This window comes from Phoenix dactylifera, chromosome 13 (assembly GCF_051530095.1).
Source record: "Phoenix dactylifera cultivar Ajwa chromosome 13, Ajwa_hap1_PhDact_Kaust_v1.1, whole genome shotgun sequence".
Lineage (NCBI taxonomy): Eukaryota > Viridiplantae > Streptophyta > Magnoliopsida > Arecales > Arecaceae > Phoenix > Phoenix dactylifera.
The window spans coordinates 2,244,741-2,315,709 of NC_143202.1; the positions used below are offsets into that span (position 1 = coordinate 2,244,741).

The following is a 70,969-nucleotide window of genomic DNA, read 5'->3' on the forward strand; positions in this document are numbered from 1 at the left end:
AAAGACAAACTACATGATGTTATCTAAAAGGAAAAAAAGAAAAAAAAGCTTCAAATATGACATGCAGCTTCCAATATGACGTGCATATAAGAATCATCTATTTATCAGGTCTCTGTTACATTATCAAGCAATGATCAATATAAGAAAATAAGTAGCAAGCAAGCAAATATAAATCAACTTAATCAATAAACATACAATACCACATTGTTTGATGGCTACTTCATATCGATTTAGCCTAATTAAGCATGCAGCCATGTTAAGATGGCATGGATTTTCCAAGAACATAATAACATTTTTATCCACAACAAACGTTGGAAATACTATAAGCTAGTAGAAATGCAATAACTAAACAAAATATTTTTTAGCAAATAGTTTCTTCCATCCCGATTCATGGAGAACATACAAGTTAAGTATGGGAAACCATTCTTTAATGAGATAAAGTTATTCTTTTCGAGCTCAGAGTCGCAGAGAAAGTTTTCTTCCATTGTCGTGAATACCTATATTTTAAATAAAGTAATAATTAGAACATGAACAACATTAAATATGAAAACTTGTAACTTGATATAAATAAAAAAAATAAAGATTATTACTAAATACCCATGTTCCATGTTCATTGCTTTGCCCACTCCAGGATGTCGTCATCTACATTCAACGTTACAGAACTCGAGCAATTTGCAACTGTTAACACACAAATCAATCATAAATGTTTAAATTATAAGTGCAATAAGCAAATAAAAATATTACATAGATTTAAAAGATTTATATACCTTCTCATATTGTTCATGAAGCCAATCTTGGGAACAAACTAAGGCTTCTATAGTAGATGGGCTCAAAGAGCTTCGATATTGATCCACAACTCTACCACCAATGCTGAATGCCGACTTAGATGAAATAGTAGAGATTGGAATAGCTAGAACATCTCGAGCCATTCTTGATAGTATAGGATAGAATGTTGCATTGCTCTTCCACCAAGCCAAGATGTCAAACTCCTTATTCTCCAAATCAGGAAGCACATCATCATCCAAATAACTATCTAACTCAGATCTCTTTGGGCGTTTTGAAGAACTCTGACTTCTAAACTGAGCAAAATCTATACCAAATTTTTTTTGGAAGAAACTGAACTTATATCACCTTGTCCACCAAAATTAGATGTTCGCTCACTTGAACTCATAGAGGGCTGCATTCTTGTTGCATCTACATACTTATTATATAATTTAAAAAGACAAGCACGAATATCATCAATCTTATTCTTGCACTCCTCCAACTCGAATGTTTTTTGATAACAAAACTCTACAAATATCAACTTTGATCTGGGATCCAAAATAAAAGCAATTACCAACAAATTATTGCACTGAGACCAATATTTGTTAAACTTCTTTAGCATCTCATTTGTTAATTGTTTCATTGTTTCATCAGTATCGATACTTTCATCCATCAACAAAGCCCTAATTCTCCAAACTTCTTTTAGGTATAAATTGGATGTGGGATACTTATAATCAGAAAATACTTTAGAGGCATCAAGAAAGGCTTCTAAGAATTTAAGAATTATAGAAGCCTTTTTCCATTCATCATCGGTGGGGCATACACATGAATACTCAGTTGCATATCCAATAAGAGTATCTTTATAACCAAGTGCATCATGCAACATTTCATAAGTAGAATTCCACCTTGTAGGAACATCTAAAGTGAGTCCTTTTCGAGCAAAAAGTCTCATATATTGTACAATTTCATTAAATGCTTGCATTCGAGATGGGGATGCAGAGACATATCTAACAATTTCTCTTATACATTCAATAGCTTTATGAATGATTTTCATTCCATCCTGAATCATAATATTTAATATATGTGCACAATATCTAATATGACTGTACTTCCCACTAAACAACATTGCATAACAAAAGTGATCTTGGAGCCTTCTCATTACAGCATCATTTGTGGTACAATTATCCAAAGTAATAGTACATATTTTACAATTCAATTTCCATTCAACAAGACATTTTCTTATAGCATCTTCAATTGCAAAGCTGGTGTGAGGGTATGAAAGTTTCTTGAAACTAATAATCTTCTTATGTAGAATAAAATCAGAATCAATATAATGTGTTGTGAAAGAAATGTAACCAATTTTCTAATTTGATGTCCAAATATTAGTAGTGAAACCAACCTGAGAACTTAGGCTCTTGAAGACATCATGCAATTTTTTCCTCTCTTCTTGATACAAAGCCATATAATCATGTTTTACAGTCTTACGACCCATAATTTTGAATAATGGCTGAAAAGATCTCATAAAATTCAGAAAAACAGTATGCTCAACAATATGAAATGGAAGCTCAACACATATGATAAATTTTGCAAGAATTTTTCTACTTTCTTCTTGATTGAATTTGAAAAACTTTATCGGATCTTTTGAACTTGGTACTAAGAACAACTGATTAGTCGGATTTTTTTGATACTTCTTACAAATATTTTTAAGATGGCATTTTAGATGACTCGTTCTTCCTTTAGTGCTCCCACTTAAAACTTTTTTATAATATTTGCACTTAGCTATTGACCCTTCAGAATTTTTTTTCTCGATAAAGTGATTTCATACCCAAGATCTTTTTCTAGAAGATTTGTCACAATCATTTTCAATTGTATCTTCATTCTATCATCCTCATCCCTTAAATCTTCAACAATCTCATTTTCACCCATTTTAGAATGAGACATTAGTAAAAATAATCTGCCCAAATAACAACATAAATATCACAAATTTAACCTATAGCATCAGCATGAAAGTTATTCCAAACCTTTCTATAACTGTGAGATGATATGGAAGCACTTACAAAAGTTTCATTTTACAGAGGATTTTCATTTATGATACTTGTAAAAAATATAAAACAAAGGAATGATATATTCCCATGCAACCAGACAAGAAGTGGAAAGAAGATTCCTACAAGGAAAGGGAAGAAAGGTGAGGAGGGGAAGATCATTTGTACCTCAAAACCTTTTCTGCTCTTCACAACTTCATCGAGCGCTCCGCTTCATGATGATAGGGTGGTCGGGGCTCCTCTTCACAACTTCGCCGAGCTTGGACGGTCGACGACTGGCAACCGGCAACGAGCCGACAAGGAGAAGCAGAGAAACCCAAGCTCCACGCCTCCACCGCTCTGCACCTCTGCGCCTCTGCAAATCCCAACCAGCATCGGACAACAACCAACTGGGTTTAAACAATAAAACCCATTCGGCAATTAGCCAATCACCTAGGGCCAAATGGAAATGGGCAAACCGTGATTCAGGCTACTCCTCGGGCTGGAAGTGGGCTCGGGCTTGGGTCGGGCTCGGGTCGGGCCAATGAGATACCCGAGCCCGGCCCGAAATAGAAATGGGCTTAATTATTCAGCCCGAGCCCGGCCTGAAATGCATTGGGCCTAGCCCATAGCCCGGCCCGAGCCCAGTTCCAGCCCTATGCACTAGCTAGTGGTATGTGATTGGCTATGTTAGGTTCCTGCCATCAATTGACCATTTACTACTAATCCATGTATAGATTGAAGGGTTCATTGAACTGATTGAACTAAAGAAAAGCTCTTTAGAAAAGTAATTGCAAAAATACACAAGGTCAAGGGTTTGAATCTTTCTCCACCATATTTATCAAAAAAAAAAAATCAACAACAAGCTAATTGATGAATAAACGTTGTCTTAAGCAAGGGCAGCAATGAACAATGTTGGATTTGTTTTTGTTCATGTTATCAGTAACCTAGGACTAGATCCCTCTTTCATCAAGATTTGGATGGTGTTGGGGGGAAAAATGGACCACCCCACAAATACCATCAGAGCACCCGAATCCGATGACAGGCATGACCCCTGCAAGCATGATCTCGACATACACGACCTCAGCATGCATGAGCTCAGAAGGCTACCGAGCTTCGAAGGCCGAGCTCAGAAGGCTGCCGAGCTCAGAACGCCGAGCATAGAAGGCTGCCGAGCTCAGCAGGCTGACCTTGTCGTCCACATGCTGTGGCCATGCCCTGCAGCAGCCTCACCGCACCATGCTTTGCTTGCCGGTCATGCCACGACATATCAACCAGGGACATACCCTGCTACGACTGTCAATGCCTCACCGTTCCTAAGAATAGATTGCACTGCGCGCCACAAGCAAGCTCTGGCTGTGCGCCATCTCCTTCCATGATGGAAACGGGCCATACCTCCGCCACCTGAACTCAATCTCACTCAATCTCATCCAGTCACCCACGACAACTCATTAATTCACACGATCACGTTCAATCATGACGGTAACCCATTAATTCGTCCAGTTACATCACAGGTAACCCTGGCACCCCTCCTATTAAAAAAGAACTTCTTCCTCTAAAGGGGGTACAGGAGACTTCTGACTTTGAACTTTACGTGCCATCTCTCTCTCTTTCTCCACAAAAGCCCCCTCTGACTTAAGCATCGAAGGGCCGGCACCGGAAACCCCGACCACCGGCTTCTTGCAGGTCTCCCGGAGGACGCAGCCTGCCGATGCACCACCCACCGGAGCTCCTCCTTCTCGGCCAGTGGTCGCCCCCGGGTCCAGTTTCCAGCAACAGTTGGCACTAGAGGAAGGGCCCGAGTCGTGACCATGAAGCTAAGGAGCAAAGGAGCCTCTAATGCCTCCCAGCATCGCGCACCAAGTTCTGGACACTCAGTCCAGAACTCACCGCCAAGACCTCCGGCAGATCAAGTTCTACAAGTCCAACCAGAGCAGTTCAACCTGCTTGTCCAACAAGTCCAAGCACTCACTGTGCCGTTCAAGGCCTACAGCAAGTAGAAGACCAGCCTCTACTCCCTCCTCACGAGCATGAGTCCTCAGGACGCCGCTTATGACGTCATTTTTCTGTAAAGCGTCGCCACCACCGAAGCTTCCACCAAGCTCGACCCCCAAGCCAGGAGGGCTTGTCGCACATCTATTATCTTGAGAGCTCGCGCTGAAGCCTGTCGCCTCGAGAACGGGAGCACTCATCTGAGGCGGGGTTTGCCCCATGTCAAGCTGCAACAGGAGCCCCACCCGAGCTCGGCAGAAAAGTCGAGGACTTGGAGTGGCAGATACAGATACTTCGAGACCGAGGCCCGAAGCAAGATGCCGACCTTGACTTTACAACAGAGTCTCCATTCCCTCAATGGATCATGGATGAGTCAATCCCCCAAAGGTTCAAGATGCCACAGATTGAGCCTTATGATGGCTCATCCGATCCTCTAGATCATTTGGAGAGCTACAAAGCCCTTATGACACTCCAATGAGCCACAGACGCTCTACTCTGCAAAACCTTCCCAGCGACTCTCCGCAAGGCAGCTAGTCTTTAGCTCTCCGGACTAAAGCCCAGCTCAATTCTCTCATTTGAACAGCTGGGCAGGCAGCTCGCCACCCATTTTGCCGCTAGTCGGCGTCAGCGCTGGACCTCAGACTCCCTCTTCGCCATCAAGCAGAAGGAGAGAGAATCCTTAAAAGACTACATCAATCACTTTACCTCGGCCACATGGGAGGTTCGCGATCTCGACCAGTCAATCGCCATGTCGGCATTGAAGACTGGAGCTCGGTCCTACAAATTTCTTTTCTCCATCGAGAAGAGCTTCCCCGCCGACTTTCTTGAAATGTTGGCCCGAGCTCGCAAGTACGCCAAGGCTGAGGAAGCCATGGCCTCTCGGGGGGAGGCAGCCGAATGACCTGCAAAGATGCAGAAAAAGCATCAGGAGGAGCACTCCCAACCAAGCAGTAGATTCCCCTGGCATGAGAAAGAGCCTCCTTGGCCCCAGAGCCTAGCTCGCCCGAGGTTTTCTCTCTAAAAGTTTCAGACATACACTCCCCTCATCCACCCGAGCAGAGATTCTCATGGAGATTGATGGTCAAGGCTACCTCCGACCTCCATTGAGGATGCGACTGACAGAGTCGCGGAAGCACTCGAAAAAGTACTGTCACTTCTACCAAGATCGCGGCCATGATACAGAGGATTGCTACAAGCTCCGTGATGAGATCGAGGCACTTGTCCGCCGAGGTCGGTTGAGTTGTTTTGTCCGTGATCAGGCCTACAGGATAGAGCCCGAGGAACAAAACCCAGTGTCGCGTGAGGAGCGGAATGACAACTGACCTCTCGCGGGCATCATCAATACCATCAGAGGGTGGGCGAGTAGGGGCACCTAAAACATCAAGCTCGGAAGAAAGAGCTTCCTCAAAGCATCCGTGCACTGCAAAAGTTGTTCCTTGTCCGATGAAGACCAAAAGGGTGTTGAGCCCTCTTTATAATGATGCTGTAGCTATTTCCTTCATCATTGCAAGGCTTTAAAAAAAATTTAGTACATAATGGAAGCTCGATTGACATCTTATTTTGTAATGCCTTCCAAAGGATGAGCGCTCCTCTGGCTAGATTCGCAGGAGATTCCACCCGAAGAAAGTACTATGAAGTTAAACCTTCACATGGTCCAGGTCAGCTCGGCCTACAATGCAACTCTTGGCCAACCAAGGCAACAATGAGATCGGGTCCAGCCTGTCCAAAGAAAATGCTCTTGGGTACCCATGGATCCTGCATAATCATAGCTCCTCGACCTTGAGGGGTAGTGGCGCGGCCCAGAGCTCAACACATGCCGCTTAACGGCCTCCAACGACTCCCAGCCGGTGCTGAGCCAAGTCCTGAGGGACCTCGAAGCTCGGGAGTTGTCAATATGCCTCCAAAAGGTACCTCCATCTCCAACATCGCCCTCCCTCGTCTATGTTCTCAAGCTGATGCTTACCTCCGAGTTGGACTTTTCTGTTCTCGAGCTCATCTAAGTGCTCGAGCTCTTCCGTACTCAAGCTCATCTAAGTGATCGAGCTATTCCGTTATGCTCATCTAAGTGCTCGACGACATTTCGACGCTACTTCGACGTCATTTCAACGACATTCGACGTCACTTTGATGCCATATCGACGACATTCGACGCCACTTCGACGCCATTTCGACGACATTCGACGCCAGTTTGACGATATTTCGATGCCATTTCGACGATATTTCGATGCCATTTCGACGACATTCGACGCCACTTCGACGACATTCGACGCCACTTCGACGACATTTCGACGACATTCGACGCCACTTCGACGCCATTTCGACAACATTCGACACCATTTCGACAATATTCGACGCCACTTCGACGACATTTCGACGACATTCGACGCCACTTCGACGACATTTCGACGCCATTTCGACGGCATTCGAAGCCATTCGACGCCTCCCACAACGACGCACCCCGATTTGAGTGGGGGCACCTTGCTAAGTCGACTACAAGCCAAAGAAGGCCGCTAAAGTCGACCTCGTAGCAGAGTCGCTTAGCTCGGCTTAAGGCTGTTAGCTCCGACGGCACGAGACGTACACCCTACTTGGCACGTACATCTCCATAGACATTTGGCTATATTACAGGACGATCGACGCTGGACTACTTCCTTCGCCCGAGCTAAAAAGCAGCTTGAACTCAGAAGTCGGGGAGTAGTGTTGGGAGGAAAAATGGACCACCCCACAAATACAATCAGAGCACCCGAATCCGATGACAGGCATGACCCCGGCAAGCATGATCTCGACATGCACGACCTCAGCATATATGAGCTCCGAAGGTCGAGCACAGCAGGCTGCCGAGCTCAGCAGGCCGAGCACAGAAGGCTGCCGAGCTCAGAATGCCGAGCTCGGAAGGCTGCCGAGCTCCGCAGGCCAACCTTGTCATCCACATGCTGTGGCCATGCCTTGCAGCAGCCTCACCACACCATGCTTTGCTTGCCGGCCACGCCACGACATATCAACTAGGGACCATACCCTGCTACGACTGTCAACGCCTCACCGTTCCTAAGAATAGATTGCACTGCGCGCCACAAGCAAGCTCTGACTGTGCGCCATCTCCTTCCATGATGGGAACGGGTTATACCTTCGCCACCTGGACTCAATCTCACTCAATCTCGTTCAGTCACCCACGGCAACTCATTAATTTACACGATCACGGCCAATCATGACGGTAACCCATTAATTCGCCCAGTCACATCGCAGGTAACCCTGACACCCCTCCTATAAAAAGGGAACTTCTTCCTCTAAAGTGAGCACAGGGGACTTCTGACTTTGAACTTTACGTGCCATCTCTCTCTCTTTCTCTACAAAAGCCCCCTCTGACTTAAGCATCGGAGGGCCGGCGCCGGAAACCCCGGCCAACGGCTTCTTGCAGATCCTCTGGAGGACGCAGCCCGCCGATGCACCACCCGCCGGAGTTCCTCCTTCTCAGCTCGTGGTCGCCCCCGGGTCCAGTTTCCAGCAACAGATGGTTACACATATTTGGCGAAGGGTTACTCTTCGTTGCATAAAAAACAACGAAGAATTAAATTAACCTTAATTCAATCCCGACATAATCTTATGGGAGATCGTGGCTCTTTGACCCAAACTCGCCCCATTGCTAGATTTGACCTAATAAGATTGTGATCGAACCCACTTGGCATGGCCAATTCTAACCAAAGTGCAAATTACCATATAATGCAATGAAAAGAAATCATACACATATTTCAACCGACTGAAAAAAACTGAACACTCTTGGAAAATCTTACCTCGTCATTTTGATAGTGCTTAATCTGACCAGACTTAGATAAAACTTTACTCTTCGCGATCCAAGTCGGAGAAAAAGTTTGAACCATACTTGACCCATTTAAAACTCTGACCAAAAACCGCCGGATCGGGCCGGTTAGCGGTTCGCTAGGACCGTGGAGTTAAGCCGGTCCAGCCGTGGATGCCGACCCGTCCCAGGGCAATGATCCGGCTCGTCTATATAATAAAACCCTCACAAACCCTCAGCTCTCGCCTCCAATCCTCTTCCCCTGCCCAATCCTCCCTCTTCCTTCCCCTTTCCGGTCGCGGGCAAGGAGTCGCTGCGGCGGAGGCGGCGGCGGCGGCGGCGGACAGCATCGGAGGCAGCAGTGGCGGGAAAGGCGGCACTGACAAACGCGACCGGAGATACAACATTTTAACGCGGTCTCTCCCTCTTTCTCCCCAGTCCAATTTCTTCAGAATTTATCTATATCGTAGTATATATTAATCTGTGTTTAGGATTTTTCCCTCTTTCTTGGCGAATTTTTTTATGTTATATAAGCCGTTCGGTCTATTTTCTTGCAGAAAGTTACGCCACTGATCCAAATCTTCTACCATGGATGGTTCTGAAGACGGGTACGGATTTCATTGCTCTTTCTGATTTCTTTTATTAATAAAAGCTTGCTTTTTGATGCTTTGTGAACCCTGCCGATCTTGTGTATAATGGATATTAGCAATATTGTGTTTTAACGCCTTGTTGTTTGGTTTTGCTTCGAACAGAGAAAAGTATTACAGAAGTTTGCATATTTACTGTTGGATGGATTATAACTATGGGGTATTGCTTCTGAATTGGTAGGTACAAGCCTGGACCGGGTTTTGAAGAGGACACCAAGGATCCACTTATCGATATCTCTTTGACAGACTCGACGGAGCTTTGGCTCATCCAGTGGCCCATCAACCAAGTAATTTTTTCATCTATAAGCGTACTTAGTTTTTTATGAATATTGTACAAGGTGGGCAGTTGTTCCATTCTTTAATGACTTGAAGTATTGGATTGATTTTGTTGCTGTAAACAGTTAAAAGCTGCTGATTTCCACGGGAAAGAACTGAAGCTGAAGCTACATCGTGATGGGCAACTTGGCAGCTTTGAGAGTTCATCTGGTGAGTTGTTAGTTATATCTGATAATTTGGACTAATGAGGTGTGAAGGAGCTGACAACTCCATGATTCAAATTGTATTCTATCCATTTCACTTTATTTGCCTGGTTCAAATTATTATTTGCTCCATTCTCTTTATCTTCCATTATATTGAGTTTGCATTCAATTGATGGGTGATAGGCAGTTTGAAGTTCTGACCTTTTCATTGTTTTGTATAGTTTCGATGTGGACTGATTCATAAGATCTACAAGCTATTATTACTGTTGCTAGTACCTTGGAATTTGTGTAATCAGTATGCTAGTGTTTGTGGCTTGAAGATACAGGATCACTAACATATAATGCATGTACTAGGTGCATTAAGAAATTGGTCTTGTATTAATGATTCTGTTCACCGTGGCAGGAAAGTCGTATGATGTGGTCAGCTTTGCTGCTCAAGAGCCAGATGCTACTGTCTTCCTACCCTCTTCATCAGAATCGAAAGTTGGTATGTGCTGATTATTTTTTATTCTCTTGAGCATCAATCTATACTCATTTTATTTGATAATCTGTGGCAAAGGATAGATATAAGTCATCCTTGGTGGTTCATTTGCATCTTTTACATCCTAAAAGCACATTTGTGTTCAACAGGCCCATTTATTAAGGGTCTTACCCGAACCAATAACCATTACTGCACACATCTGACTGTATAAATTCATATTCCCCATTTGTTCTTTTCTAATGCTTTTGGTTCTGCTACATATTGAACTCCTTATTTAGAATATTTGTAATTCTTCAGTTATATCTTATATCGTCTTTCTTCTTTGTTTAAGCCTTTCTAATGTCGTTGTGTGTATACATGTGCTGATTTTTTTATTTGACAGCTGTGTGATACTTCATTTTTTTTTATCTTTCCATTATATAGAGTATGTACACTGCATTTCAAGCAGTCTTACTACATGGCTATTTTGTTTTTTCAAGTTTGATTTAAGGGGTTATTTTATCTTATAACAAATTTAACTTAAAAGAGTTTATTAGTTGTCTTGACTCATTAAATATTTGAAACTAGAATGGTAGCTCCCTAATTGCCACAATGAGTTTTTGTTTGCATTGAATCACTTTGCAGTTTGCATTATGACTAGAATACGAATGAGTAAAAGTTGCCTCTGTTGATTATTTTATCCTCAATTAATATCCTAGTGTTCTCTCTCTATTATACTCATTCTTCACCTACCCTTCAATTTTTACTGATCGGCGATTGTAATAATCTTGGATTTGCTATTTTTCTTGTTTTTTGGGCCCTTCATACTTCTTAGACATTTTTTAAAATAATTCTTTGGAGCTTATCATTGTTTTCTATAACTTCTATTTCCTCATGGATACATGTGCCAATGACATAAAACATGAAATTCTTCTCGCCATTCACGTGTTAATTATTTAAAGATCCAAAAAATGAAACTAATCGGATTATTGGTATCGCGTGGTTACAATTTTGATTGAGTCCTTATTTCATTATGGTATTCTATAATATGAGAAAATATAAAATATGAAATGCTTTAAATTTCTCAAGGTCCTTAAAATGATCTGTTAAAGTTATTTTAGTGTTCTTTCTTTAATTAGTTCTAAATGATTTATTGAAAAAGAATAGCTCAATCTTAGTCTGCATAGGCTAAAACCTTTTAGAGTGTTATCAATTGGAAAAATCTTGCAAGAGATTTTGTATGGATTGGTAGAAAGATAGAACCTCCATCAAATGAGACATGAAGTATAGAGCAAGGAGAGTGACTGATGGCCATATTTCCTACAAGGCAACGGAAATTTGAAATGAACTATGCTAATACAAACATTAGCAAAATCCTTAAATCTACTGTCATTGTATCTAATAAAAGAGAAAGAAAAGCCAAAGAATCTGAAGGTCGTGTTCAACATTAACACCTCATAAAAGAAACACACACACTCAGAGAGAGAGAGAGAGAGAGAGAGAGAGAGAGAGAGAGAGACTTCTTACAGAGAAAATTGGCAAATCTACAACAAATTAATGAGTCAAACTGAATCCCCCTCCTCAAAAAAGAAAAAAAAATGGAAGAAAAGAATCTCAGTAGAATGCATATATTTCATTAATGATCTTAAAGGAGAGGGTGCCATCATGAAGACCAAAGGAGGCATGTTTCATGAAGTATGACTATAATGACAAGATTTGGTCTATATTTGTAGTTTTTATATCACACTATTTCCCAGACCCATGAAGAAAAAAGATCATTTTGTTCTAGTAACTAATTTGCAGTAGAGATCATCTTGTGGGCCATGCTTCAGGTGAATGCAAGGGTTAAAAGTGTTGTCTGTTGTAAAGTCATGAGCTGGCACAATATTATATGTACAGTATCGTGATAAGCTGTTGGTCATGTGCTTAGCCACGTACCAAGGCTCGTGGCAAACAAAATGGGAATGTGTCAGCACGAACCAGTACAAATTTATGTCCCAGAATAAAATAATGCGTCAGCCAAATTGGCTTCTAGGGCATACTTCTAACAATCTCCCACTTGCACTAAAGCCAATCAGCCATAAACCTAAGCCCCATCTTTTCAAGATGCGTTTCAGTTTTCTGCTGACTTATCTGCTTAGTGAATGGGTCCACCACATTTTCTGTGGTGTCTACTCTTTGATCCTTTACTTATTTCTTTTCGAGGTAGTCGCTTATTAGGTTAAACCGTTGCTCTATGTGCTTCGGCTTCTGGTGAGACCTTGACTCTTTAGCTAGTGCTATGGTGCCTTTGTTATCGCAGTAGAGTGTTATGGCATCTGATGACATTACACCTAACTCAGCAATGAACTTCTTAAACCAAAAGGTTTCTACTGCACCCTTAGATACGGCTTAACATTCAGCTTCTAAGGTAGAATCTACAATGATTGATTGTTTGGAACTCTTCCAATTTACTGAACCACCATTGCACATATTCTGATGTAGATTTTCTATCATCAATATGTGTGCATCCTTCTACCTTCAACTCTGATCTTCTTCCAAAGACCAAGAACATGTCCTTAGTTCTTCTCAAGTACTTAAGACTGTTTTTCACAGCTATCCAGTGCTTCTTGCCTGGATATGACTGATATATGCTCGTGACACTCACAACATTTACTATATCAAGTCACGTACATAGCATGGTATACATGAGGCTCCCTGTAACCGAAGCATAAGGGATCTTGCTCATCCGCTGAATCTCTTTAGATGTGTTGGGGCACATCTTCTTGGAGAGATTTATCCCATGCCTAAGGGGTAATAACCTCCTTTTAGAGGTTTCCATGCCGAACCTCTTTAGCACTCCCTCTATGTACATATTCTGTGATAGGACAAGCATCCTCTTAAATCTCTCTATAGACCTTAATTCAAAATATAGGATACTTTCCCAAGGTCTATCATGGAGAATTCCTTACACAACCAAACCTTGACCTAAGTTAGTATGAGAATATCATTCCTAATTTGAAGGATATCATCCACGTACAATACGAAGAATGCAATAGCTCTCCCACTAACTTTCTTATAAACACATAGTTCCTCTTCGTTCTTGATGAAATCGTTTAAAGATTTGATTATATCGTTGAAACGAGTGTTCCAATTTCGAGATACTTGCTTTTGTCCATAGATGGACCTTTGCAGCTTACAAATTTTGTGATCACCATCACAGTATCATGATATACTGCAACAGCAAGCAATATTCGAATGGATTTCGGCAATGCTACAGGTGGAAAAGTATCCTTATAATCAGTACCTTCGCACTGACTATAACCTTTCGCCACTAGCCTTGCTTTATAGGTCTCTACCTAGCCATCCGAACTTAATTTTCTCTTGTAGATTCATTTACACTCAATAGGTACTATACCTTCTGCTGGATCTACTAAGGTCCAGACTTGGTTGGAATACATGGAGTCCATCTCTGACTTCATGGCTTCCAGCCATCTCTCGAATCGATGTCTAATATCGCCTCATTGTAGGTATTGGGATCCTTATCTTGATCCCTATCTCTCATTAGGAACACTTCCTCTACATCCTCTGTAAGCATACCTAAGTACCTTTCAGGCGGACGAGAGATCCTACTAGATTTACGAGGTGAAGGTACTACGTGTACTGGCTTAATATGAATAGGTTCTATAGGCACAATGGCTCGTTGCTCTTCAGAGACTTTTTCTTAGAGCTCATTTTTCTTCCCACTGCCTCTATCAAGGATAAACTATTTCCATGAAGATAGCATGTCTGCTCACAAATACTTTGTGATCCTTTGGGACATAAAAATCGTATCCTAATAACTCTTTTAGGATATCCAATAAAACGAGCATTAATTATCCTATCCTCTAACTTGTCCGTCTGTTGTCGCTTGACGTGGGCCGGACATTCCCAAATCTTGAGATGACCAAGAGTTGGCTTCTTACCATGCCATATCTCATACGGTGTGGTAGGAACAGACTTAGAGGAAACACTATTCAATAAGTAAATTGCTGAATGTAGGGCATCTCTCTAAAGAAACAAGGGTAAATTAGTGAAGCTCATCATGGACCTAACCATATCCAATAGGGTTTGATTCCTCCTCTCTGATACCCCGTTGAGCTGAGGTGTACCAGAAGGGGTCCATTGTGAAACTATACCATTCTCCTTGAGATAAACATGGAACTCTCTATTAAGGTGTTCACCTCCTCGATCCGATCGAATAACCTTAATGAATTTTCCTGTTTGTTTTTCTACTTCATATCTGAACTATTTGAACTTTTCAAAACATTCAGATTTGTGTCTCACACATATATCCATACCGTGAGTAATCATCGGTAAATGAAGTAAAAATTACAATCCCTAACCTGCACATCGAATGGGCCACACACATAAGTGTGTACTAGGGTAAATATCGCAGTGGACCTCTCCCATGTCCTACAAAGGATAATTTGGCCATCTTTCCTTGAAGGCAGGATTCACAAATCGGATATGACTCAGAAGTCAATGAGCTTAGAAGCCCATGTTTCTCCAATTTGTTTATTTTGTCTTCTCCTATATGACCAAGCCTGAGGTACCACAAATACTTTAGATTTATCTCATCTCTAGATCCTTTTGGATCCTATGGTACTCACTGTTTGCTCAGATACATTCACAGGTACATCCAAATGTAAGTGATAGAGACAGTTAATCATAAAACCATATGCATCCAATTTATTTCTCAAACAAATTGAACAATAGTCTTATAAAAATTTTTCTGTGCTAAACAAGATACAGAAATCAAATTTCTGCTAGCAACAGGTAACAGTCCCTAAGTATCCTTTTAATAATGAGCATATCTGACATACCTTCTAAAGGTTTGTCACCCTTCTTGCTCTTTATGCTTTTCATGTATGTAGGACAGTTCCTCTTCCAATGGCCATCTTATGATGCAATGGAAACACTTTCCCTTGCAATCGATTTTTTTCTTGGAACTTCCTTACTTGGCCTTTTCTCGGTCTTCTGCTTCTTCGCAGGCTTTTTCTTCTTTCAGGTAGACTCTCTTTTGAAAGTAGAAGCCAACTCGACAGCGAGAACTATGCCCCTTGAACTCTTCAAGGTTCCTAAGGTAGTTCCCAATTTATTTAACAATTTTGTTTTGGTGCATACAATCTTGTTCATATGGTAATTTACTATAAACTGTTCATATGAAGCTAGAAGGGATTGCGGGGATCAAATCCGTTTGCAATTCCTTGTGCATGGTCATGCCAAGCTTCTCAAGCTTCTCTAAGTTCTTTATCATGGTCAAACCATGATCATGGACAGACTGCCCATCGCGCATCTTGGCTTTGAAGAGCCTTTTGGACACTTTAAACCGAGCTGCGTGACTCTGATCACCATACGACTCTTGCAGGTGATTTAATATGTTCCTGACAGTCTTCATGTTCTCATGCTGGCATTGTAATTCATTGGACATGGATGCCATTGTGCAGCACCTAATTTTATTGTCATTGTTCGTCCACTTAGCATGCGTCTTACGCTGATCAGTGATCGGACGGATTGGTAACACGGGGATTCCATGGTTTAGCACATACCCTAATTTCTCACAATTCAAAACTATTTTGAAATTTGCTAAGCCAGTCTTTATAATTGGGTTTAGTCAAATGGTTGTTCTATAGGATATGAGTTAAGAGTCTAGAAGCTGACTTTATAATCCTCAGAGAGTAAAGATTCTAGTTAGAATTTTGTACTTGAACTCTATTTGTTTTAGGGCCTTTTTAAACAAACACCTCCCACTATTTTCTTGAATCTCTTACACTCTTCTGGTAGAGAAACGGAAACCTGCGACTCTAGGTTTCAAGTAGGGTGCTACGGTCCCACCAATTTACACGCCACCTCATCTAACAGTTATTGGTGACACATAAACGATGAGTGTACAACTCTTGTACAATGCTTCTCAAGCAAGTTGTAGCGCTATCCGGTCTCTAAGTAATGAAGACCTCATTTAACAGTTATTGGCTCCATTCCTTAGTTAAGTCGGACCCACCGTATAACCGCAGAAGCAAAGCCGTCATTGGGTCCCTCACCTAACAGTTATTGGGCCCAACCCCATCTTTACTCCTACAACATCTCATGCCTAATAGAGAGGTCCAGTCCTCCGATGCAACTTGCCCACTGTATCCAGCCGAGACAGATCAACACCGGAAAGACCTTAGCAGCTCTACTACAGTGGAAGACCTATGGACTTAATATTTTTCGAGGAGATTTAATTTAGGTCTCTTTTATTTAATTATCTACATCAAATGCAAATAATTATCTACCCGCTATGCATAAACATAAACATAAACATTCAGGCATAATAACAAAAATTAAACTAGTGATGATCATGGATCCAGGATGGGGTCATAGTACAAGCACATGTACGTCAATTGGTTAGATCGTCTTCAACTCTTGATTCGATCTTGAGCACCCTAGGTCCAATTGCGATCAACTCCTTGATCCATCTTCAATCAACCCTTGATCTCGATCCGCGCAAGGCGTGTTTGTAGAGGCATGCATCGATCAACCATTGACGTGCAAACACATCACAGATTACATCCCCGATAAACTTTAAAAATAAAAGAATAATTACAACCCTTTTTCATGAGACACGCAGTTCTCTAATACATCAATTTAGGATGCACACAGGCATCTAAAAATCTAAATTACATGCCATCATATAACATCACAGAACATTGCAGAACATTTCAGCACATGTATAAGGGTACATCCATGATCATCACCATACGCATCACATGAATTAAATATAATTTACAGATCTGAATATTTAACTGATTATGTCATCTTATGAGTTGCTGATCATGCAAGATATGATTTTAAACATTTGTAATCATATTATCAAAACATTAGAATTATTAATCCAAGCATAAAAAATCAGCTTACAGAAAAATCAGCAAGCTGAAAATTTTGCATTCAGAAAAATTTAGCAAACATAATCTTTAAATTTTCAGATCTATTATGCCTTAATCTTTTAATCCTAATCTTAATCTACGAAACCTGGCTGTGATACCACTGTTGGGATCCCTCGCATACCGCAGAAAATTTCAGAAAAATTCTGCGCGCAGCGGAAGACATGCGCGAGATCCCGTTCATCATGCATGAATGTATTTTAAAACCATCGTTCGTAGATAGATTAGGATTAAATACTTTTACATAACATTAGGAAGATCAGATCTTCACCTTGTGCGGGTAGATATTCACTGCAATCTGATGATCGTGGTATTTGTTGGAAGGTTCGCTTGAAGCCGCACACGCGTCCGGCCTCTACGGGTATCCACACGAGGCAGAGGACCAATCCAAACTCTCTAATCTCCCCGGGGTGCTAGTTCCCTTGCAGAGATACGTTTTGATGGCTGAAATCCTCTCTTTTGAATCAACTCTTGATTGCCTTAGAGAGGAGGAAGAAGGATGGATCAAAAGGAAGAAGGCAAAACCCCTTTGCAGCCTTTTTCTTTTCCTTTTCTTTTGGAACCAAAGAAGAGAGGGAGGAAGGGCTGCATGCCTCCTTTTTCTTTGCTTGCTGGTGGCTGAAACCCAAGAGGGAGAGAGGGGTTCACGGCACCATAGGGAGGAGAAAAAAAAAATCCCACGTACTTCCAAGAAGGGAGGTTCAAGGGGGACCCGCATGCCCTCCTTTATGAATCAACTTCAACGTGAGACCCTTATTTTTTGTTGGCGGCTGAAAAACCAGAGGAGAAGGGGGCTGCTCCACGGCTCAAAGGAGAGGAAAATCCCCATGTACGGCAGCCCCTTTTCTCCTTTTAAGATAAGGGTTGGAGCTCCTAAAATTTAGGAGCTCCATCCTTATCTATTAGCCACGAGGAGGGGCGTGCGCCCCTCCTCCTTTTCTTCACGTAAAGTGCCAAGGAGGGGCGTGCGCCCCTCCCTCCTCATCCTCCATCACGCATGCCCCCCCACTTGATCTAATCAAGTGGGGTTTGGGGCTTAATCCTAGGTGGTTTAGTCCTTTTCCAAAAAGGACTAGGTGCACCTATTTGCATCCCTTCAAATCCTAATCCAATTAGGGTTCAATTGAACCATAACTCAATTGACCTCTTCAATCCTAATCCAATTAGGAGTCTTTTAACTTATTAGGTTAAAGTTAGTTAGGACTTAAGAAATCCTAATCTAATTAGGACATATTAAATTTCAGTCCTAATCCAATTAGGACTCTAGAAATCCTACTCCAAGTAGGACTCTAATTTAATTTGGAATTCTAATCCAATTAGGACTCTAGGAATCCTACTCCAAGTAGGACTCGTATTTAATATGATCAAGTCTATTAATTAAATCCAATTAATTCAATTAAATTGCAATCCCATTGTAATAATTCCTTTTTCAACTCACTAACTCTTAGTGGGTTTACCAATTATCAATCAAATTGATAATTATAAATTATTTGTGATTCCAAATCACAATTGAACCATTGGATCGGTCAATACCTCTAATGTGTGTGACCTCATAGGTTCTATTCTATCTGGTAGTGAGGTATATTGCGATCTCTATCATAATATCATTGAAAACTCTTTTCAATGGGTTGGAACAATTCCAACTCAACTCACCAGGGATTATCGATCATCAAGATAGTCTCTTTGAGTCTCACCATCCACCAGTGACACCTAGCAGCATGTAGTAGCTATCCAGCAGAATTGAATGATGAACCTCTAGGTGCAGTTATCGTATGATACAGTCCTTTTATCGTGGATCCCTGCAGGACGGAGGTCATGGATAACTCGTCAAACCCCATCGTCTGTCATATGTCAAATTTATTCGACTTGAGTTCGAGAGTGGAAAACTCCTTTTCCACTGTACATACTACTCCGGCCGAGGATTTACGAACTCAATCTCATAAATCACATAGGATCTTTCCTAATCTATCAAGATCGATAGATTTAATCTAGATGCACTCCTACTCCTACAGTGAACCTACTGTAGCCAATCTGCACCACAAGAACCCAAATGGCTATGGCCCATGTTTATGTGCTTGTTAGACTACAGCAACTTCACCGTGAATAGCTGAGGCATCGCGGGTCAAAGGACCAGTCATACAACTGCAGCATCAAGTAAGTCACTGACGAGTGGATAGACATCCAAGTGACTGCTTGCTTTGGTCACGCTCAGTACCCTTATTCTCAAACAAGCACTTGCACAATTGCTCCAGTGTCCCTACACTGTGGACTCAAGACTCATCCATCAAAGAAAGCAATATGTGCACTAATCTCAGCGGATCAATCACCGTCCTTGTGATGATCCATCGATCAGGAGCAATTCAGGAATTAATCACCAATGACACATGCCTCAAATTCTCAACTCTTGAGAATATGCGTCATCATCTTATTAATTCTTTGGACGATTTATGGACACATAAGAACATGAATGAAAAGAATGCCCAACTTAATAAATTCATAATTAGATCAAGTATTAATTTATGTTCCAGAATAAAATAATTCGTCAGCCAAATTGGCTTCTAGGGCATACTTCTAACACCAGTATAGTAGGCATCCTTCAGTTCTATGATGTCTCTTTGAATTCTTCCAATTTTATACTGAAAAGCCCTTGGATAATGTGACTGGCAGTTCATAAATCCAGTTCCTTGTGAGACTAGTCAGTCTTTATTGAAAAGGAATCCACAGAAAACAATGGAAGACTTGTAGAGCTAGGGGAAATCATAGAAAGAAACAGCAGCTTTATTAAATACATCATCCCACAAGATTCCTTTTCTTTTTTCTTTCTTTTTTTTGGGTAAATTGACAAAGAACACCCTTAAAATGATCTCAGCGAGACCGCCAATAACAAAGTCACATACAATTAGGGGTGGCAAAATATGACCCGACCCGCCAACCCGACCCGTGTTCGACCCGCCATAAACAGGTTTGGGTTTGGCCTAAACAGATTCGGGTCGTAAACAGGTCGACCCGTTTAACCTGTTTATTAATTGGGTTGGATACGGGTTTTAGATGTCTGACCCGTTTAAACCGTTTAACCCGTTTAACTGTTGGGCAGGTTAAACAGGTCTATACAGATTAAACGGGTTAAATTGTTGGGCAGGTTAAACAGGTCTATACAGATTAAACGGGTTAAATAGGTTAAACAGGTCTAAACAGGTTAAACGGGTTAAGTTGGGCAAACAGGTTAAACAGGTCGGGTCGGGTTGAGTTAACAAGTTACCTGTTTATTAAATAGGTTAAACGGGTCGGGTCGGGTTACCTGTTTAATAAACAGGTCAGGTTCAGGTTGTAATTTCTGACCTGTTTAATAAACAGGTCGGGTTCAGGTTTATGATTTTCTGACCCGACTTGCATATGACCCGACCCGTTTATGACCCGACCCAACCCGATTGCCACCCCTACATACAATCAGTTTGCAATAAAAGAGCCAACTCCGGATGCACGGCAACATCTAAGGGGATATCACAATCAAAATCTCTATTTGCCAGCCAATCTGCGAGGAAATTAGCTTCTCTGAAAACATGATCAGTATCAAAGAAGTCCAAATTCTCGGATAGATGGAGGATGCCAAGAAGTAGAGGATGTGGTGTCCCAGAAGAAGACTTCCCATTGATCCAATTAATGACAATGCTAGAGTCACCTTCAAGCAAAAGTCTTCTGCATTGTAAAGTGTAGAACACAACCATAAACCCTTCCTAAGCCACTCTTATTTCAGTCATAGGAACAGATGCAGCCAAGAAGTGCCTAGAACCAGCATAGAGCAGTCAACCACAGTGATTTCTAGTGAGAGACTTAGCAGCAACCTGATTACCTTTAAGGGAGCTATCAAAGTTGACCTTCAAAGTCGTGGGGGTATCCAATGAACCTATAGAGGAGTAAAAGAGGATCTAATAGAGCTACAGGTGACCCAATACCGTGAAGGAATGAAGGAACTGCTGATGTCTCCACATACTCAAGGTTAGATGAATGGATTGATGAGCAATAAGCCTTGGGTTTTGAGGTAGCATGCTGAAACACTATACAAGATCCCTTTTTTAGGAATGAATCCTTCAATTAAACTGAACAAAAGAATGTTTGTGATGTATGCTGAGCTTTACTAATGATTTACATATTCTAAGTTCTAAAATGAATTTTACAGACTCCAAATCCTTAGACATCATTATATCCCAAAAAAATCTTAAAACAATATTATTGTACGTGCACAACTTTTAAAATCCATCCTTTTACTAGAATTGGATTTTTACATTTAGACAGAAATTCTGCTCAAGTGAAATGGATCAACCAAAGCCTGCATGGAGGCATCTATAGGGTAAATTGGAGAAAAAATTGACAAATGCTTCTTCAGAAACCAACTGTTTGCTAGCATTAGGAGGGTTTGTAGAATGATGTGATATAGTAGATGTCACCAGGTCCATAGGTGCAGTTTTCATGGCCATTGTTGCTGAAGCTATAGTCTCCTACTGGCATGCAGACTATCTATTTCAACAGTAAGGAGTAGGTAACCTGGAATGCAGGGGTCTGTTGTACATCTAATTCCCTTTTTTGTTTTGTCGAAGTACTCTGTATGGTTGCTGATGTCTAGTGGGAAATCTTCATACAAGAAGATTCTGTGATTATGTAGCCAATTTTTTTGCAAAGGAGATGCAGGTGATGCTATGTATGTGGATCCCTCAGGCAAAATTTCTAGTTTATTGGACAACTATTATTTTTTGGTAAATTAATTTCCTTTTTTGACCTTATTATATAAAAAACACTGGATCTTAGTAAAATTTGTGAACTATATGTTAATTAGCCTTCTGGTGTTATTTATTCACAAGAGGAGATGAGGGCATGTATCTTGTTTTGTTGGTTCATTTTCATAATTTTGCACTCCAACCATGTAATGAGTGCTGGTTTTTATATTCATATGTATGTCTAGTATCACCTACTAATTGTATAGAATCCACTGTCATCAACTAACAGTTTCCTTGATCTTTTAAAAATGTGCTTCAGTGGGGAAGATTTCACGCCGAGTTTGTTTAGTGCGATATCCAGAGCCTAGTGAATTTGAGAAACCTGGGTTCCATAATCTCAACTTGAGCAGGCAAAGATCTGAGGGTAATGCCTTTTGCCTAGTTTATTTCTTTCTCGAGTTGCATTTTTTGTCTCCAATCAAACTTAACAGTGCTGCATGTCTTAAACTACTAGACATTCAGACACCACCTTTCCTCGTGCGCATGTTGGCATGCTCCTGTTAGAAAAGGAACCTCTGATACTGTACAGCATGCTCAACTCTTTAGCATCAAACAGCCTTCTGTTGGCTGAACATGATCGACTCTTATTTCAAGGCACATATGCCACAATATTTTGTGTAATATAATTGTTCTTATTATGTCTCAGGTTCCACGAGGAAGAGCATGTCTTGTTCTGAGAAGTTTGGAAGCATGTCTCGCGATACCTTAACTTCAGTTCAGAGCCTTGGACAAAGAAGCGTGGAATTCTCACAGCATTCCAAGAAGAAGAAGAGACATAAGGACAGCGCACTGAATTCTGAGATATCTATGAGGTCTGCTGAAAGATCTTCTCATACCTCTGGTCCAGAAAGCCAGATCACCAATACTTCATTACGATCGGAGGAATCGAAGAAGAAAAAGAAAAAGAAGAACAAGGTTGAGGAGTAGATATTAGTTGCATAGTGAAGCCTGAGAAATTTTGCAGATGTTTAAAGTACTGCCCTGAAAAGTGTTTGCGAGTCGGAATTTCTCAGCCATTCAGATATTGCACCTGGCTTTGTTTGCATAGCAATTCCAGGTTTGTCTTATTTTTATGTCATTGGTGAGATAGTTTGCTACTAAATTACACCAGGGATGGTCAAATGCCTGTTGTTTTCTTTTAGCAAATTTAGAACAGGAATCTTCAAGATGTCAAGAACATTTATTATGTTTATCAAATGTTTGTGATATTATCTTGAAATGACAAATATATGGGATTTCTTATGGTTCGTTACTTTTGGAGTGAAGGTCCATATCAGTAACCCTGATATGCGCGAGTTTCAATGAAAAGCTCTTGATGCCAACGAAGAAATAAGTTTCACTGTAGTGGGTGAATGATGGCTCCCTATGTTATTATGCAACTTCATGTAAATTTATGAGTGAAAAATCATTTCGTCTGTGTACAATTCAGTCCCTTTCCTTTAATATTGCATTCCTTAGACTGCAGATATTGTAACCAACTTGATACAGAAAACTGGTATGAGGAATAATGGATTCACCACCTGGCAAATTAAAGTGGATCACCTTCAGACAGGTTTGAGGGAAAAAGGTAAATCCATTGTGATGAACCAGAGAAGAGTTGCATAATATTATTTCATTATATGTGCATTTTTATTTTCATTCGATTTAATCAAGCAGATTTAACTGTCCCATGCGGCAGTGATTCGAGAAATTTGATGTGGAAATATGTGCAAATGCTTGCATTAACCTTTCATGATTCTCATCTGACAAGCCTATATTTTGTTAGTGAGATCATATGTTGGTTGAATTCTATTTCTTGGTTTTATCTTCTTTATCAGTGACATTCGCATTTGCTGCTCGCTTAACAAAACTCACAACTTGAAATTGGAAGCATAAGTACACTATCTCACTGTTTTGTTTTAAATGACAATACATTATGAAACATCTATTGACTCAACTAGTTTCAGAATGAAGAAGAGCCTCTTGGACACTAGGAGGCATTGTTGAGATAGATATACAAGCCAGTTAACCCTGCAACTCCAAGCACTATGGCAACAGGTAATGCTTGCCTGTAAGTACAAGAGTGTCAAGAATGATAGATCCAAGTGAGATATGCTTCCAAATTCTCAGATCCACCCAAAATTAGATAAAGATGGAGTAGTTTTTTAAAGGCAATTATCCAGTGGCTTCATCTCTCTTCATCTGAGCTTTCCTGGCGGTACAAACTTGTGTCATTGGCATTCTTGGCTGCTGCAGTTCATATGTCCTGAATCTACGTTTGGGAGCCCCACAGACTACAAGAAATGAATTAATATCAGGAGAATGCATTATCTCTTCAAGAAAAAAAAAATCTTTGGCATTTTACCTGTTGTGGATAAAATGATCAGTTTGTTTTGGTCATACTATGTAGTAGCATAAAAAAGTGCATTTTGCTTGCAATTTACTCCTATGAATGTGTACCACATCTTTTCATGAAGCAATGAGATGGTCCTGTGATATGCAATAAACTGTGAGGAAAAAAGATAGAAATAAAAGAATTGAGGGAGTTAAGATGGAAATTTAGAGAGGGGATCTGAAACCACGCAATGATTGATTGAATGACAAAGGAATGGAGGGGCAAAATCCACCAAGGTGAAGCCAAATATATCAAGGTCTTAAGACATGAAGCGATGATATTTTGAGCTTGACAACATCGAATTGGTGAGGACAGTCAAGAGTTCGATAGATTTAATCACACACAGGAAAAAAAAAGAAACAAAAAGAAGGAAACTGAATGTGGAGAAGAAAAGAATGCAACTCACCAGGGCACAAATACTCATCTGGCAGCTTCTTAAAGGGTGTTCTTTCATTGTATATATAACTGCACACAGTTTAGAAACAGATGACAATTGAGACATCTGAATGCAACAGTGTTCAAAGTAGTAATGGTAAAAGAAAGCCAAGGATAAATGGAGAATTGGATTGGTGGGGAGAAGGGATATGACCTGCAGTCATGGCAGATGTTGGCCTCCTTCGAGGCGGCGCATGAAGAAGCTTGGGGCAGCAGCAGAAGCTTGTCGAGGGGGTGGCAGCAGGTGCTGGACAGAAGAAGAGAAGAAGGCTGATCAAGTTTCAGGTATAATCCTTAGCTGCGACATCTTTGAATTCGGGGATCATACTCAGAATATGACATCTCTCTTAGATGTTTCTCAGTTTCTAGTACTCTTGTTTTATCAATAAAACATGTTGCAACTCCTGAATCCTTTCAAACATAATAATGACCAATCTAAGCGACATTTTACTTGTTAAAATATGTTACTGAATCATGTCATCACTTTTGAAAAGAAAATCCGCCATGTATAATTGTGACTTCCAAACTTTCATCAGCCCTTCTTATTTCGTTGAAAAATTGACATTATTCCTAATAATTATGATTTTTGAATACTTCTACACTTATCTAGCTGCAGTTTGATCCTAAGAACTTTTCCTCTTCTCGTAAAAAAAGAAATTAGAGCAAGTCCGGCATTTTTCATAATGGGCTCGATCGAGCCAGCCCATGGTTCCGGCCGGCAGGGATATTGGTGGCCCAACTCTCTCTCCTCCTTGAGGTCTTGCCGACGGCAGCGGCGAAGGTGGGGTCTCGCCGATGAGCTAGTACACGTCACTGGGGCTTTTCGTGATCTCCATCCCTGGCCTTTGGTGCCTCATCAAATGCTCCACCAAGTCCAAGGCCCCCATTCTCCCGTGTCTCCTCTTCTATTTAAATTGACTAATTCTGCCTCTTTCTTTGATAATATTTAGGTTTTTGATCTAAATTTGAGATTTTTAAATTCTTTTTCCTTTAGCAGTTATTCTGCTTTTGGTCTCAAGTTGAGATTCTTCCTTCTTTTTATTTAATAAGTGTTGAGATTTTTTTTTTTTTGGGTACAAAGACACCTCACACGACACGTGCATGAGTGCAACCAACAAAATTAGAAAAAAAAAGCTGGTAAAAAGAATAAGGAATATCTACTTGGTTCTCCGTAGCCCTCCAAAGTGATACCACAAAGGAAGCCACCCAGTCAGCCATATTATTTGCCTCCCTGTAGACATGAGTGACTCAAAAGGAGCTACATCATCTCGCAAGTCTCCGAATGTCGTGGGGCAATGACTGCCCACCTGTCACACTATGCCGACCTCGAATCCACTCGATCATCGTAGCCGTTTCTCCTTCGAGGTGGATGTAGGCAGCATCCAGAGTGTTCCTCGTATAGGAGATGCCCTCCCACACCTCTCTCAGCTCAACCCCAATGACAGAGGTGTCAAAGATCCACCGGCCCCCAGCCACCACAAGTCTAGAGTAGTGGTCCCTGATAATAAAGCCCACACTCCCACTTTCTCCTCCCTCAACGATACTGCCGTCGAAATTTACCTTAAGATAGCTAGAGGGTAAGGGCTTCTAGGAGACAAAAGCAAACCTGGTTGCCAAAGAAGCTACATGAGGGTCCTAGATGTCCCTAGTCGTCCTATGAGAAAGTGATGTCGCAGTACTGATAACCTTGGCCGCGTGAAACAATGTTCTGTCCATCACAATGTCCCTAGTCGTCCTATGAGAAAGTGACGTCGCAGTACTGATAACCTTGGCCGCGTGAACCCACATGTCCTCGAAGATCCAGGTGTTCCTATCCAGCCATATGTGATAGGTTAGATAGGCACATCTGACCCACCAATCCATGATGTCGGGCCTCCTCGAAATTGCTTTCAAACAAGCCAGAAAGTTCTCCGTTTGGGTCGTTCCTTGCCCGAATCCATGAGCGATCACCGCCCACTGCCAGATCTAGGCTGCCCGCGAGCATCCAATAAGGACATGGCAGATGGACTCCACCTCCAAGCATGCCTCGCAGGTTGGGGAGGCCCTCACCCCTCTACTGGCCAATACTTCTTTAGTTGGTAGGCACCCCTAAGCTATCTTCCAGATGAACATAGCGACATGGGGGTGGATGCACAGCATCCAAATCCAAGTCCCATCTATCTGTTGAGTTGGGGTCCTCATCACTAGATCCCAAAGGTCTCGACAGTTCACCTTCGACTTTCTAGAGCCAATCTAGACCTTCCTGCCCGCTATCTCCTCTACAGGTATCGGCAGAGCCAAGACTCTCAGCCTGCTCCCCGAAGGCCCGCCGAATGAGACCCTCGTCCCACCTTCGCTCCCTTGGAACAAATAGATCACAGACTCTGCACCTTGCCAGACACCTCGGATCAAGCAGTGTGGGCCACCCACATAGTGGCAGCTTAGCCAACCATCTATCCTCTAGGATGTCAATCGCCTGCCTATCCTCGATCTCCCACCTGAACGCAGCGAGAACTGCAGGGCCCCATGTGCAAATCTCTCTCCAAATGAAGGAGTTGTGGCGCCTAGCACTGAAGACAAGCGCCCTGACCGGAGCCCCATACTTGGCTTTCATCAAAGAACCCTAGAGGCTATCTGGTTCAAGGAGAAACCTGGCCGCATATTGATGCAGGAGCATTGAGCCCAATCCCTTCGGGCATGTAAGGATTGGGTCCTCTAGTTTGGTTGTGTTGAGTCATATGGAGTTTGAGTCCATTTGTTGGGGCATGTCAAGTCCCCTTTGAGTCCAAGTGTCCAATGCCCAAGAGTCACATTGAGTCTTTTTGATTGGGCATGTGGACTCAATTAGAGTTGTGTCCCAACGCCATGAAACCATATTGATAGAAGAAGAGAAAGAAAAAAAAAGAAGAGAGATCAGCCCCCATCATCCAAAAAAATTAGCAACCATCCCACCCCCGTCTGTGTCAATTAGTATCAGAGCATCTCTTCCCATCTTCATCCTTCTCGTTCCCACACCCTGTCCGTGTGCGTTATCACATGTCTGGTAGCAAGAACCTCCCACTACTCTAACAAGGAGAGAACACTCAGACCACAACCACTGGTCGGCTGACAGATCACATCCTAGGCCAACAGGTGAACACCTCTCCCTCTCCCGCGCCGACCCTAGCTAAAGCTCCTGAACAAAAGCTCCATGGCTCTCAATGGTGCAAAAGGCACAATGGTGTTGGAAAGAAGATAGACTGGGATCAAGCTGAGAATAGACTGCACCAAGGTGACTTTGCCCAGAACGGACAGAGAACTCGTTTGCTATCCCTCCAACCTGTGCCTCATGCCTTGCTCCATAGTGGAACACTCCCCCCTACGGAGTCGTTGCCTAGTAATCGACACCCTAAGGCACATCAAGATGCCCTCCTGCTCGCCTACACCCAGGATCTCCATAATGGAAGTCTTCATCCTCGGTTTGACCTTCGAACTGAAGTGAATAGTCAACTTGGCCAAGTTGACCCGTTGCTCCGCTGCCGCACAATACTCCACAAGAATCCTCCGGATCGTTTGTGCAGACCGCCTCGTTGCCCAAGCCAACAGCATACAGTCATTGGCAAATAGTTGATGTGAGACCTGAGCAGAGCCTGGTGCTGGGCTATATGCCTCCAAAGCTTGCGCCTCAGTGGCATGTTGGAGTGCTCTAGACAGCACATCCACACATAAGTTCTGATCTATAGATTGTCCAACCGCGCAACTCAGACGGTAGGAAAGGGTTAAAGGAGAAGAGGAGCTATTTGGTTTGTGGAGTTTTACTAAATGGATATACAAAATGAGTTCATGATACTGGTTTTGTTAAAAAAATTAATGCGAAGAATGCACCATTGAATATTTGGAATAGAGCAAATTATCTTTTTGCATAGAATATGATACAGTGCAGCAAGTTGATCAGGAACCTCATCTCAGGTCTCACATTCACATTGGTTAATACTCATGTAGATTGAAAATTGCACATAGTATTTGAGCATCTAAACAGATCCTTGACCCATGCTGGATAGCTCTCAACTAATGCATCTATCAAATTACAAACCACGCACATCACCACATGCATCATAAAACTGTTCAAAAATTCTTCTGAATCACTTCACATTAATCAAGCAAATGGTATCCAGTTTCACTCGACTACCACCATCATTTTGGAGGAAGTAGATGCAAGCCTACAAGCAGGCTCCCAAAGCCAATTTCTGTTAAAACTGCAGACTTCTATGAAACCAACGTAGGATAAACCTAGCATGGAAAAACCATGGATCCTGAGACCAATTAGAGAAAGGCCATTGCATTATTAACCTTTTCTCGACTCTTTTTGACAACATAGTTGCATATACTCTGAAAAAAAGATACAAATAAATTGTCCCACCAAAATTATATGTTTATGTTCTAGTCACTCAGTTGTCGATGATATAGTGAAACAGTCCTACAATTATTAATTATTCAGAAAAATAGTTAGTAGTTTAATGACAGATCAGATTAGCAAAAAAAGAGACACTAGCTAGAATCACAAGGACTAGAACTAAAGTTATTGCATCCTGACTTCTGAAAAAATAATTTATTGCTTTCTACCCAATTCTATTCCTTTTTTAGATTTTTGTTCTCTTTTTGCCATTTCACTTTTCTGCAACTGTAAGTTACAACTTCTCCATTGAGACAGATTTAAGAGCACATTGCGGAGCTAATAAGAGCACATATTTTTAATAGTGTAACTTACAAAACAGACGATGAATTACATCTAAATAGAACCAAAACCAGCTTTATCAAGGTCATTTATTAAAGCCACCAGCCGCAGAGAATGGAAAGGTGTGCGGAAAATCACAAGTTTACAGACTAACAAACTTGAGAGAATCGCCCTTCTCTTTCAGGGTGACTAGCAAACTATCAAAACTCTTCTTAAAGGACTCCACGCCTTCCACCTCAAGTTGTGACCCAACCTCACTCCAGTCAATTCCTAATTTCTCAAGCGCACTGTAAATGCCTTCAGCTTCTGACACATTTGAGTCAATTGTCCTTGAAACAACACCATGATCAATGACGGCTTGCAGAGCCTGGTCTGGCATGGTTGAAACCTGAAATCAGAAGTAAAAATTAAATACAATAGCATAAAACTGGAAATCATTGGGGAAAATTGAATCCAATAATATAAGTAAGAAAGACAGAAATCTGTTAAGCCCCAGATTCTCTTTGGTTGGTAAATAGACCCCAAATACAATATCAATGCACCTGCATGCTAAGATTTTGCCTAATTATATGATAACCAAGAAAAGAAGACCAGTCCAATCAAAACCCTAACAGAAGGCAAATCTGATAATATTTCACTGTATTGGTCAGAAATTATTTGTTTGGCCACCAAATACACAAAGATGAAAGGTATCCTTACAAATCGTTGCTAATTTTTTGAGCAACTTATTTCCAAATCAATGCTTACTCAGATTATTGATCTCCAAAACAGGAAGAATCACTGCTGCAATTTTTAAGTGCACTCATTGAAATGAAACAGGTTTTGCATTACAGATACATACTAGAAACAAAATATCAAGTTTTTATACAATACTATTGTAAGGTATAGGTCTGATGAGAGATGAAGAACAGTTTAAATAGCTTGTTGGGAAATAAGTTGCTATTGCTCACCGTATCAGGTCCAATGAGAGGATCTACATATAGAGTGTCGGGATATGCAGGATTCTTCACGCTAGTTGATGCCCACAGCAATCTCTGCCTTTTGGCACCTTTCTTTGCCAAAGCTTCCCATCGTGGACCAGAAAATTTCTTTTGATAAAGCTTATATGCCAGCACTGCTTGAGCCACTGCTGCCTGCAGGAATTTAAGAGTTAACATACAGCTGGGAGGTGTCCCTACAGATTTCCTAGTTAATAGGGATACAAGCAACAGATTTTACCTTTCCACGGAGATCAAGAGCTTCAGGTGTCCCAATCTTTTCAAGCATCTTATCAACAAGGGTGTCAACACGACTGACAAAGAAGGAAGCCACGCTTGTAAGCCTAGACAGGTCACTGAGCCCCGAAGATTCAAGACCATCCAAGTAAGCATCAATAACTGCTTCATATCTTTGTAGTGAGAAGATCAACTGTTCATCATAGACAACAGATCAGTAATATATATGAATCTGATGATTAGCACGTATTGCTCTGGAAAGACATGCAAGAAGTAAGTCAACGAGTGATTCTAACTGATTACAGGACAATCCATACAGAAGATCCATTTTCGTGCTATTCACGACCACTGACATAAACAGTGAGACTTGCGTCCAATGACAAAAAAAATTGGACTAATGAAACACAAAGCAAGAGACGGTGCTGGCTTGATTACAGAATCATCCTACACTACCAAAGGAATACCTTCCTAGAAAGTTAGCATCATTTGCAGCATGAGAGTTTTATTTCTAATATCAAGGTATAAATTATATGATCTTGGTGGTCTGGAGCAGGAGCAAGATAACAACAGGATAGGTGGATTATTATATATTGTAAATGAGGCTTACAAGCATCATTGCAAGACAATGCCAAATTCGAATAAGTGTTTAATTTGTCCGACGCTTCTTTTTAGGAGATAATGTCAAAAAAAATCGACTGGGAAACATAAATTGAGTTAAAAACAGATTGATAAGGTTCACCCATCTAGCTGGAATCAGCAATAATCAGATCAATAAAGACATGCGACTGCATCAGTTATTGTTTCAAACAACAAAAGTAGGAACTTCAAGATGGGAGATAGTACCAGTAGTAGTGTTACCCTGGTCAAAATTCCCAGTTATAATCAATATCATGGTATCCAGAACATTAATAGTCTAGCCAGTCCATTGTAAATGAGGCTTAGAAGCACCATTGCAAGACAACGCCACATTCGACTAAATTTGTCTAACATTTCCTTTTAGGAGTTAATATCATGATAATTTCGACTAGGAAACAATGAACTGAGTTAAAGCAGATTGAGAAGGTTTACCCATCTAGGCGGGATCAGCAAAAAACAGATCAATCAATAAAGATATGCGACAGAATGAATTACTGTTTCAAACAACAGAAATAGAAGCTTCAAGACAGAAGATGGTACCAGTAGTAGTGTTACCCTGGTGAAAAATCCCAACCATAACCAATATCATGGTATTCCGAAAGTAATAGTCTTGCAGGTCTAATACCAAGACATGACAAGTGGAGGTGATCTTTCTAATAAAAATTAAAAATTAAGAGAATGCTATGAAATGAAGATCAAAATTAAAGAGACGAGCATTTTTTAACACTCAACTATCCATAGTAGACATGCAACAAGTGTCAAATTGTAACTAGATTGCTTAATAAGCATACAAGCTTGTGTATGCAACCGAACTTACTGTAACGTTGACACTTATACCAAGTGAAATAACTTGTTTGATAGAAGGAATGCATTCTGCAGTAGCTGGGATCTTTATGTAGACATTTGGGCTGTCAACTGATCCATGCAACCATTTTGCAGCTTCGACAGTGCCATTTGTGTCATTTGCAAGTCTAGGAGAGACTTCAACTGATACATATCCATCACCACCATCTGTTTGATCATAGATAGGTTCAAAAAGTTTGCATGCATCTTGAATATCCTTGATCACAAGCTCCCAGTAAGCACTTTCTATGTCTTTTCCTTCTGATATGAGCTGCCTATAAAACCCATAAACCATTGTGACTTAATTCCAAAAAGTTCAAAATAAACTGCAGAAAAAATACTATGTAAATCACCAAGATAAATTCAACAAGTTGTATGATCATGATGGCATCTCTGTGCTTGATAAGTTATCTTTTTTCTTGGTTCCCAATGAACATTCCACTAGGAAAAAAATGACTGTTTTAGTTATTTGTTTTGGATGGTAGTTTATCTTAGTACATTTACACTTCTTAACCAGCTACGCTTAAGAGCATACTTAAGCAGACAAGGGAAACTGCTATCAAATATCAACTAGGAGATCACAACTATTTCACTAGATCTTGGGGGTGTTTTACATAAGAAATTGATCATGGTGGATAATTCATTTAGTAATAAAACTCCGTGACAAGAAAACCTGCCTAAGAAAAAAATGAATATATAATAGGCCAACTAAAAAATCAATCACACAGCTACCCCAGAACCAGCAATAAACATTAGGCATGTAATTCTGAGGCTACTGTATGTGGTGTTGACATTTTGAGCAGGTGAGTCCAGTTCTAAGCAAATCCCACATGTTCAAAGCAGATATATCAACAGCTTGTACCTGAATTGTTCATCATAGGCACTGGATGATGATATTGCTTTCTGGAAAATCTGCAAAAAGTGTGACTGTTAAACAAATGCCAATGATACAGGCTCAAAGTAAAAGTAAGGAATCAATGAGTCTGCACGTATTAATGGACACCATATCATACACAAAGGTGTACATTACCTATAATTGAAGATGATTCTCAAGTTTAGAAAAACCGAAAACCTTTGCATACATACATAAAATACATATGAGAGATTACCGTTGGGTTACTGGTTACACCTCGGATACCACTTGCAATCAACGGCAGCAAATCTGTTACGGGGCGACAGAGATTATCATACCATGGAGATTGCCCTTGCTGCTCATATAGATCATGGAGGGTTGTTCTCTTATTTGGGGCACCATTTCCATCTTGTTTGGAGCACCTCACTCTGGATTACATAGTAAATAAGAAATATAGTCAGATTCCACCAAAAGAGAAGAAATTTAGGCATCACACAAGGTAGAAAACTATAGCACCATATGATATATACAGAAGGAGCCAATCAAAATCAAAATATTGTTAGTGATAAAGTTGGTTTTAAAGTAGTGCAAATTCAACTCAAAAAAATTATACCTCAAACCAATTTTCAGGCTTGTAAACCCTCATTAAGCTCAAGATTTCCATTGCAAGAACATAGCCACCATTAGTGAAGCTTGTCAAGTCCAAATTACAATTTAGTAATTTAATTTACCTCAATAGTAACTATTTATTTGTAACACCTCTACGCAATGAAGTGTTTTTCCAGCTTTTCATTTACCATCCTAGCATAAAATATGGGATTTGATCAAAAGTGAAGTGACAGCAATCAGATCCACAGTCAAGGCATAATTCAAAGCCTCCTTTTGCCTGATAACATTAGTACCCACTCCCATTTGTAGTACTGTCAGCCTGGCATTCTATTAACCTAGTATCAAGCTTTGCCTAATGCCACTTTACCTACATTGCCCTGCACCAAATGTCGCTGGCATCAGACTTGTCTTGCAAAGCAAGAAAAGACCATTAGAGTCCCTAACCATCAGTATCAGAAACCCCTCAAACCATCATGCCCATAGATGCTCTAAATCAACCGTAAAAAATAAAGTCTCTCAGTGAGCTTACTTTCTTTTTGAGAGGAAATAAATATTTCACGAACTTGTCACCAGTGATGCTATTATGAAGTCGAAAAGATCCAATTTATCACCTACGGTTAGAGAAGATCATTGAATAAATTGAACTAAATGATAATCTTTTGATATATTGAGATCGCAAGGCATATTTAAATTCTAATAAATTGTAATGACCAAAACTTACACTATAAGTGGCTATTTGTTAATAGTTAGTCGTTTTTGGATATTTTCATTTCTTAGAATCAACGGGGTTCCATTGAACTTTCATTCTCTGCAGTCGCACTAGCCTAAATTAGATCAATGCCTTTAATATACAAGAACCATTAAAAAAGGCTTGACCTGCACTCCTCAGATAGTTCCGGACCATAGTCAAATTCAATATATGATCCTGTTAAGTTGTGAACCCTTTACAAAACTAGAAAGCTGAAAAATCTCCATCAAACAACTCATCACGGTCCCAATCCAACTAGATGGAAAACTCACAAGAGCACAGCAGGGTTTATATAGGATTCTTAAGTGTAAAGTTAGATATATGAACCAATAAAGCACCAACAGACTAATCCAACTCAAGCCAAGTTATCCAACACTTTGATCAAAGCTGCAACTTTTCTAGAGCATCAACCTCCGTTCGCGATCATCACCTTGAGAGAAATTAAAAGCCAACACTACACAAAGATTCACAATACCAAAGCGCACCAAAACTTGCTTATCAATATGCACAAACCAGTACTCATAACCCTCGAAGTGGTTCATATCTCGAAAAGTCGTAACCTTTGGAATAGTTTCAATCCGTAAAAAACAAAACTTGAGATAGCGAAAGATCGAAGGACGAAGATCATACACTCATAAAGCCAACCGCAAAATCCTCCATCCACAGATGATTCCAGACGGAAAGTGAAACAAGAAGAAAAGATCAAGAAGAAGTAAAAGAGAGAAGGGTGGGGGAACTCACATCAAAGAGATCCTCTCCACGCGATCTCTTCGAATCGAGAGCCGCGGAGGCGAGATTCCCCTCCGAATCGGAAATCCGGAGTGGAAGTTGACGGAGAGCTTGGGATCGGATCGGAGAGTCGGGGAGGAGCGCGACGCGCCGGAGGCGGTGAAGCTAGGGTTGGCGAGCTTCGAGATCGAAGCCATAGCGAGAGTCGAATGGGAAATGAATTTGGGGAATTCTAGAGCGAGGTTTCGCCTGGTTTTATTCACACATAAACCGGAGTGCGGCGGAAGGTGTTGACTGTTGTGGCGTTAAGATGGGAAAAAAATATAGGATTGGTTAGGGGGCATGCATCAAAGTAGGTGGTACGACGCTGCTCTTTTTCACATATTTTAGAAATAATTATTAGTGGATGGCCCCAATCATTTCATATCCTTACAAAGCTGAACAAAATATGAACGTTGCTTCGCCACAAAAAAAAAAAAGAAAAAAGGGCCCACCAGCTTAGAGATGATCAGATGATAGTGATCCAACTAATAAATTAGCACTAGTTTATGTATAATTTTATTTTACTATAAAAAGTTATATTCTATATTTGGTGTAATAGCTTAATGGTTTACCGGTTCAATAATATGCCACCGCATGCCACCCCAGCCGATTACAGCACCTGTGGTCCCTATCCGCCCCTTCTGACGGCGATCGACCACTCTCACATCAAATCGTCCATGGATAGAGCCAGACCGGTGTTGGATCGCGTTTTAATTAAATTCTGATCCCATTTAATTAAAACCTATGTTTAGCAAGTATTTCTTAAATTTCGTAAATTCTGATAATCTTAAGGATATTAAGGTAATTCTATGTTTGGTTCCTGGAGAGGGTTATAAATAGCCTGTTAGACCCATTTTCTAAAACACGTATTGGGAGCTCTCTCTCCAGAAGATCTCTCGCTAATCTGAGCAAATCTCGGTTGATCGTGGCTGCAAATCAAATTGCACGCATCTCAGAGTTCAATTCAAGATGGATTTAGCGAGTCAAGGTATGATTTATAATTCATAAAGGTTAATCATTTCATCAATCAGGTCCTTAGGTATTGTCTCTCCAACTTTCTCCTCCCTTTTTCCTTACTGAAGAGCTGGTTCAAAATCAGCCTTTGGATCTTTAGCAATCAAGATCCATGGCTCTTCAAGAAGCACCAAGAGCGTAAGAACCCCTACAGGCATGTATTTAATCCCACATCGGTTATTTGTCGAAGAGATTACTAAGCTATGTGTTGACTGCGGAGGTGGGGCTGATGGCCTGGGCGCGATTATAGAGGAGGGCATTGATGGCGTCATTGTAGGTGGTATTCAATGGACGAATCTGTTGGTCAGAAAAAAGGGGAGGGAGAGGCAATGAGTTTCAACTGCTAGATAATATTTTTTTCTCTCTTATCAAAATATCCATATGGCAATATATTATTAGCTTAGTGTACCAATGAGCTGATATATTGGGTGTAGAATATAATTTCCTTTTTAGTAGGAAATGGATAAAGGTGGCAGGGAATTGATGGTGTCATTGTAGATTTGTAGGTGGTACTTAATGGACGAATCCGTTAACCGGGAAGAAAGGGAGGGAGAGGCAATGGGTTCCAATCGCGTGATAATATTTTTTTCTCTCTTATCAAAATATTCATATGGCAATATATTATTAGCTCGGTGTACCAATGAGCTGATACATTAGGTGTAGAATATAATTTCTTTTTTAGTAGGGAATGGAGAAAGATGTCGATTGATTGTTATTAATGACTAAAGTTTTCTCCGTATCTAATTTGAAGACCCATATCTAACCCACTATCTTGTTGGATCCATTTTTCAAAGCTAAATCTTAAATTTTGAATCAGTTTCGGATGAAGTTGGCAGGTCAGCGGTCTCTATTTCTTTTGCCAAAAAAATTAGTTTTGGATGAAGCTAATAGGGTTATCAGTCCTCATTGGTACCTCTATTTACTTATGTTGTCATTTGAAAGATACCTCATGTACCAAGATTTTAATAGTAATAATACATAAGATATCAAATTGATATAGGAATCTTTCATCATACAATGTAAATCATGAACACAAATTGAGATGAAATTTATTCATTATTCTATCAAAAAAGCTCAAGTGATCATTTAAAAAATGGACAATGCTTTTTCGATCCGATCCATGAAGATCTTTCGACAAACTTATATCATTCCAAATCTCGCGAGCTAGTCTTACCTCAAATTGATTGTGTTAAAATCATGTAGTTTTACTCCTCAGGTTAATTTAAGATTCAACTGAGAATACTATTGTGGGGATAATGTCAAATGTTAACTACCGTTATATCATTCATTCACCATGTATAATACAATATTTTTGATCCATATTATGCTAAGAATAAAGTAGTGGCTAAGACCTTAGACCTACCTAGCAACTGTTGCCATGTTGGTGACTCGAATAATGGTTGGCTACATTCCTAAACTTTTGGATCATCATAAGAAACTTTAACTTGCTAATTTTTCTGTTCCCTTTTAAGATTTTTAAGTTCCATAACTGGGAAAGAAATAAATAGATGGTAGACTATGGTAGCATGGTGCTGTTGGACTGATTCTAGGAAGACATATAAGTCTACCTTGACTAATTCATAGAGAATTTCAGTACTACCTCTGAGTTTTTTTTTTCAAAAAAAAAAAATCCATAAATTTAAGTAAATGTTGATCAAACAAAATGTTCCCTCCGTATATATTAAACTTGTTGCATATGAAATAAATGTGACCCATTATCAAATGTAACCTATTGGTAATTAACCTATATAATATAAAAAACTTGGATTACGTTATATTTTAGTCTCAAAAGTAAACAAGTCGTGCTAAATGAAAAAAGTTTTATTGAGTCAATTGCGTGGCATTTCCTATCACCTCAAGACGTGGTGAGAACACCCCAAATTTTATGATTTAAAGGTCATGTTAAGTGGGGCCATTTAACTTCTAATTTATATATCTTGATATGATCCAGAAATTTAACATAGCCTAGGAAGGGTGAAGACTCGACACATCAAGTTACCATCACTAGATGTCTTTATTTAGTTAATTTGATCAACAGAAGAATACTCAAACTTGTATCAAAAAGAAAAGGAGGTTTCTTTACAGGTCCGAAAGGTTCACACATTTTTCTCACTAATATAAGTATCGAACGATTCCGCTGGATCCAATTCGATGAGTTTTTTAATCTGTTGCTGTTTTGCATATTGACAAAGACGATCTACATCAATAATTCGAAGATTCATTGCAACATCTTTATCTCATTAATTTGATTACAAAATGAAAAAAAAGGTGACTTCCCAAGCAGGTCAGAAGGGTCCATACAATATCACTCATCAAATAATAATAATATTTATAATTTATTCAAGCAGTTAACAAGCAAAATAATCAAATAACTCATACACACAAGAAGCAACCTAATTTTTTAACATAAAAAATATTTCGATGTAAAGAAAAAAATCATAAGATCTAGACAAAAACTTTCACTATTTAGAATAATAAAATTATAATAGGCAGATTTCTTCACTAAGAACATTCATTAAGACGGATTTTAACAATAAATAACAAAATAAATAATATATCTCACCAAATATTGATGCCTGAAATAATTAATAGAGAAGTCTTTTCAAAAATCCAAACCGTTCAATTTGTAGTTTTCAATGCTGGAAACAACATACTAAAATTTTAGCCAAATCTAAATAAAATCAACTACCTAATTATCCAATAAAGTAATTATTTTTTATCCATCCGTTTTTCGTACAGCCCTAGGTTTTTTTTTTCCATTGCCTCACCGAAGCCGACGGCTTGAAACTGCCTTCTTTTTTTATTTTTTTTTATTTTAAATAAGGTGGGTCCCATATGTGGAGGAACTGCACCAACATGCAATAGCAGGAAGCAACAACTTACCAATGAAAGCATGGCTATGTGAAAAGTGGCTGAACCGTGTGCAATGGGATACGTATGTGCCCTATATATGTGACAAGTGATTCGGTATTCATGTAACTTGATTTAAATTAGCTTGGTAGTCTACCATCCTATGAGCTGGTTCTTCCTATATATCATCCATGTAATTGTATTACGTATATTCTTGATCGGTTCTCTTTATCATTGTCGGGATGATAGTAATCAAGATTCAGTTTTGCCTCTAATTAAAGCTAGGCTGGATTCAAGCTCCATACCACCTAAATTGTCATCTTCATCACAGGTGGTTGAAAGTTGAGAATCTAGATAGAGTCGTGCAAATCACAATGCAGTACACATGCTATGTGCCGGCGTTATAAGATGGCCTTGTGTGGTTCACATTTGATGGGTGTAGGCCATCTCTTCAGCAACAAGCTCTTGCATGTGTAGCAGCCATCTCCAATGTAATTATGAGATTGTTGTCATGGAGGTTTGGGTTTTTTATAGGGACCTCACCTTGTTATTTGGGGCTGAAAATGGTCTAATTTGGGCTTAGGAAATTGAGAATTTTCAATAAGTGCAACCAAAATTCCCGATTCGGATGAATGTAAAGTTAGGTCAAATTTTATAACTACAAGAATCTTTCACAAAGAGAACCATGCTAATTAGATTTTACATTTAATAGATGAAGAAGAAGAGAGAAAAAGGAAGAGGGATGGATTTATACAAAAATTTCAGCAAATAAAGATAACAAAAGGAAGAGGAGGAGAAAGATGAAGACTAATTAATGACTTGTTAATGGTTCAGACATATGCCATTTGTTTTTAGCAAAAAATATGTTATCTATTTTACTTCTCATTTTGTTCCATTTTAAAGAGAAGTCATTATCTGTTTCTTATTCCTTAACACTCATTTTCTTCTTAATGTTCCAACCAACCTTTTGCTGTATTCAGACATTCTCATTATGATGAACTTCCCCTTGTCATACTGTGATCCGAATGATCTACACATCGAGAAGAGTTTACAGAAAGCCGAGGATTAGTGCAATGTTTTAATGTGCATTGCATTCAGATGACAATTATCTAAAAGAATTCGGTTCACGAATTTCTTAGGGATCATTTGATGGCATTGCAGCAGCTCAATGTAAAAACAGGTCACGATAACATAAATCCATAGATCTGTAATTTTAAACAGTGAATGATTCCGATCGCTTGCCCCTACTTATAGATAAGACATCCGATACACGACACCCCATTTTCTTTCCATTCCAAATCAAGTTTATCATCTTTCTCGAATAAGCCATAAGTAGATGACGATCAAACAGGATTAAGAAAATAACACCACTGCAGCATACTGGCCTCCTGATCAGATGAAAGAAAATGCCAATATTAAAACCTTTACTTTTAATAACAATTTATTACCACATCGGAGGGAATTGTGCATCAAGTAACTTATGCTACAAAAAATTATGTAACGCAGCAGCTCAACAAAGAAACAAAAATATACAGTTGGAGGCTTCGAGTCGTCGTCAGCACCGGCGGTACAGCTTAGCAGGAAGGAGGCAGCAATGGCAGTGGCTCAAGCTGCTGCTACCAAGGTTTCAGATCACCTACCGGACCTGCAGTCCAGTTCAGAATCTTCCCCCCTGGTCTAAAGAAAGCGCGCTCATCATGTGGAAGCTTGCGAGCCAGCCCATTCAGTATTTGATGGAAAGCATCTCCCGGTTGGGCAGGTTGTGGGAACAGCATAGCCTGCTTCATCGAAGGGTTAGCAAGCAATCTCTGCTTCCTTAATATGACCTCTGTTGGTATTGATGTGAGGATAGTATCCAGCTTTGGGACATCCTTCTCAGCCACAAACACACCAATTTCCTCCCATGGAATAGCATCAGCAAATGGTAGCACGATGTCGTCGGCTATGACTACTGGTATGCAACCAAAGATCACTGCTTCCACTAATCTGGGACTCCACGGCGCCCAACCCAAGGGACACAAGCAGAAAACAGCCCGTTGCATGTCTTCATAGTAGGTAGCTGGGTGTTCAGTAGAGATGTCAAAAAGAGGGTTGTTCTTAAAGTTCTCCCACACTGATGCTCGAGCACCTCTGAGCAACAAAGATTAGGGGAAAACTATCATAAATGAGGACGCCTACGATTTAGGAGGCAAACTTGGATTCAAGTGATAAAGAAGATTACTGCAAGTAATAATGACATAATTTGGGTTACTATAAGATTCTGGAAATTTACCTTGCATAGTATCCACCCTCCGGATCATTCCCCACATCATAAAACAAACCCCGGAAGTAAACAAAGATAGAACGAGGAGTGTCAGGAGGAATCAAGTGAGCCTGCATCTTCTGGGGAGGGGCATATGGAGGAATAGTGATGGAACCATCCTTCAAGCAAACATGATTTCGTTGCCCAAAAGTTTGAACCAACGTGGCTCGTTGAAGCAAATGGAGAATTCCCCGCTCTATTGCTTTCTCTTCCTATACAACATAAAAACTGGATATATGAGCAGTTTCAATAAAGAGGAACACTCTTTTTGCTCTTAGTAATGCAAATATATTAGTGCAAAGACACATTCTCTTACCTGATAGTGAAAGCATGCCCCAAAATCATGTGGAACAACAAAAAAATGGTCTGCTCCTTCTGTTCTATTCCAGTAAGGCCAATTCATGGAAATTAGCTGTATTGCACTTCTCATCATGCGTGGTGATTTGAAGGGCAGGGGAAGTCCATTAGGAGTTAGGTCACAAGTGGTATATACGGGCGTGTAGAACCAATCAGCTTCTTCAGGATTAAGAGTTCGGACAGGACTTGACAGCAGGAACCGATGCATGAAAATCTCAGCAGCAAACATGTGGGTAAGGCATCTAGGATCCTTTTGGAGGATCTTCTTGTTGTATTTGTTAGGCAGCTCGTACACAAACACCTTCAACCTTCCAACAGGATCATCTTCCAGTACATCACCAGCGCTCCCTACATGGGAAAGTTTCATGACAGTTAAAATAATTGCACTGGCTCGTCCCCGTAAGATCCCAAGACAAAACTTGAAATGTAATCAGCATGGATTAAACATTTAACAGTGAACAAAACAACAAAGCAGTAGAAGCATCAGGTATATTTTATATAAATCATATGAATCAAACACCTAAAATTTAGCGAGTACGACTGTTATTTGTCATAGACAAAAAAAGCTTGCAAAGAGATAAACAGTAGCTAGAGACAGACTTATTAAATACTTCATTCATATTTGATGGTAAAGGTTTAGCAGACTGAGCCTAACATGATAGCAGCAAGTCTAGTACTGATTTTCAGGCTCAAGTTTGTATTACAACTTCAAGAAGAAGAGGGCTTAACATATAGTTCCAAAATCTGAGTTACCTTCGGGCTTTGGGCCGGACTTATGTCCAAATTTTTTTGAATAATCTAGGTCTGAGCCCGGCCCGAACCCGATATGTTGGCCCAAATTACCCATTTGGGTAAAAAATATATTCAACCCGAACCCGATTGAAGTTTAATATTTCATAATATTGCTTAACAAGTAAATAAGCTAGTTAAAAATTAGGGTCTCTCCTATAACACAAGTAAATGAAACATGATACATTATTCTCAGCTAAAGTCTCTAAATTTTCTCTGAAAAGCCCGGGCTGTGTTTCGGGCCTTGTTCGGGCTCGGCCCAATCACATACCTATGCCCGGCCCAATAAACAAATGGGCTCTACATTTAAGCCCAAACTCAGCCTGAACTCTTTCAGGCCTAGCCCGAAGCCCGGCTCGAGCCCACTTTTCGCTCGAAGCCCTGACATCTTTGTTAGGCCCAGGGTCTAAATCTGAACAAATTCAATCACAAACATTATGATCAGCTCAAAAGCAACTCCAAACAGGACCATGTTGCAGAGTTATCAAGTCCACATAGAGCGTGGCTTGGGTCTTCTCTGATACCATTTATAATGGCCTAAAATCTTGCCCAAACGGACTAGCCAGAAGTTAGTTAGATATTTGACCCTATAAAAGTATCTAAGATCTTCTAGTGCATAGGATTAAACACATACACCTGCACGGTGCCTCACAAAAAGCCTAAAATTTTATCCATCAACATGAGATAGTCTTCCAAATGAGCCTCAAAACCACATATTGTGCACAAAATCAGCAATGGTCTTGTCAATCATGCATATGAAAAAAGGTAGGTACAAGGAATAATCTAAAGTTGTGATTTCAATATCAGTTGTGAGTAAATATTTTGATTGTTGTATCCTCCAAATACGTAGATCCATACTTACTAATGTATAACCACTCTTATCATGAGACAAGATATGCTTCGAAAACTCAAAATCAGCAACAAATCTAACCTAGGTCTTAGAGGAAAACCATACAGATAGCTTCTTATCCAAATTTTTAAATTCTCCCATGGGCTAGGAAAGTGAACCTTATTTAGTGCAGAAAGAAGGTTAAGTCATTCCTCTCTTCTACATCTGAGAGATCTCCTCAAAATATACCAAGGTCACTACTTCAAAAGTTGTCTAGAAACTAAGAAAATTAGTTTACATACATCCTTATCCCAATAACAAGAATTATTTCAATTTGTTCAAATTTCACAATTTAGGAAAAATTAAATTGTTGCCAGGAAGAAATAAAGGAAAAAGGAGAGCAAGCCAACCTTAATACCAGTTACAAGATGAAATCCTAGATAGCTACTACGTAAGTTACAAGCACCAAAACGTAATGAAGATCAATGTAGTTGTCATACTCCCATCCCGAGTTCACAAACTGAGGGTCATGTCAACCGCTCATAGGGAACCCTCCCCACAAGCATGCAGGACATCTCAAAATGATATCATAAACCTGCAGTGGAACAACCTTATATGATAATATGCAAATTTTTATTTCAATAACTAACTCAATATTTAAATGTCTCACAATTCTAATATTATTCTAAGATAATACATCAATTTAAATGAACTTTATCCTAAAATAATCTATGCCAAAATTCTGCTAGTCGCTCTTCCATATTGAGAACCTTGATCAGGCTAATTATCTAAATCTGTAAAATAATAAGAAATCGTATAATGAGCTAGACAACCGAGTAAGCAATGATCATTTTAGCTAAACAAATCAAGCAATTAAATAGATAATAATTTATAGATAATAAGTACATATGCAGCATTGATATACGAATCAATTTTTTTTAAAATATTAAATTCTATTCATGAATTCAATTTTTTTCAAATATTCAATTTATCTTATCGATCCTGAGTTATGACAACATCATCCTGTGATAAGATCAACACCAACTAATCTTCTTGCAGTGAGCTGTGCATCATTTTGCAGCAAAGTCCTTCAGGACCGCTGGTCTGCTGGCGAAATGTCGCTAATCATCTTAGACACAATCTTCAGAATAAATCATATGCCGATGTATTAGCCTCCATTGACGGGGTCCAGATCGAAATTCAAATAGTTATAGGTTTCATATTTCAGTTCTAAAATCATGTGGTATCAAAATCAATCAATCATATCCATAATATGACCATCTATCATCATAATATTCCAAAATAACATATTCCGTAATAATATACTATCCATCAAATTCATGCATTATGAATAATACCACTCAAAATTTATGAATATAGTAATTTAATGATTGCTAATAAATTTAGAAAAAGTAAAATATTACTTACTCTACGAGTGAATCCATAGTATCAGTCCAATCAATTTTAAAAAATTCTTATAAGATTTTGATATTTAAAAATTATATTTTCATCAGAACTCATCATGTTCATTCCAAAAATAGAAATCCTAATTCCAATACCCTCATAGGATTGATCAAGCGAGAGTGCCCGACACCCCGACTGGTCAATCAAGGTGAAACTCATCTGATCATATTCGAACTAGGTTACAAATGGTTAAATTGAGTTCAGAGGTAACCAAATCTTATAGTATCTAGAAAGGGCCAAGATGGGGCCTGACGTGCCACCCACTGAACATGGATCAGGGCCCTTCACTAGGGTGGATCTAGAATCATAAAGAGAGGTGTCATGCTAGACCTAACAACTCTAGAGAGAGTAGAGAAAGAAAGTCCAATAGAGAGAAAAAGTCCAGTAGAGAGAGAAAGTCTAGTAGAAAGAGAATCAAGAGAGAGAAGATGGAGAAGAGAGAGGAAAGAGAGAGAAAGAGAGAGAACAAGCTCCTCTCTCTAACCAAGAGGAAGGGAGTGGATGTAGGTGGTGCCCGAGGTCAAAAATCCACAGTCGATCAATAGGCGGCCAGCGGCGACTAGCGACTGGCAATGTCAAAACTGTTGCTGGTGGTCCAAACCGAGAACGATTGACACGACGGTGTGAATGGGGTTCCGTCTGAGTTGTCTTGGTTGGTGTTGGTTGCGCTCCACCTTCCACCGGGAGACCTGCAAACAAGCCTCGCACCACCACTGGGGTAGTGGGGGCCCTCCGACGATCAAGTCAGAGGAGATTGGAGGAGAAGGAGAGATGATAATCGCAAGTAAGAGAATGCTCTGGGAGATATTGCTTACCCCCCCTTCTCCCCCCAGCCGCATATATACCAGACTGGGGGGTCTCTCCGGGGGGTTCGTCATCGTGGGGCACGATGGAGTGGCCACTGACATGGCCGTTACAGGGCGTCGTGGGGCAGCGCTGGGTACGGCCATGACAGGGCGTAGTGGAGTTCCGTTTTGTACGGCTGTTACGGAAGATCGTGGAGCAGCATCGGATACAGCCGTTGCAAGGAGTAGTGGAGCAGGAGGCCGCGGCGTGCCTCTGGAGAATAGCCTGTCGTTGTCGAGAGATATCCGACTCGGGGTCGGAGTGCTGGATCAAGGGGCAGCCGACTCGGGGTCGGGCTGCGGAGCCGGAGATATCCGACTCGGGGTCGGAGTGCTGGATCAAGGGGCAGCCGACTCCGGGTCGGGCTGCGGAGCCGGAGATATCCGACTCGGGGTCGGAGTGCTGGATCAAGGGGCAGCCGACTCGGGGTCGGGCTGCGGAGCCGAAGATATCCGACTCGGGGTCGGATTGCTGGGTCAAGGGGCAGCTGTAGTCTTCCTGGGCGCGCGTGCAGGTCACGTGGGGCATGGTGGCTAAGTTCCCCCGTAACAGTAGCCCCCCACTCCCGAGCCTGGAACCAGAAGGGGAACGGGTGATGGGAGTGATGCTTCGAGATTGCCACCATCCCTCAGAAAGGCGCGCGCTCTTTGAGCTTCCCGCCTTCTTTATGGCGTATGGCGGTTGTCGCTGATCTGGCAGTCTGCGGATTTCGGGGGACATCCTTCCTTAATGGCGCCGATTCGCTTTTGGGGCGCGAGCGACCCTTCGGCAGCCAGGTGTCCTCTGGCGTCACTGAGGCGTCACCCGCCTTTCCGCCTATTTAACCGGGGGCCCTCCCCCGTCCGCCTTTCTCTCTACAGACATCTTCGAGTTTCTCCTTTGCGCTGCCGTCGTTGCCGTCGGACTGTTCGCTTGCTCCTCCTTTGACGCTCTCGGAGCCGTTCCTCCTTCTCTTCCGGTGAGTTACCCCATTCTTCTACTTAGAACTCTCCATACTTTCTCCTTTCGTACTAGTGTACTCCAGTCGTTCCGGTCTTTCCCCCCTTCTTGTCCCCGTCCTGACCGTAGGTTTATTGGCCATTAGGAATGGGCGAAGTGAGAGCAGACCACATTAAGTCGGAGCTGGTCGCCGAAGACTTAGACAAACTCGTGGCTCGGTACCACCTTCCCGAGGCCTGCAACGTCACGCTCCCGGGGCCTGAGGAGAGGATGTCCCATCCTCCTCCAGGGAAGATCGCCATCAATGAGGGCATTCTCCAGGCCGGGTTCCGCTTTCCCCCTTCGGACTTGGTCGTGCAGGTGCTCCGGGGTTTAAGAGTGGCGCCTACGCAACTGGTGCCGAACTCGTGGCGGGCCCTGACGGTCTTCCAGGTTCTCTGCCGCATGCACGAGATTCCCGCCACCCTGAATGTTTTTTTGGGAGTTCTACAGCCTGAGCGGTCACCCCAGGACAAAGGGTGGTGGTGCTTTGCGGCGCGGCGAGGGTGCGGCCTCGTCAAAGAGGCTCCTTCCTCCATTCACGGCTGGAAGGAGCGTTTCTTCTTCATCGATGTAGATCCCTCTTGGGAAATCAGGGCGACCTGGGAGACGCCAATGAAGTCTCCGATCGGCCTATCGAGACTGTCGAGGGAGGAATCCGATGGCTTGGCCGCCTTGAAGGGGTTGGTTGCCGAGGGCCAGCTCCCCCCGGTGGCCCGCCTTATTTCCGAGGATACCTTGGTGAATGTCGGTCTGAGCTCGGTCCCCACCGACCGTGAGCCCGCCACCGTTTCTTTTTTGACTTTTTTTCCCTTCTTTCGTCTCGTTCTTTCCTTTGGTTTCTCCGCCTCCGACCATCTTGTTCTTGTTGCAGAGATTGACGACGTCATGCGGTCGGACAAGGGACCGGCTGTTGGTAGGTCTTCCCTACTGGAAGCGGTCCGGAGGAGGAAACGAGCTCTTCCGAGCGGGGCCCCACCGGCGAAGAAGTCCCGCAAGGAGGTGCCTCCGACGCCGACCGACGAGTCCGGGCCCACCGATCAGGGAGACGCCGTGGGCACGGACCGGCAGCTGACGCTGTATCAGCCCTCCGGTGGTGAGATTGCCGCTATTCCGGAGGTATCATCCGAGCCTGCTCGAGACGGACGGGTCGGACGTGATCGGTCCCCGGCCCGGCCTTCGACTCAGTCGGCTCCTGATGACTCGAGGAGGGACGCGCCGAGGCCCCGGCCGAGCGGGACCCTATCAATTCCTGGGGTGACTCCCGCCCCGAGCACAATCAGCAGGACTCTTCCCCAGGCGATGGATAAGGGTAAGGCTGCAGAACCACCATCCGGCTCCGGGGAGAAATCGGGGTCGGCCTTCACTACCGATGGTGCCCGAAACCTCATCGAAACAGTGCTGCTGGAGAAGGACCGTCGGCGGGTCCGGGAGTTGGGGGTCCCTGACATCGGGGCTGCCAGCTGCGTTTGTCTCATGTCGGTGAGTGTTCTTCTGGCCGCTTTTCACCATTTATTGGCTCTGTTGTTCTCCGCCTGACGCCCTCATTTTTCCTATCTCTTAGCTCGCCCAGTACATGATCCGTCTGGAGGAGTGCTACAAGGAACAGGCGGGGCTTCTGGCGAAGGCCGAGGACCGACTGAAAGCAGTGGAAGAGGGAGGCCCGGCTGTGGCAGGCAGGACGACCGGGGACCTCGAGGCGAGGCTCCGGGAGGCCGAAGAGCGGGCACTCGGCTTCGCCGCCCTCGAGAAGCAACTGTTGGAGGCTCAGGGGCAACTCAAAGTTGCCTCGGGCCTCGAAAGCAGGATTAAGAAGGCGGAGGAACGAGTTGAAAAGCAGTCCCGGAAGGTCGCGGACTATCGAGAGAGGTGGGAGAAGGCCCAGCGGTCTGCCGACAACGCCCGCGACCGAACCCGGTCTCTTGAAGCCAAACTGGGCGAATTGGAGTCGGCCTTGGAGAAATCCCGCGCGAACGACCAAGAGCTTCGTTCGCGCCTGGAGGAAGCTGAGGCCGCTCGCACTGCTGCCGAGGCGAAGCACAAGGAGGCTCAGGCTAATCTGCTGAGGGTCTCCTCCGAGGCTGACGACCGGATTGTGGCGAAGGTCTTGGAGGTTAAAGCTCAGATTACGGAGCGAGCAGAGGCGGCGCTGGCCGAGAAGAGTGCGGAGATCGGGCGTCAGGCGGTGCAGGCTTATCGTCAGTCCGCCGAGTTCACCCGTGACATGTCGGAGGCGGTACGGGCCTATCGTCAGTCTGACGAGTTCGTCCGTGACGCGTCGGACGCGGGGTCCGACTCCTTCATCTTAGGCTTCGAGGAAGGCCTGGCAAGGGTGTCGGCTATGTACCCCGAAGTTGACCTGAGTGGGATCTCCCTTCTCGACTCCTCTCCGGCGCCATTACCTGCTGATTCTCCAACCGCCTCCCTACCCCCTGCGGACGAGCCCGACGTTCCCGACCCGGGGGTTCCTCCAAGCTGACCTTCTGTACTTTTCGTTGTCCTTTTCTTTGTATGTCGGCGTTTTGCCAAGTTGTATGGGTCTCGGCCCTGAAACAATGAAAGTTAATGCAGGTTGAATGTTTCTTCATCTCGCTTTTGTCCTTTTTCTTTTTAACTCTTGGTAGCGTCTCGCCAACTCCTAACTCTTGAAGTTCTTTCGGCGCTAGGCCAGGCATCCGAGGGTTAGGCCTCAGGAAATTCTTCCGGCGCTAAGCCAGGCATCCGAGGGTTAGGCCTCAGGAAATTCTTCCGGCGCTAAGCCAGGCATCCGAGGGTTAGGCCTCAGGAAATTCTTCCGGCGCTAGGCCAGGCATCCGAGGGTTAGGCCTCAGGAAATTCTTCCGGCGCTAGGCCAGGCATCCGAGGGTTAGGCCTCAGGAAATTCTTCCGGCGCTAGGCCAGGCATCCGAGGGTTAGGCCTCAGAAAATTCTTCCGGCGCTAGGCCAGGCATCCGAGGGTTAGGCCTCAGGAAATTCTTCCGGCGCTAGGCCAGGCATCCGAGGGTTAGGCCTCAGGAAATTCTTCCGGCGCTAAGCCAGGCATCCGAGGGCTATGCCTCAGGAGACTTTTCCGCTCGTTGGTCGGCCAAGGCTGGCGCAAGCCGAGGCGACCGGTCGGGGCTTCAGGCTAGTCTGCTCCCGGGATGATCATCGGGTTAGCCTGGCATCCGAGGGCCGAGCCTCGGAAAATTCCGCTCGTTGGTCGGCCAAGGCTGGCGCAAGCCGAGGCGACCGGTCGGGGCTTCAGGCTAGTCTGCTCCCGGGATGATCATCGGGTTAGCCTGGCATCTGAGGGTTGTCAAGCCTCAGAAAATTCCGCTCGTTGGTCGGCCAAGGCTGGCGCAAGCCGAGGCGACCGGTCGGGGCTTCAGGCTAGTCTGCTCCCGGGATGATCATCGGGTTAGCCTGGCATCCGAGGGCCGAGCCTCGGAAAATTCCGCTCGTTGGTCGACCAAGGCTGGCGCAAGCCGAGGTGACCGGTCGGGGCTTCAGGCTAGTCTGCTCCCGGGATGATCATCGGGTTAGCCTGGCATCCGAGGGCCGAGCCTCGGAAAATTCCGCTCGTTGGTCGGCCAAGGCTGGCGCAAGCCGAGGCGACCGGTCGGGGCTTCAGGCTAGTCTGCTCCCGAGATGATCATCGGGTTAGCCTGGCATCTGAGGGTTGTCAAGCCTCAGGAAATTCCGCTCGTTGGTCGGCCAAGGCTGGCGCAAGCCGAGGCGACCGGTCGGGGCTTCAGGCTAGTCTGCTCCCGGGATGATCATCGGGTTAGCCTGGCATCCGAGGGCCGAGCCTCGGGAAATTCCGCTCGTTGGTCGACCAAGGCTGGCGCAAGCCGAGGTGACCGGTCGGGGCTTCAGGCTAGTCTGCTCCCGGGATGATCATCGGGTTAGCCTGGCATCCGAGGGCTGAGCCTCGGGAAATTCCGCTCGTTGGTCGACCAAGGCTAGCGCAAGCCGAGGTGACCGGTCGGGGCTTCAGGCTAGTCTGCTCCCGGGATGATCATCGGGTTAGCCTGGCATCCGAGGGCCGAGCCTCGGAAAATTCCGCTCGCTGGTCGCGCGCCTGTCGCTTGCCGTCCGACGGGGTTTCCCCGTGGCCAGCTGCGATCGCGTTTCTCCTCTTCTCCGAGCGTCGCCTGGGGAACACCAGAAGGGCATTAAACGCTAATTAATGCGTTACCTGGAAAATCGGGTTACCAGTTGCTGCTTGCGAGGAGTGTCAGTTAAGCGGCCGCGATACGCGCGTTCTTCGAGGTGGATGCGGCCTGGGCGCGAGCGGAGATACGTGGACCTAGGGGTACCTGCCACCCGGAGTGTCCTGCACAAAGAATGCAATTAAGGAGAATGACGCTTAGAAAATCGCGGGAAGATACGCCTCGAGAGCCGGATCGGCTCCGGATTCAATGCGCCCGTATTTATTGGAGCCACCCGCATCGGAACGATCGGGGGGCCGCAGTTCGGCTATAAATATAGGTGCAGGTGCGATGGAGCCTGCCAAGCCGGAGCTGTTCAGGTTGCCATGGATCGTGGACCTCCTTTCCGGCGCATGGCAGAGAGGCCCCTACTGGAGGAACGGGAGGCGCGCCCCTCGCGACTTCAGCCAACTAGCCGTTTCATCTGGGATCAACAAGGAGGTTCTCCCCGGCGGAACTCCGCTCTAGGCGTTTCATCCGGGATCACATCTCCCCTCCTTGAAGTTCAGCCTCCCGACTGAGCTCTGCGCCAGACGCTTGATCCGGGACCGCGCCTCCATATGCTCTTCTCCCTTGTATTCCTTCTTTCCCCTAACACTGGGGAGGACCGGAATATCCCTTGGAGGTGGCGTTCCCCTGGGGGCAGCGGGAGCTTCTTCTGCGGCGGCTCCTCGTCTTTTTCGTGAGGCGTGGACGGCGCCTCTGGTTAGAAGCAGTGTGGACTTCTCCTTCGTCCACTTCTTCATCCGCGCCGGCTCTTCGTCTTTTTCGTGAGACGTCGATGGCGCCTCCGGTTGGAAGCACCCACTTCCGGCGGGATTGCAGCTGCTTCGGATGGAGGTTTCGGGATCCCAGATCTTCAGTTCCTCGGAGTCTCCACCTCTTCTTTACTTTCTTTACTCCCTAATTCCCCTCTGGAAATTCCTTGTAATCACACGAGCACGCCATTGTAACCAGAAATTATTGAAATGAAAAGTGTTGTACATTTTTCGAACTGTCTTCCTGGTTTGTCGTTCTATTGGTAATACATCCGCAGGTTAGCGGAGTTCCAACTCCTTGGGATTTCTCGACCATCTAGGGCTTCCAACTGGTAGGAGCCAGGTCGGTTTACCCAGCGAACCCTATACGGGCCTTCCCAATTTGGCGCTAGCTTCCCGCCTTCCGCAGGTTGAGATGCTTTGGCTCGCCTTAGCACCAGATCTCCAATTCTGAAAAGCTTCGGTCGGACCTTGGAGTTGTAATATCGGGCCACCCTCCGCTGATACATCGCCATCCGAACCTGCGCCATTTCCCTCGCTTCTTCCAAGAGATCCAGGTTCCCTCGGAGTTGCTCCGAATTGGCCTCGGGTCGGTGCGCGGCCACCCGAGGTGAGGGGAGTCCGAGCTCCACGGGAACAACGGCTTCCGTGCCATAGGTTAGGCTGAAAGGCGTCTCTCCGGTAGGGGTCCGATGCGTGGTCCGATACGCCCAAAGGACATTCTCGAGTTCTTCGACCCAAGCTTGCCCCGTCCGACCGATTCGCGCTTTGATACCTTGGAGGATTGTCCGATTTGTGACCTCGGCCTCGCCGTTGGTTTGGGGATGCGACACGGATGTGAACCGATGCTCGATCCCGAACTCCTCGCAGAAGTCACGGAAATGCTTGTTGTCGAACTGTCGACCATTATCCGAGATGAGGACCCGAGGTACCCCAAATCGGACAATGATGTTCTTCTTCACGAACTTCCGGACTTGTGCCTCCGTGATAGTGGCCAGTGGCTCTGCCTCCACCCACTTGGTGAAGTAGTCGATGGCGACAATCAAAAATTTCCGCTGGGCCGAAGCGACGGGGAATGGTCCGAAGATATCCATTCCCCACTGTGCGAAGGGCCAGGGTGCGGTGATTGGTGCCAAGGGGACAGAGGGGACTCTCTGGACGTTGGCGTGGCGCTGGCAGGCATCGCATTTCCGTACGTGATCCTTTGAGTCCTCCAACAAGGTCGGCCAATAGTAGCCTTGCCTCATGATCTTATGCGCCAAGGACCTAGCCCCCAAGTGCGATCCGCAGATGCCTTCGTGGACTTCGCTGAGGGCGTAGGCCGCTTCTGAGGGGCGGAGGCACCTTAAGAGGGGGGCGGTAAACGAGGTCCGATACAGCCTCCCTTCATAGAGTACGTAGTGGGCGGACTTCATGACAAGTCGCCGAGCTTGATCTTCGTCCTCCGGGAGGATCCCTTCGGCGAGGTAGGCGACGAGCGGGTCCATCCAAGATGGCTCCGGATCAATCGCCATCACCGCTCCGGCCTCGCCGATGCTCGGGGCATCCAGGGTCTCCAGGTAGATCGCCCTCGACAAGTTGTGCGCGTCTGCGCCCACCAAGCGGGACAACCTGTCGGCCCTGGCATTTTCACTTCTTGGGACCTGCTGAATGTCGACACTGCCGAGGTCGGGAATGAGTGCTTGCACCTTCCGGACGTAATTCTGCATGGTCGGGCTCCGGGCCTCGAACTCCCCACGGACCTGCCCGACCACCAGCTGGGAGTCGGTGAAGACCTTCAGGCGCCGGATGCCGAGCTCCTTGGTGAGTTTGAGTCCCGTGACTAGGGCCTCGTACTCCGCCTCGTTGTTGGTCACTGGAAATTCGAACCTCAAGGCATACTCGGCTATCACTCCCTCGGGACTGGTAAGGACCAGCCCGGCCCCTCCACCTTCGGGGTTCGACGACCCGTCGATGTGAAGCGTCCAGATCGGAAGGTCGAGGCTGGGTGTTTCCGGCGGCCTAGGTTCCGCCTCCTGCACCGTGCACTCAGCGAGGAAGTCCGCGAGCACCTGGGCCTTGATGGCAGGTCGGGGCTGATAGCGGATGTCGAACTCACCAAGTTCTACTGCCCACTTCACCAGCCGTCCCGCATTCTCAGGATTGCTGAGGATCTGCCGCAGTGGTTGATCGGTCAAGAGGGTGACAGAATGAGCCTGGAAATAGGGGCGAAGCCTCCTAGTCGCGGTCAGCAGCGCGAAGGCGATCTTTTCAGCCTTCGTATACCGCGTCTCGGCATCCCGCAGGACTCGGCTGATGTAGTACACAGGCTTCTGAAGTTTTGCCTCTTCCCGAACCAGTACCGCACTGACAGCGGTTGAGGAGACCGCCAGATAAAGATAGAGCATCTCCCCTTCTTGCGGCTTGGACAGCAGGGGAGGAGACGCTAAATATTCCTTGAGCTGGTCGAATGCTGCTTGACATTCGGCCGTCCAGAGGAAGTCTTTCGGGCGTTTCAGCACCTTGAAGAACGGTTGGCAGCGTTCGGCCGATTTCGCCACAAATCGTCCGAGCGCGGCAACCCTTCCAGCGAGCTCCTGAACCTCCTTCACTTTGGTCGGAGGGGACATATCTTGGATGGCCTTGATTTTGTCCGGGTTGGCTTCGATCCCCCGCTGGTTGACAATGAAACCGAGGAACCTCCCGGCCGAAGCACCAAAGGCGCACTTCGCTGGGTTCAGCTTCATGCGAAACTTCCGCAAGGTGGCGAAAGTCTCCTCCAGATCCACAATGTGCTGGTCTGCATGGCGGCTCTTCACCAGCATATCGTCCACGTACACCTCCATGTTCCGGCCGATCTGCTCCTTGAAGATTTTATTGACGAGGCGCTGGTAAGTGGCGCCAGCATTCTTCAGACCGAAGGGCATTACCTTGTAGCAGTACAGCCCCCGGTCTGTTATAAAAGCAGTTTTCTCCTCGTCCTGTGGAGTCATCATTATTTGGTTGTAGCCGGAGAAGGCGTCCATGAAAGACAGCAGCTGATATCCGGAAGTCGCGTCGACCAGTTGGTCTATTCGTGGAAGCGGAAAGCTATCCTTGGGACACGCCTTGTTCAGGTCGGTGTAGTCGACGCACATCCTCCACTTCCCGCTCGCCTTCCGGACAAGTACGACGTTTGCCAGCCACTCGGGGTAGCTCACTTCCCTTATGAAGCCTGCCTCCAAGAGTTTGTCTACCTCCTGGTCGACCACCCGGATCCGATCCGGGGCACAGTGTCTCTTCTTCTGCTTTACGGGTCGGTGGGTCGGGTCGACGTTGAGGGCGTGAGAAATGACCTCCGGGTCGATCCCAGGTACATCGGCCGCCGACCAGGCAAATACATCGGCATTGGCTCGGAGGAATTCCACTAACCGGGCCCGAGCTTCCGAGTCGAGATTGGCACCGACCCGGATCGTCCGGTCCGGGCGACCTTCTTCGAGGGGAACTTCGATCACACCTTCGGCCGGCTCCCCGTGCCGCAAAGCCACCTCGTCTCTGGCGTCAAGGGACTCAACGCTTAGGGCCTCCACGGGCTTCTTCCCTTTGAGAGTTGCTAGGAAACACTGCCGTGCGGTCGGTTGGTCACCTCGGACCTCTCCAATCCCGGCCGCCGTGGGGAACCGCATGAGCAAATGGTATGTAGAGACTACCGCGCGGAGGGCGTTCAGTCCGGGTCGTCCGAGGATAGCGTTGTAGGCCGAGGGAACACGGACGACCAAGAACCCGAGCCGCACCGTGGCTTCTGCGGGTGCAACGCCCGCAGTCACAGGCAGCTCAACGACACCTTCGGCCGAGATAGCATCTCCAGTGAATCCTATGAGGGGGGTGGATGTTTTGTGCAACAATTGTCGGGACAAGCTCATCTTTTGGAAGGCCTCGTAAAACAAAATGTCAGCTGAGCTTCCACTATCCACAAGAACACGCCTTACATCATAGTTCGCCATAGTGAGGGAGATCACCATGGCGTCATCATGGGGGGTCTGAACCCCCTTTACATCTTCATCACAAAAAGTGATTACATTTTCGACCCTCTGCCTCTTCGCGTCGGCCACCCCTGATGCTTCCGCCGAGCCCCCTGCGTTCCTCACGGGCCGAGAGCAGCCCCCAGTGATGGTGTGGATCACGCCCGCGACGGGTCGATTCTGCTCCCGAGGCTCCTGAGGGGCCGGGTCGGCCGGACGCGGGTCTGCGGGGGGACGTCGGTCGTTTACATATCGACCGAGACGCCCTCGGCGAATAAGAGCCTCGATCTCGTCCCGAAGCTGGAAGCAGTCTTCGGTGTCGTGGCCGTGGTCTCGGTGGTACTCACAGTACGCCCGAGAGGGCCTCCTCCCAGGGATCTTCTTCATCTGTCTCGGGACCGGGAGGTCCTCCCGCCCTTTGATCTCCATAAGGATCTGGGCCCGGGGAGTCAGGAGTGGGGTGTACCGGTTGAAGCGTCGGGGCGGAGAACGAGGGCGTGGGGCGCCGTGGTTCCTCGCCGGTGACGGGCTTCTGCGCCGACGTTGAGGCGTCGGGCTCCTCCTCTGGGGTGCCTCTTTTCGCCTTTTCTTCCCGAGCTTTAGAGGGGTCTCGGCGGCCTCCTTGCTTCGATGGGCGGCCGCCTCCTCGGCGTCCGCATACTGGTTCGCCCGAGACAACAGCTCCGGGAAGCTCCGCGACAGGCGCTTGTCCAGGGAGAAGGTGAGTCTGCCCTTCCGGAAACCACGCTTCAGGGCTGAAAGAGCCACCTCCTGGCTCAGGTTCCGGACCTCCAGCGTAGCCTTGTTGAAGCGGGTAAGGTAATCCCGCAGGCTTTCTCCCTCGTTTTGCCGGACATCAAAGAGGGAGTCGGAGACCAGTCGCCGTCGACTACTAACGGCGAAATGGCTGATGAAGAGGCGAGTGAACTGGTCGAAGGACTGGATAGAGTTAGCCTCCAGGCCGGCGAACCACGCCCTTGCCGGGCCACGGAGGGTCGCCGGGAAGGCCTTGCAGAGGAGAGGATCTGATGCTCCATGGAGGAGCATTAGAGTCCTGAAACTCTCCATGTGATCCCGCGGGTCCGCCGCCCCGTCATAGGGCTCGATCGCCGGCATTTTGAATCCCGGCGGATTCAGGGTCCGCAGGATCCTCGAGGCAAGCGCCGGCTGGGAGGAGATCTCCAAGTCGGCGAAGGGATCTTTGGAGTGGCCCTTTAGGACCTGGAGTTGTCTGTGGAGATCGTCCACCCGCCGGTCCAGGGAGCGCGACCGGTGGGTGGGAGACAAGGAGCGGCGCGAGGGGGACCGACTGGAGTGCGGGCTCCTCGAGGACTGGGGGGTCTGGGAACGCGCCCGGGTCCGCCTCTCGTACCCCGCGCAGCTCCGATGAGAAGGTCCCGGCAAAACGGACCGTGCTCGAGAATCTTCCTCGCGCCGGCGCTCCTCCCCATGGGAGAGGAAGGAGCGCGGGTTGATGAGGACAGGTGAGCGCTCAGGGAGCGGCGGCTCCTGGGCCCGCTGCGGCGCTCGAGACATCACGCCCTGCAGATTCTGCACTGCCTCCGCGAGGGTGCGAACCTGCTGGGCTAACTGGTCGAACTGAGCGGCTTCGACCATCTGAATGGGAGGTGGGGCGGTGGAATGTTGCTGAGAGTGTGTTGGAGATGCGGCTGCCTCCCGGCCGGAGGCGCGAGAGGCCCCGCGACCGGAAGCATTGGAAGCTCCACGACCACCTCGCCGTGCCATTACGATCGTTCTGAGATTCGGTCCCTTCCTCTAGCGCCAACTGTTGCTGGTGGTCCAAACCGAGAACGATTGACACGACGGTGTGAATGGGGTTCCGTCTGAGTTGTCTTGGTTGGTGTTGGTTGCGCTCCACCTTCCACCGAGAGACCTGCAAACAAGCCTCGCACCACCACTGGGGTAGTGGGGGCCCTCCGACGATCAAGTCAGAGGAGATTGGAGGAGGAGGAGAGATGATAATCGCAAGTAAGAGAATGCTCTGGGAGATATTGCTTACCCCCCCTTCTCCCCCCAGCCGCATATATACCAGACTGGGGGGTCTCTCCGGGGGGTTCGTCATCGTGGGGCACGATGGAGTGGCCACTGACATGGCCGTTACAGGGCGTCGTGGGGCAGCGCTGGGTACGGCCATGACAGGGCGTAGTGGAGTTCCGTTTTGTATGGCTGTTACAGAAGATCGTGGAGCAGCATCGGATACAGCCGTTGCAGGGAGTAGTGGAGCAGGAGGCCGCGGCGTGCCTCTGGAGAATAGCCTGTCGTTGTCGAGAGATATCCGACTCGGGGTCGGAGTGCTGGATCAAGGGGCAGCCGACTCGGGGTTGGGCTGCGGAGCCGGAGATATCCGACTCGGGGTCGGAGTGCTGGATCAAGGGGCAGCCGACTCCGGGTCGGGCTGCGGAGCCGGAGATATCCGACTCGGGGTCGGAGTGCTGGATCAAGGGGCAGCCGACTCGGGGTCGGGCTGCGGAGCCGAAGATATCCGACTCGGGGTCGGATTGCTGGGTCAAGGGGCAGCTGTAGTCTTCCTGGGCGCGCGTGCCGGTCACGTGGGGCATGGTGGCTAAGTTCCCCCGTAACAAAAACCAACAAAAGCAGGAGCTCCGACCCCTTAAACAGTGGAATCCACGGCATCTTAGAGGTCGGAGTTCCAACCATGGCTTCTACTACGAGGAATTGGAAGAAGGCCTCCGGTGACAAGCGCCGACGACAAAGGCGGCCGAAATCAGAAGAAAACAAGGTCGATTACCGAAAATAGGGGAAGCAGAGCATCCCCTTTTTGCCCAAAATCCAGCAATCACCGGCCGACATCGAGACTCCAAAGAATCCGAAAGAAAGAGAGAGAGAGGGTTGCTCGAGGGGGGCCAGGTCTTTACCTAGTTCTTGGCGGCATTTGGACGCGGAAGCGGCATGATGGCGACCGAGCTTCGGAGAGAAAACTGAAAAAATCTCCGGCGAAGAGCTTCGATTGGGGGACTTGGGCTTTCTCGTGAGATCAAAGAGAGGATCGGATGGGCTCTAAATAGGGTTGAGGAAGGCTGGAATCCGACCCTTGGTTGAATTCCTTCCGAAGAGGTCGGGAGGAAGAAGCATACTTCTGGGCCGGTCAAATGGATCTGGCCCAGTTTGTAATCAGGCTTCAAAAAGGCCTAGGTATTACAATAAATCTTAATGGTAACCGCTAGTACTTTTGCTCGCACTAGAGAAATAGTTGGTGTCCTAGGAAAAATCCATGGACTAACAACTATATTCACCACATTTAGAACGACCTAAAAGCATAGGAACACTAAAAGCCCTAACACATAGTGTTGCATGGACATAAACACAGCCACAGGAATGGGATTCGGACACTTGTTCAAGTGTCTGACTCAACAACAGAAAAAAAAGGATATATGGGAGTACATAAAAAATAATTTTAACTAAAAATTATATATTTAAATACTATATAAAGAACATATTATTTGTTAAAGTCTTCCAATATCATGTTCTCATCCAAACTTTCCGATTAGCTTAAGGATTTACAAAAAAGATCTTTACAAAATTGTGACATATACATTCTGTACTAATTTTTAAAATGAACAAAAGCTCAACTCTAACATTATTATAGAGAGCTGGTCACATTGTTAAAAGAATATCTGCCCATAAGGATATTTTAGTCATTTTAGTTTTTAGCCATTTATTTTTTTAACGATGTTAGATGGTAAGAGTACATATGCAAAAATGAAAAAAAGAAGGAAATCCATGCATAATTTTACGAGGATATTCATGCAATTTCATATATTTAGGAGGATATACATACAAAAAATCCTCTTTTTTAAAAAAAAGTCTTTGTTTGGAGCTTTCAGATGATACCACTGACTCAGTAAATGTTTACTGGATGAAACAAGCTCCTCACCTTAGTCATGCATAAACATTGCTAATGACATTGCCAGAACTAAGAACATTTTTAAACAATTATGTAAAGCTATGACCAGAATTTTCACTTAGGCTCCAACTTGGATGCTTGGGAGGTGAAGGGGCAAAATGAAAATTGAAATTCAATTGTGCGCCATCTACGAATAACCATGTCTCAGATCCATCATCCAACCATTATTAGAATCCAAAACGAGCTCCAAAGACAGGATTACTACATCTCAACCATGCAAACACTGTGATTTAACCAAGAACGGAAGCTTACAGAACCAGGAACCAGTATATTTTCACTTAAGAACCTTCCCAACAATTCCCAGTTCATTCACACCCACAATTCAGACGAATTGAGAAGAATAAATAACAATTTTTTTTAAAAAAAAAAATATAGAGGGATGATAAAAGAAAGACCTTTATCATGATCTCATGATGACATATAAAGCAAAGGCTGCCTACGGAGTCCTAAAAAGTCTTCATCTTTCTTTTCCTATCAGCAACTTTAACAAAATACAACAAAGAGGAAGGCCACGAGCCAATTCTGCCCAATTCTTATATAGGAATCAAAGGAAAACCCAATCTAAACTCCAAAAACAATCAATTTTTAAAGCATTTCAACCCCAGATTTCATCTCAAATCTCACTTAACCAAAAACTAATACAGATCAGAACGAAACCAGATTTTTCAACATCAAACAATAAAGTTCAGCCCCAAACCCACCTGAAATCCGCTCTGTCTTGCGATTCAGCTCCGACTCCCGGGCCCCAATCCCGTCATAGAAAAGGGAAAGAAGCAGAAGACCAAGGATCCATATCTTAGCTCCCATCATCTCCTTTCTCCAAATCCTCCAATACTTTCCAGCCGGAGAAGCCTAGAGAGATCAAAGACAAGGGGAATAGGAATCGGGTACAATGGAGAGAAGAGAGAAGGAGCGAATGGTCTATAAAGGCGGTGGAAATGGTTGAGAGGTCAGTGGGGAAGTGGTTGGGAGGGAGGCGGTGTTTTCCTTAGGAATTAATTAGGCTTCCAAGAGAGCAGAAGAGAAGATGAGATTAATTTAAGAAATTTAGAGAGAGCAGGTTGGTTTCAATAGGACTTGCTTGAAGAGAAGGAGAAAAAGAGAGAAGCTTTGAAGAGAGGGAGAGAGAGAGGCATAGGAAAGCTGTAGTTTTCTTAGAGAGAGAGAGAGAAGAGGAGGGGTGTTGGATGGAAGGTCAGCCTCACCAACCGAGAAAGCTGTGGGGATTCTTTCACTCTTCCACCTCCATCCACCTCACCACCTTTATCGCCCTTATTACTATATACTTTTTGGCTTTACTCCCTAGGGTTTTTTTTTTTTTTTTTTTGTTATTTGTAGCTCTCTAAGTTTCTGGCTTTAGTTGGATTTGGACATGGATTATCTTGTGGGTAATTAAGGCATGGCATACCCACATGGACGGCTTTCTTGGTAGGTTAGGTGGGAAGTGATTCTTGGAAGGACTATAGATGGGCCCAACATGGGTTGGACTCATGTGGTTGGTTACGGCTTCTAAAATGTCAGAGTCCCTATTCATGTAGGAGCTTTATGCTAGATACCCTAAGGCAAAGGTTTAGAACCATTTTAGTTCCATTATAAGATTTTTGGATATGGGATTCCAGTTTATGCCGGTTATCTATATATACTTGCTATTTATAATCATGTTCATCTTTCTTTCTTTAATAATCTTATCAATATTATCACACACCCGTCCATTCTTCGTCTCACTAGCGCATGCCAAGATCCGGTTACAAGTGATGATAGAGTCATGGAAGGAAGGTATGATGAAAAAAGGGCCAATATGAAGAAATAATAGGACTATAAATAGTTCAATTACCTTGATATCAATTAATGTGTCATGTTCTGGATCAAATTAATTATTGACGTTAACCATAGGTTTGAGCCCAACCTTCGCAACTTACATCATAATTGACAGCCCTAGCTTATGAGTTTTCTACTTTCGTGGTTTATATTGAACCTTGCTAGCATCAAATCCACTAAAATAGTGTTTTTGTCGTGCTGAAACACATCCACTAGTCAATTCATAACCCATAGAAAAAAACAACCATGTTGATCAACTAGAATTCCGAATGTCCATTCAATTTATGATCGAATAAATCAAGATCTAACCATAAAGTCAAGTTTCAATCTAAGCGCAAATTAGAGATTAGAGAAGCAATGGAGCTAAATTAGAATAGGTCAAGCTCTAGCCTGCATACCTCATTTCACTTCCTATGCAATGAAGGTGTAGCTAAGAAAAAAAAGGATGGATTAGGTCTAGAAATCATAGTTACAAAATAATCTTGACTTTAATCCAATGTATCCTTGATCAAGGATAATGAGGTGGCAGAAAGTAGGCACACTTGATTCTATGCTCAAGAAGGTTGGCAAATATTGATTAAGCAATGCAGATGGGAACTACTATTGAAAAAAAAGGTAAATCTCAAAATTCTCTCTTTGCAAAGAATCATCACATTGTGGCGGCTAGTGACCACTAGCACTTGATGTTTTTCCCAAAAGCAAGGACTTGCAATCTCTCCTCTAAAGGTTGTCAAGATAGCATTCTACACAGTATTTTTCTCATTTGGAGTGTGCTTTTGTATGGGCTTTCATAGAAAGATTTATAGCTACATAGATCTTTTTTATACAAGGATTCTAGAGTTCAACATTAGTGCCCAAAGCATGATGAGGGCCATTAAAATTTACAGGAGCTACACTGGGACTTGCTTGAAGTTCATGTCAGAAATCAATAAAGTTGGCATAATTACTCAATCTTTAATGAGTAATTATGCATGGGATACCTAGTAATTACTTAGACGTAGAACAACAATGCTAGGGTTGCAACTGACCCCAATCAACACATAGATCCCTTGTGCTTCCTAATCTTAATGGTCTCACAATGTGTTCTTGCAACGTGGTGTTAAGAATTGTGTCCTAAAAGTCAATCGTCAGCCTGTTGATAATTGAATTATGTATGAATTAATGAATTAATAAAAGGTTATTTGGCATTATTCATCGCATATATTTTGTTCATCTTCTTGAACTCTTGAAATGTGGTGAAGTCCTTAGGACTCTTTTAAAAGGATAAAGGAGGATTTGTCTATAAGTCCTTAAATCTGTTCATGACCAAACGATATGCTATTACTAGGACAATAGCATTATTAAGAATAGGTCATTGTGTGCCATATCGTTGGTTGTCCTCTTAACCAAGGAGTGTAGAGACACTGATGTGCCACACAGATCAAGTGTAGGAGTACATTTCACTGAACGTGATCAATTTCGGAATGCTCTGCTGTCAAGAAATGTTCCAAGTGGATATGGATACAAGTATCCCTCAGACCTGAGATTACCACGGTGACTTGCAAGCAATTCACTATACTTTGGTACCGAACTATCTAAATTTATAATTCAATGATGAAAGGCTACTGGGTGCAGTCAAATATTTGCGAAGTCGGTGAGTGAGTCAAGATGGAATTGACTCCTTCTGGTGACAGAAGATAATGCCCTTGTGTTCAATTTAGCAAAATCTTGGCTAGGATAATCCTTGTGAGGAGTCACAAGATTTGTAAAGTTGAAACACATTTTGGATGCACTGATTTAAGAGTTGACAGAACTCTGAAATCATCCTAGGCATTTGGAGTCATGGGGATTAATTATACGGTAACCATAGTCCAAGGATTCTTGAATGTTGCTTTGCAATCATTTGGCCTATCCGGACGTCAGGTACCATTGCTAGATGGTCATTTCGACTAGTACAGAAAGTTGTTCTTATGCTACTGGCTTAGGTTTGAACCTATGGGGTCACACGCATAGAAGTTTCTAGGTTGATCAAATGGCTGATCAACAATTAAGAATCGTCCAAGAGTACATCAGTCAATTCAAATGACAAATTACCCCAAGCAAAGGTTGCTATAAAATAATTATTGAATTATTGAAGGATTAATTAGCAATTAGATTGCTAATGAACTCAAATTGATTGAATGATTGGGCTTAAGTTGAGCCAAATTGAATAGGATTCAATTTGAGCTACATCAGGGTTTGACCTAATTAGATTGGGTTCGACCCAAGTAGATTGAGCTTGATCCAATTGATGGAACTTGACCAAATTGGATTGGGCTTGACTAAGTCAATTAGAAGTCCTTATTTGATAAGGATTATGAGTCCAAAAATTCAGAATTAGATAAGGAGAAGAATTCCTAAATTTTAGAAGTCTAGCTTTATCTCTTGGAGAAGATTGACACATCGTCATATCTTCCTAGACTCATGACGCCTCACTTCTTTTTTGGGCCAATTGTTGGCATGACAAATCAGAGGAGGCATGGGAGAATGTTTTTCTAAAAAGGTGGCGCCATGAAATCCCTACTTGATAGGATCTTATGGCGTGAAGAAAAGGAAAAAGCAAGGGTGGCGTCCGGCAGCATCATGGGCGCATCAATCCCTATTCTTTTGGGATTCAAAATGCAGATAAAGATGGCGCAAAATTAAGAGGATATGTTCTCCTCTTAGCTTCCGTGATCATCAGGATTTTTTGGAGATTTTATCAGCCAAATTAGTTACGCAAAAGGGGAGAGAAGGCATGGGGGTCTTTGGCTATAAAAGAGCCCCCACGCCTAGGGTTCTTCCAATGGTCTTTAGAAAGGGTTCTAAATTCCAAAAAATTTTAAGAGCCAGCCACCCTCCTCTTCTCCTCCTTCTCCTTCATATCTATCTTTCGTCCCTTTGAAGAAAAATCAAAGGTTGAATACTTCGAAAGAGAAAGGATCAGCCATTGCAGCACATCTGCGCGAGCTAGCACTCCCGTAGAGGAAGATCTTTCTAGAGCTTCGCGTGGACTATCCATAGAGCCCGAACGTATGGGTGTCACTACTTATCTTGAATACTTGTCCTCACTATTATGTGTTACATGGCCCACTATTACTATACATCATAGGTAGTGTAACCCCACCTTTTATGTCATGAATAGTGAAAAGTTGGTTACTGTTGAGGGAAATACGAGTCCCCCCAAAGCACGTGAATGTGTCGCCAGCACGTGATCGGAAGCACCCCACCTCGGACGACCGATCTGGCGACCGACCTCGAACGACCAACATGGCATCCGACCTCGGACGACCGACTTGACGCCCGACCAGGCGCCCGACTTAGGAGCTCTCGACCTCGAAACGCCCGACCTGGAAGCTCCCGACCTTAGAAGCTTAACCTCACCATCCACTCGCCGCGATCACATCTTTTTGCCGCTCGACCAGAGACCATCCCCTGCCACTGCCATCAACAATTAATGCGCATGGTCTCTGCAGACCCCGGCTTACTCAACAATTAATGTGCATGGTCTCTGCAAACCTTCAGCTTACTCAACAATTAATGCGCATGGCTCCTACTGTCTACGGATCTCAAGCCCTCCACGGCAAATTAGCTCGGCTGCCTCTGATCAGCTATGACAACTCCTTGGCCCCGGCCTAACCTCCTATGGCAAGACATTAATGCACACGGTACTGCATTGATTCAACCGATATGCTCAATTATACGGTAAACTCCGCCCCGTCACATCACAGGTAATCCAATGCCCCTCTATAAAAGGGGAACCCTCCCACCTTAGAGAGAGAGAGATGGAAACTCTGGACATATTTTTTCTCCATATATCTTTGCCCCCTCTGACTTAGGCATCGGAGGGCCAGCGCCGGAAATTCCGGCCACCGGCTTTTTTGCAGGCCCTACGGAGGATGCCGCCCGCCGACGGATCGCCGCCCGCCAGTTCTCATCGGAGCTCCGCCCTCTCAGCCGACGGCTGCCCCCGGGTCCAATTTCCAGCAACAGTTGGCGCTAGAGGAAGGGACCGAGTCGTGGCCATGAAGTTGAGAAGTAAAGGAGCCTCCAATGCTTCCCGGCGTCTTCCACCAAGTCCTGGACACTCCGTCCAGAACTCGCCGCCTCCGGCCGATCCGGTCCCTCAAGTCCAGCCGAAATAGTTCAACATCCTGGTGCAGCAGGTCCAGGCTTTGGCCGCTGCCGTCCAAGGCCTGCGGCATGAGGAAGCCTCATCTATGCTACCTCCACAGGCCCTGGTCCAACCGGTGCTTCCTCCAAATGGATCGATCCCCTAGGGCCAAAATTTTCATGGCTCCTCGAGGGCTAATAATGAAGAATGAGCGTCTCCCCGGAGAGAACTGTCGGGGAGAAGCCTGGACAGAAGGCCGCAGCCTTTGGAGGCTGAGTCAGCTCCGGACCACCACGAACCGGAGCAGACTACTGTGACAATCCCCCAGATTGGGGAGCTCGACAGGAAGGTCGAGAACCTGGAGCACCAGATTGAAGCGCTTCATAATAGGAAGGTAAGGCGCGAGGGTGACTTTGAGTTTACCACCAAGTCCCCCTTTTCCTGCCAGATCGAGGGTGAGCCGGTCCCACCGAGGTTCAAAATGCTCCAAGTGGAGCCCTACAACGGAATTGCCGACCCCCTCGACCACTTGGAGAGTTATCGAGCCCTCATGGCACTCCAAGGGTCCTCGGAGGCCGTGCTCTGTAAGGCCTTCCCAGCTACCCTTCGGGGAATCGCTCGGCTTTGGTTCTCTGGATTGAAGCCGAGCTCGGTATCCTCTTTCGAGCAGCTCGGCAGGCAGTTCGCCACCAACTTCGCTGCCAGTCGGCGCTAGCGGTGAACATCGGATTTCCTCCTGGACGTCAAGCAGAAGGAGGGAGAATCCCTCAGAGAATACCTCGACCGCTTTACCGCTGCAACCTGGGAGGTCCGCAAGCTCGACCAGTCGATAGCCATGTCAGCACTGAAGATCAGGGCTCGCTCCTACAGATTCCTCTTCTCCATCGAGAAGAGCTTCCCCGCCGACTTCACCGAAATGCTGGCCCGAGCTTGGAAGTATGCGAGGGCCGAGGAGGCTATCGCCTCTTGGCGGGGTGCGATCGAGCCGACCTCAAAGAAGCAAAGGAAGCACCGCGAGGAGCGCGGCCGCCCGAGAAGCCGTTCTCCCTACCGGGATAGGAACCTGCCTCGGCTGAAGAGCCCGCCTCGACAGCAGGGACGGCTTCGACCAAGGTCCCCGCCTCGACCGAGATCCTCGCCATGGCCTCGAATGCACTTGGGGAGGTACGAGAATTACACTCCCATCAACGCACCCCGGGCCGAGATCCAAATGGAGATTGAAGGTCGGAACTTCTTCCGACCCCCGCCTTCAATGCGGGATGTAGGAGTCCCGCACAACCCTAGAAAGTATTGCCGCTTCCACCGGGACCACGGCCACGACACGGAGGATTGTTTCCAACTCCGAGACGAGATCGAGGTGCTTATCTGCCGCGGGGTACTCAATCAGTTTGTGAGAAACCAACGTGAGGAAAGGAGGCCAGTGGAAGACGCCGTGCCGTCCGAAAATCCAAATGACAACAGGCCCATCGCTGGCACCATCAATGTCATTGGAGGAGGAAGCTCGGCTGAAGAGCCAGCCGAAGAAGGGGTTCCCCCAATGTGCCCGCGCACTTCTGAAGCCATCTCGTTCTCGGACGAGAACTTGGAAGGGGTTGAGATCCCTCACGATGACGCTGTGGTCATCTCTATGATTGTAAATAAATTCGATGTAAAGCGCGTCTTGGTTAATAATAAAAGCTCGACAAATATTTTGTACTACCATGCCTATCAAAAAATGGGGTTGACAGAAAACCAGCTTCGGAGAATGAACGCTCCACTAGTCGGATTTACCGGAGACTCAGTCCCGGTTGAGGGCGAGATCAGTTTTCTTGTCACAGTTGGGCTCTCCCCCTAAGAAAGCACCGTGAGGACGGACTTCCTTGTAGTCCGCCTGCCTTCAGCCTACAATGCCATTTTTGAAGACCGGGACTTAATGCCCTCCGGGCTGTAGTCTCAACCTACCACTTGCTCGTGCGGTTCCCCACTGATCATGGGATAGGCGAAGCTCATGGAGACCAGACGGTGGCCAAGCGGTGCTACATGGCGACCTACGAAGGAAAACCACTGGTTGAAGCGTCAAGCCAACAGGAGCTATTGGCCGAGGCGCCAACTCAAGCAATGGACCGCATGATGCCCATTGAAACCTTAGACGTGCGGAATGACCTCTGGAAGAAATGGGTAGAGCCTGGTGAGCTTCTTACCCAAATCCCTTTACAGAAAAATTGCCCAGAGCTAACCGTGCAGGTCGGCTCCGGCTTGAGCTCCTGCGAAAGGAAGCGCCTGGTCGAATTCCTCCGGGCCAACATGGATGTCTTTGCTTGATCGCCCGCCGACATACCAGGAATCGACCCCGAGGTCATGGTTCACCGACTTCAGGCGAAACCGACCTGCAGACCCGTGAGGCAAAAGAAACGGGGCTCCGCTCCGGAACAACAGTGAGCAGCGGCCGAGGAAGTAGATAGACTCCTCGAGGCCGGCTTCATCCAGGAGGTCTCCTATCCGGACTGGCTCGCTAATGTGGTCCTCATGAAGAAAGCCAATGGAAAATGGCGTATGTGCGTGGACTACATCGACCTGAGCAAGGCCTACCCAAAGGATAGTTTTCCTCTCCCCAGCATTGACCAGCTCGTCGACTCTACCTCGGGACATCAGCTGCTAACCTTCATGGACGCCTTCTCGGGATACAATCAAATCTGAATGGCGCCTGAAGATGAGGAGAAGATGGCTTTCATCACCGACAAGGGCACTTATTGTTACAGAGTGATGCCATTCGGGTTGAAGAATGCAGGAGCTACATACCAAAGGCTGGTCAGCCAAATCTTCAAAGATCAGATAGGCCGAAACATGGAGGTCTACGTGGATGACATGCTGGTGAAAAGCCGAACAGCAGAGCACTATGTGGCTGACCTCAATGAAACATTCTCCAAACTTAGGAAGTACCAAATGAAGCTCAATCCTGCAAAGTGCGCGTTCGGAGTCACCTCGGACAAATTTCTAGGCTTCGTAGTAACCCAGCGCGGAGTCGAAGCTAACCCCGAGAAGATCCGAGCGCTGCAAGAGATGGTACCTCTAAAGACAGTCAAAGAGGTGCAGAGGCTTACCGGGTAGGTCGCGGCCTTGGGAAGGTTTGTTTCCAGGTCGGCCGAGCGCTGCCTCCCATTCTTCAAGATCCTTAAATGACCAAAGAACTTCCTATGGTCGGAGGAATGCCAACAAGCCTTTGAAGAGCTTAGGTGCCTTCTTGCCTTTCCTCCGCTACTTACTAAGCCTCAGCAAGGCGAAGTCCTTTATTTGTACCTGGCCATCTTTTCGGTTGCAGTAAGCTCAGTCCTGATCCGGGAAGAGGACAAGCTCCAGAGGCCTGTCCACTATACCAGCCGGATCCTCAGGGATGCTGAGACCCGATATTCTAAATTGGAGAAAACAATTTTCGCCCTGATCACTTCAGCCCGGAGACTCCGGCCCTACTGTCAGGCCCACACCGTGGCCGTACTGACTGACCAGCCTATGAAGCAAATCTTGCAGAAGTCGGACCGCACCGGAAGAATTGCCAAATGGGCAGTCGAGCTCGGGGAGTTCGACCTTGAATACCGACCAAGGTCGGCTATCAAAGCCCAAACGCTCGTCGATTTCATCGTGGAGTGCACTTTGCCGGATGACCTCGAGCTCCCACTCATGCCAATGGAGAGGACCCCGAGGCCGCTATGGGTCCTATATGTGGATGGCTCCTCGACCTCGGGGGGTAGCGGAGCAGATCTCATCCTCACCAGCCCGGACGGGGTAGTGGCTGAGCAGGCCCTACGCCTCGAGTTCCCAGCTTCGAACAATGAAGCAGAGTATGAGGCGCTCATTGCCGGGCTCAAGTTGGCAAAGGAGCTAAAGGCAGAAGATCTGAAGGTCTTCAGTGACTCCCAACTGGTCGTGAGCCAGGTTCTGGAAGATTTTGAAGCAAAGAAGCCGTCAATGCAGAAATATCTCCAAAAGGTGCGAGACCTCACATCCGCCCTAGGCTCCTTCAACATTCACCATATCCCCAGAATGGAGAACCTCAGGACCGATCAACTGTCGAAGTTGGCGACCTTCCGCATGAGCGAGCTTCCCAAGGCGACGGTACTCGAATATCTCCAAACACCCAACATAGAAGAACCTGAGCCGACCATGTGCATCGACACCGAGTCGAGTTGGATGGACGAGTTCATCAACTGTCTACAGGATGGAACCCTCCCCGACGATGAGCTCGAGGTTCGTCGAATCAAGCGTCAAGCCCCTCAGTACATACTATACGAAGGCAAGCTCTACCGCCGGTCGTTCACCTCTCCTCTCCTTAGATGTCTCCGTCCCTCAGAGGCAGATTATGCTATGCGAGAAGTCCACGAAGGGATCTGCGGGAACCATCTGGGGGGCCGGGTGCTAGCCCATAAAATCTTGCGCCAAGGTTACTTTTAGCCTACACTTCAAAAGGACGCAACGGGCTTCGTCCAAAGATGTGATCGGTGTCAGCGGAATGCCAATATCCAGCACCGACCCTCGGCCCCGCTGACCTCGATCATCGCCCCCTGGCCATTCGCCCAATGGGGGATTGATATCCTGGGATCCTTTCCCCTAGCTACAGGGCAAAGGAAATTTTTGGTCGTCTCCATCGACTATTTCACCAAATGGGTCGAAGCTGAGCCTGTAGCCCGGATCACCGAACAGAAGATGCGGAACTTTGTTTGGAAGTCAATAATCTGCATATTCGAACTCCTCCGCATTCTCATATCCGACAACGGTCGTCAATTCGACAACATCCATTTCAGAGAATTCTGTTCCGAGCTCGGCATCGACCACCGCTTCACCTCGGTAGCCCATCTGCAGACGAATGGAGAGACCGAGGTGACAAATCGCACCATTCTCCAGGGGCTTAAAGCTAGACTCGACCGATCCAAGGGGCAATGGGTCGAACACCTCTACAATGTTCTTTGGGTCTACAGAACAACACTCCGGCTTCCTACTGGCGAGACCCCCTTCAACCTGGCATATGGAACGGAAGCTGTTATTCCCTTGGAAATCAGACTCCCCTCACCAAGAGTGGAACACTACGACATAGCCTTCAACTCATCCTAGCTCAGGGGCAACCTAGACCTCATCGAAGAAACGAGGGAGGCAGCCCGGATCCGCATGATGAGATATCAACAAAAAACGGCAAGGTACTATAACTCCAGAGTAAAAGCCAAGCTCTTCAAGGCAGGAGACCTCGTCCTCAGGAGAGCTGAGGCTTCTCAGCCCACTGAGTAAGGAAAGCTTGCCCCGAATTGGGAAGGACCATACCGGATTGCCCGAGTGCAACGGCCCGAAACGTACAAGTTGGAGTCTCTTGATGGGACCCTCATCCCACGAAGCTGGAACTCTGAGAACCTCCGGATGTACTATCAGTAGCTCCCTCCTGGGGGCCCACAACACCTGAAAATGCAACTCCTGCTCCCTCCTTATAACAATTCATTCATAACTCTCCTTAATTATTCTGTGCTTCTCCTGACATTGGAACATTTGTGATCCTCAGAAAGCCCGACTAAGCTCGGATGCCCGACCAAGTTCGGATGCTTCCACCAAGTCTGGAACACCACGCCACGCCGACGTCGAGCTTGGTCTCAATCTCCCTCAAAGACCTCGACTAAGGTCGGGATGCCTCGAGCGTAGACTGTAGAGTCTCAAACTCCCTCGACCTCGGAAA

General features: G+C 45.0%; 4 protein-coding genes across 5 annotated transcripts; 1 reads left to right on the plus strand and 3 right to left on the minus strand.

Annotated features, from left to right (window-relative positions):
• Positions 1-654: 654 nt before the first annotated feature.
• LOC149751423 (zinc finger BED domain-containing protein RICESLEEPER 2-like) lies at positions 655-4,996 on the minus strand. Its single transcript, XM_089927029.1, has 7 exons — positions 4,704-4,996; positions 2,588-2,716; positions 2,162-2,279; positions 1,925-2,062; positions 1,132-1,822; positions 768-1,090; positions 655-678 (listed from the first exon to the last, which is right to left on the minus strand). The coding sequence occupies exons 1-7, from the start codon at positions 4,994-4,996 to the stop codon at positions 655-657; spliced, it is 1,716 nt and encodes a 571-aa protein (XP_089783155.1).
• Positions 4,997-8,808: 3,812 nt separating this feature from the next.
• LOC103696572 (mediator-associated protein) lies at positions 8,809-23,121 on the plus strand. The gene is made up of 7 exons (XM_008778243.5): positions 8,809-8,983; positions 9,125-9,175; positions 9,396-9,501; positions 9,616-9,700; positions 10,097-10,180; positions 22,129-22,233; positions 22,516-23,121. The coding sequence occupies exons 2-7, from the start codon at positions 9,156-9,158 to the stop codon at positions 22,794-22,796; spliced, it is 681 nt and encodes a 226-aa protein (XP_008776465.3). The 5' UTR covers positions 8,809-8,983; positions 9,125-9,155; the 3' UTR covers positions 22,797-23,121.
• Positions 23,122-29,360: 6,239 nt separating this feature from the next.
• On the minus strand, positions 29,361-35,421 carry LOC103696573 (uncharacterized). The gene is made up of 7 exons (XM_008778244.6): positions 35,016-35,421; positions 33,174-33,345; positions 32,927-32,976; positions 32,039-32,339; positions 30,590-30,778; positions 30,322-30,504; positions 29,361-29,759 (listed from the first exon to the last, which is right to left on the minus strand). The coding sequence occupies exons 1-7, from the start codon at positions 35,198-35,200 to the stop codon at positions 29,514-29,516; spliced, it is 1,326 nt and encodes a 441-aa protein (XP_008776466.3). The 5' UTR covers positions 35,201-35,421; the 3' UTR covers positions 29,361-29,513.
• Positions 35,422-40,306: 4,885 nt separating this feature from the next.
• Positions 40,307-60,607, minus strand: LOC103696574 (putative glucuronosyltransferase Os01g0926700). 2 transcript variants are annotated; one of them, XM_008778247.6, is made up of 5 exons: positions 60,053-60,561; positions 43,597-43,781; positions 41,528-41,916; positions 41,182-41,423; positions 40,307-41,039 (listed from the first exon to the last, which is right to left on the minus strand). In XM_008778247.6, exons 3-5 carry the CDS (start codon positions 41,795-41,797, stop codon positions 40,526-40,528), a joined length of 1,026 nt encoding a protein of 341 aa, XP_008776469.1. In that variant the 5' UTR covers positions 41,798-41,916; positions 43,597-43,781; positions 60,053-60,561; the 3' UTR covers positions 40,307-40,525. The 2 variants fall into 2 exon arrangements, with proteins under 2 accessions (XP_008776469.1, XP_008776467.1); XM_008778245.6 differs by lacking the exon at positions 43,597-43,781 and having other exon boundaries at positions 60,053-60,607.
• Positions 60,608-70,969: the final 10,362 nt, after the last annotated feature.

Coding starts and splice junctions, on each gene's coding strand:
- LOC103696572 (XM_008778243.5), top strand. CDS start 9,156: ATGGATGGTTCTGAAGACGG. Junction 9,176..9,395: donor ATGGATGGTTCTGAAGACGG/GTACGGATTTCA, acceptor CTGAATTGGTAG/GTACAAGCCTGGACCGGGTT. Junction 22,234..22,515: donor GAGCAGGCAAAGATCTGAGG/GTAATGCCTTTT, acceptor ATTATGTCTCAG/GTTCCACGAGGAAGAGCATG.
- LOC149751423 (XM_089927029.1), bottom strand. CDS start 4,996: ATGGGGCAAACCCCGCCTCAGATGAGTGCTCCCGTTCTCGAGGCGACA. Junction 2,717..4,703: donor GAACTGCTCTGGTTGGACTT/GTAGAACTTGAT, acceptor TTATTTGGGCAG/ATTATTTTTACTAATGTCTC. Junction 2,280..2,587: donor CTTCTAGAAAAAGATCTTGG/GTATGAAATCAC, acceptor GAATTTTATGAG/ATCTTTTCAGCCATTATTCA.
- LOC103696574 (XM_008778245.6), bottom strand. CDS start 60,161: ATGATGGGAGCTAAGATATGGATCCTTGGTCTTCTGCTTCTTTCCCTT. Junction 41,424..41,527: donor GGGCATGCTTTCACTATCAG/GTAAGAGAATGT, acceptor TATGTTGTATAG/GAAGAGAAAGCAATAGAGCG. Junction 41,040..41,181: donor GAGGGTGGATACTATGCAAG/GTAAATTTCCAG, acceptor TTTGTTGCTCAG/AGGTGCTCGAGCATCAGTGT.
- LOC103696573 (XM_008778244.6), bottom strand. CDS start 35,200: ATGGCTTCGATCTCGAAGCTCGCCAACCCTAGCTTCACCGCCTCCGGC. Junction 32,340..32,926: donor GCCTATGATGAACAATTCAG/GTACAAGCTGTT, acceptor TGGGTTTTATAG/GCAGCTCATATCAGAAGGAA. Junction 29,760..30,321: donor CTCTCATTGGACCTGATACG/GTGAGCAATAGC, acceptor TTCTGATTTCAG/GTTTCAACCATGCCAGACCA.